The 71,219-nt window shown below is 48.5% G+C and overlaps 3 protein-coding genes across 4 annotated transcripts in view; 1 reads left to right on the plus strand and 2 right to left on the minus strand.

The window, feature by feature from the left end:
• Positions 1–841: 841 nt before the first annotated feature.
• On the minus strand, positions 842–4,415 carry LOC126080573 (bone marrow proteoglycan-like). The gene is given in 6 exon segments (XM_049891765.1): positions 842–1,004; positions 1,227–1,327; positions 1,861–1,992; positions 2,271–2,587; positions 3,202–3,271; positions 3,447–4,415. Coding segments are annotated over 5 exon segments (771 nt in total). The 5' UTR covers positions 3,260–3,271; positions 3,447–4,415.
• Positions 4,416–16,786: 12,371 nt separating this feature from the next.
• SLC43A3 (solute carrier family 43 member 3) lies at positions 16,787–42,441 on the minus strand. Of its 2 annotated transcripts, none has more exons than XM_049891981.1 (13): positions 42,353–42,441; positions 37,546–37,897; positions 35,520–35,649; positions 31,463–31,509; positions 27,182–27,258; positions 26,640–26,732; positions 24,839–24,978; positions 22,745–22,836; positions 21,430–21,603; positions 21,082–21,201; positions 19,540–19,726; positions 18,778–18,901; positions 16,787–18,232 (listed from the first exon to the last, which is right to left on the minus strand). In XM_049891981.1, exons 2-13 carry the CDS (start codon positions 37,727–37,729, stop codon positions 18,128–18,130), a joined length of 1,473 nt encoding a protein of 490 aa, XP_049747938.1. In that variant the 5' UTR covers positions 37,730–37,897; positions 42,353–42,441; the 3' UTR covers positions 16,787–18,127. The 2 variants fall into 2 exon arrangements, with proteins under 2 accessions (XP_049747938.1, XP_049747937.1); XM_049891980.1 differs by having other exon boundaries at positions 21,430–21,606.
• Positions 42,442–70,143: 27,702 nt separating this feature from the next.
• RTN4RL2 (reticulon 4 receptor like 2) overlaps positions 70,144–71,219 on the plus strand; it is a 21,516-nt gene continuing 20,440 nt past the window's right edge. The window contains exon 1 of the mRNA XM_049889711.1: positions 70,144–70,505. Within this exon, the coding sequence (XP_049745668.1) occupies positions 70,475–70,505 (31 nt within the window). The 5' untranslated portion in view covers positions 70,144–70,474. The remainder of the gene's footprint in view (positions 70,506–71,219) is intronic.

The raw sequence follows: 71,219 nt of genomic DNA on the forward strand, positions 1-71,219 counted from the left end.
AGCAGACCCTGAGGCAAGGATTTGAGTGCAAATAGCTTATTTGGGAGGTGCGGCGGACATTGGTAGGGGAGCAGAGAATTGATATGGGGAAGGGAAGGCAGTCAACAAAAGGGAAGGTGTGTTATAAAGTCAGCTACCACAGTGGTTAGAACCAGTAAAACCCCCTTGCCATTGAGATGCCATTAAGTCAATTCTGTCTCATGGCAAACCCCAAGTGCGTCAGAGTAAAACTGTGCTCCATAAGGTTTTAGATGGCTGATTTTTTAGAAGTAGATCACCAGGCATTTCTTCCAAGATGCCTCCGGGTAGACTCGAACTGCCAACCTTTCCATTAGCAGCTGAGCACGTTAACTGTTACACTACCCAGGAGTTAGCCCCATTGGGAAACCCTGAGAAACAATGCCCAATACATGCCTAATATTTATTCTACCTGAGGAGCAAGGGACTGAGGTACTTATACACCCACTCCCAAGAGTTGCAGACTTTGTCAAAGGTGTATTAATTTCCTGGCACTTCAAACCAGCCATAGTTCTGAGAGTAAGAAAAGTACCTTGAGTACCGAGATGCAGACACAGGCTGTTGGGGGTCCACCTAGCACCTCCAAAAGTCCAAGAGATGTGGGTGGGCTACAGAGGTCCCAGTAATTGGGTGTTCACTGGGTATCACTGGGTGTTCTGAGCCCATCCCTCTGTCTCTGGAAGGCCCCATAGACCCCACCCAGCCCCCAATCCTCCTAAAGGGATGATAGCTTCTAACCCCTTCTATGAGAGGCAGTGGGGTGGGGAGGGCAGGGTGAGACTAACGAGAACATATCAATAATCAGAGGAGAACGAAATCAGTTTCAGGAAAACAATTTTATGCTGGGGGGTGTGGAAAGAGTGGCAACAGACAGGCATGGGGAGGCAGCTGCCAGGAGGGGGGCGCCTCTGAGCTCCTGGCGGGCCAGCTCAGTAGGAACAGATGAAGGGAAGTTGAATGCCACAGTGTGCGGTGCCACTGGCCTCCTGTGAAGGCAGAACAGGAAGGGACTTCAGCCCCTTGTTCACTCTGGCTCAGTCCCCCGGAGGGCCTTGCCTTTACCACCCTCTCCCTATCCCATTCTTCAGTGGAGGAGTCTAAAATCCAGGAGGCCTTTCCCTCAGGGAAAGTGGCTCTTCTTACCACCTCCTCCATGGGGCAACTCCTACCACCCACACTTATCCCATGGTTTGTCTCAACCTCCTTACCTCGGGTACACAGGGTCACACATGAGCCAGGGATGGCCGGCAGCCCAGTATGCAAAATTCCAGGAACTGCCATCCATCCAGTAAAAGTGTCTGTAGTGACCCTAGAGAAGGCAGGAGGGAAGAGGTGGGCTGGGGCGTGGAGCAGAGGGAACATAAGGGCAGAGATGGAAGTGTCCCTGCTGGAACCCTCTGGGACATGCGTCTTTTAGTACTGGACCATGATGGACACTTTCCTGGTCAACTGAAGCATCAGCTCACAGTGGTCATCATCATCACATTCTGTGCATCCCAGTTACACACCCACCCTTCTGGCCCTAACAACAGGCAGGGCAGGGGCTGCCAGCCTCATCTTAGAGCTGAGGAAATAGGCTCACATTTTGCCCACATGATGTAAACAGTCTGATGTAGAGCAGGACTTGAATCCAAACCTCCTGACTCTAGATCCTTAGCCCTTCCCAATGCCCAGGCTGCCCCTTGGGTGTCTCACCCAGCTGCCCATCTATTGTCACCCCAATTCCTCAGGAAATCCCAGGGAGAAGCAACAGCAGAGGGTCTCCACAAATAAATCTGCACCAGACTGAGCACTGGCTGGGGCCAGGAGGCACTCCCCACTTAAAGCAGGAACCCCATTTACCAAACTGGTGACTCTGCCTCCAATCCAGACTTGGCCCTGGTTGAGGAATCTGACCCCGCTCTGGATTTGGTAGTTAAAGTTGTAATTGTGGATGGAGACAAGACTTCCCCGGTAGCACCTCTGGCAAATAATCTGCAGGACAGGATAAAAGAGAAAAAAGGGGTGGGCCTACACACAGAAATTTGTGACCTTAGTCACAAGCCTTTAAGGCTCCAAAACCCATGCCCATGGCCATTGAAGGCTCAAGACCAAATGCAACTTCTGTTTCCAGGTGGCCCTCACCTCTGCAGGCCTCAGCCTCTGATGACACCGCCAGGCTCCGAATGTGGAAAATCACCAGTGATAGGGAGGCTGGAGAAATGCTCCTCTCCCCTGACCCCAGTTCTCAGCCTCAGCCCCAAGGCACTCACCTGAGCGTGATTGAAATTCCTGGGACACCTCACCAGGAGGAAACGGTAGGGCCTGCATCCAGGGCTGCCCTCCAGTTTTACTGTGTCCTCTTCCTTAGGGCACTGAAAGTCATTGTCCACCTCAGCCAGGGCTGAGACTGACTCCATAGGCTCTTCTCCCTCAGGGAAATCTTCACTTCCGGAACCTCTTTCCTCCTCTTCCTCCTGCAGTGCCAGCTCTCCAGTAGGGGCCTCCTCTGCCTCCTGTTAAGGCCTCTCCCCATCTTGAGGCAAGGTCTTAGCTCCCAAGGGGTTCTCAAATTTGGAAGTTTCAGTACCTGCATGGAGAAAGACCAAGGTCCCTCCTTTTCTTCCCTGCTTCACAACTTCCCTTGCTCTCTCTCAGAACCATGGGCAGCGACCCCTTTGCCCTAGGCATCAGAGAACTCAACTCTGCATAGAAAGGAACCCAGAACACAGTCTCCAGCAGAAGAACCCAACCTCCCACGTGAGGTCATGGTGGTTAAAAGCAAGGACTCTGACTCAGGCAGCTGTGAGTTTGCATACTGGTCACATCGTCTACCAGCTTCATTTGTTCATTTGTGAAATGGGTGTACAATACCTCAAAGGGTTACTCTGATGATTAAAGTAGACAATGTACAGAAAATGTTTATTTAGCATGGTGCACTCAGTAAGCTCAAAGTTAAAGGAAGCTACTATTTTGATCATCACCAGCGTTTTGTAGAGACGACAAAATTGGGAATGTCACAGTAGAACCAAGACTCAGAAGAGTCCCTTCAACTCCCAGCTATAGAGTCCTCGCTGTCTTAAGTGTGCAGGGACCCTGAAGAAGGGAATGGCCCGAGAAGGAGGTGGGTAGGTGACTCTGACCCCTTTTACTACAGATAGGTGCAAAATGGAGAGAGAAATACTGAAGGCAAAAGAGACTTACCCAGATGAAGAGCAGAAACTGCCCCAAAGAGAAGAGCCAGGAGTAAGGGGAGTTTCATCTTGGCTTCATCCTGCAGTGGAGAACACATTTTATCACACACACGCACACACACACATAGAGCCCACAGTCACACCATTAGGGGGTCTTGGAAGTGAGGTGGAGAAAGAGTATGCATAAATAAAAGTCAGGATGGGCCAAGAAAGCTAATGCGGAACCCAGCCCCCGACCCTCCGGGTCAGCGGGACCTTTTCTGAGTAGAATGAAGCAGACCACAGGGGCAGCCAAGGTTGACTTTCTGGGGCCCTGGAAGTGAAGAAGGCAGCATTATGTTTATTAGTTTGTACTTAATTGGCCTCTCAGAGTCTATCAAGCAAGACAGGTCAAGAAACAATGATCGCTGGCCTTCCCAGGAACATACACAGGGACAGATTACCCAAAAAGCAAGGTACTTGCGGGCTTACTTGTGCAAAGACATGGTGAAACCTCTGTTAAATTGTGCACTACAGATTAGTAAGGAAGCACACATAAGCCCGTGCATACCTTGCTTACTGTAAGCCGGCGCGTACCGTGCTTACTGGTTAACCTGCCCCTGAACACAGTGCACGTAGAAAACGTGTCCCCTTCTCAAAGTTCAAAAAACCACACACCTCCATGTCCTCCTCCCTCTGCCTTCCCCAGCCAAGGCCACCTTTCACACACCTCTGAAGAAATGTGACAGGCAGAGGACAAGAAGCCCTGCCCCCACTGCCACACCACAACCTGAAAGCAGCACACAGTCCCAGCCAGTCTTCTGAGGAGGTGAAGAAGTCACCGGAGTCAACCTACCGCAGCAAGGAAGGCACTCACCCACCAGGAAGTCTTCCTGGTCCTTAGGAATTCCCAAAGCTCAGGTCCTCCCTCACTCATTCCACAGCCACATTTTATATAGGGACTTGGAGGAAGTTCCCCTGGGAAGGAGGGTTTTCAAAGCCTGAGGGAGACTGAGGGAGGGCTGATAAGAACAGTTTCTTCATTTCCCTGATGGAGCCCATCACTCATTTGCTGCCAGGTTCTCTTCTGACGCCCCTTTTAGGGAGCCTGGGGCCATCTTGGAACTGCTCTGAGCCAGTGGTTCTTAACCAGGGCTGCACAACAGCGTCTCCTAAGGAGCTTTTCAAAAATGTACCTGCTTGACTGGTGGGAATATGCATTGCTGCAGCCATTTTGAGAGCAAATCTGTAAATATCTATTAAAATTAAAAACAAACATCTCATTTGACTCCGTTCACTCTTTGAAGACTGTCCTCTGAACATAAAACACCTAAAAGTAAGAATGCTTTTACAAAGTTATTTGTTGCTTCACTGTTTGTAGACATGAAAACAACCTGGATATCCATCCACAAGTCATTGAATAAAATGTGGCCCATTTATTCTAGGGAATATGATGTGGTTATTAAAAGAAAATAGCCTCAACAATGGGCTCAACCATATCAAAGATCATGGAGATGACACAAGACCAGACAACATTTCATTCTGTTATACATAAGGTCACCATGAGTTGGAGCTAACTCAACAGCAATTAACAACAACAACATTAAAAGAACTGGACCTATCTCTATTAACCTGAAGAGATGTAAATGCTATATCGTGAAGGGGCAAAAGCAAAGTAGAGAGAAAAACCTTCAATAAGATACTGGTTTTGCAAAGGAAAAAAAAAAATGCTACCTCAGTGCTTACCTGTGAGTTTCTATGACCAGAGAGCTAGAATGCTGAAAAGGATACCCACTACCCTGTCGACTTGGGTGACCTCCAAGAGCTGGGGGGCGGGGGGAGCTTGTTGTTTTCCTTCTTTCTATAACTTTGCATTGCTTCAACACTTAGGATAAATGTGCACTAACTCTAATTTTGGAAGAGGCCTTATTATTAAAGATTTTTAAATACATGTGCTCAGACCCCATCTTGGGAATTTCTGATGGGCTTGTAGATCTGGGGTGGAGGAGTAGATGTCTGTATTTTTTAAAACCTTCCCAGCTGACTCTGATGGAAATGGGTCCAGGAATCATTGTTCTGGAGATCCCCAAGCACAGGAAATGCTCACATATGCCTAACCCCACTTTCCTTCAGAACTTAACCACTCAGTTGGCTAACCTACCAGCCTTTGTTGTGGTAAGATTTACCGCACATCTTTTAAATGCTGTGCATTGTATCTATCCTTTGAAACATTTGTTGTTCTTGTTATTTCCATTGGGTCAGCCCCTGACTCATGGAGACCTGATGCACAATAGAGAAAAATGCTGCCTGGTCCTGGGCCATTGACGTGATCAACTGTGAATCAAAACATTGTGTTGAATAGGGTTTCCATTGGTGCCTCTGAAGACTTTTCATTGGCTTCTTTTAGGAAGTAGATCACCATCTTAGTCTGGAAGCTCTGCTGAAACCTGTTCAGCATCATGGCAACATGCAAGTCTCCACCAACAGGTGGGTTGTGGCTGTGCATGAGGTGCACTGGCGAAGAATCAAGCCAGGTCTCCCGCATGGAAGGCAAGAATTCTACCACGGAACCACCACTGCCAACCCCCTTAAAACATTTAAGGAATGTTTAATCTTTAAAACAACCCAGTGAGCTGGGTGCGTGATATCTCCATTTATCAAGTGAAGAAACGAAAGCTCAAAGTGGCTTCTGACCCATTCCCAACGCATTGGACCCACTCCCCCTATAGGCCCTCTCATCTCCCCGAGTGTGTCCTTCACAGTGCTTGCTGCAGGTAGTCATTTCACCTTGTTTTGTGAGATGACCCAGTTAATGGTTTAATATCTGTCTCCTCCCTAGACTATCAGTTCCGCGATAGTAGAGACCAAGTCTGTTTACTCACTGTTGTATACCCAGTGCCTGGCACATAGTAGGCCCTCAATGTTGTTGTTCTTATTGTTAGGTGCCATCGAGTCAGTTCCGACTCATAGCAACTGTCATGGATTGAATTATGGCCCCCCAAAAATGTGTGTATCAACTTGGTTAGTCCATGATTCCCAGTATTCTGTGGTTATCCTCCATTTTGTGATTTTAATATTATGTTAAAGAGGATTAGGGTGGGACTGTAACACCCTTACCAGCTCACATCTCTAATCCAATGTAAAGGAAGTTTCCCTGGGGTGTGGCCTGCCCCACCTTTTATCTTACAAGAGATAAAAAGGAAGGGAAGCAAGCAGAGAATTGGGGACCTCATACCTCCAAGAAAGCAGCACCAGGAGCAGAGCACATCCTTTGGACCTGGGGTCCCTGAGCCTGAGAACCTCCTCGACCAGGGGAAGATTGATGGCAAGGAATCTTCCTCCAGAGTCAACAGAGAGAGAAAGCTGTCCCCTGGAGCTGACACCCTGAAGTTGGACTTGTAACGTACTAGACTGTGACAGAATAAATTTCTCTTTGTTAAAGCCATCCATTTGTGGTATTTCTATTATAGCAGCGCTAGATGACTAAGACAGGGGCCCCACACACAACAGAACAAAACGCTGCCCGGTCCTGCGCCATCCTCACAATTGTTGCTATGCTTGAACCCATTGTTGCAGCCACTGTGTCAATCCATCTCATTGACGGTCTTCCTCTTTTTTGATGACCCTCTACTTTACCAAGCATGATGTCCTTCTGCAGGGACTAATCCCTCCTGATAACAGGAGTCTAGCCATCCTTGCTTCTAAGGAGCATTCTGCTTGTACTTCTTCCAAGGTAGGTTTGTTCATTCTTTTGGCAATTTATGGGACAGTTAACATTCTTCACCAACACCACAATCCAAAGGTGTCAGTTCTTCTTCCATCTTCCTTATTCATTGTTCAGCTTTCGCATGCATATGAGGCAAGTGAAAACACCATGGCTTGGGTCAGGTGTACCTGACTCCTCAAGGTGACATTCTTGCTTTTCAACACTTTAAAGAGGTCTTTTGCAGCAGATTTGCCCAATGCAATGCATCTTTTGATTTCTTGAGTGTTGCTTCCATGGGTGTTGATTGTGGATTCAGGTGAAATGAAATCCTTGACAACTTCAATCTTTTCTCCATTTATCATGATGTTGCTTACTGCTCCAGTTGTGAGGATTTTTGTCTTCTTTATGTTGAGGTATAATCCATACTGAAGGCTGTGGACTTCGATCTTCATCAGTAAGTGCTTCAAGTCCTCTTCACTTTCAGCAAGAAAGGTTGTGTCATCTGCATAACGTGGCTTGTTAATGAACCTTCCTCCAACCCTGATGCTCCATTCTTCTTCATATAGCCTGGCTTCTCGGATTATTTGCTCAGCATACAGACTGAATAGGTATGGTCAAAGGATACAACCCTGATGCTCACCTTTCCTGACTTCAAAAAATGCAGTATCCCCTTGTTCTGTTTGAAAGACTGCCTCTTGATCCATGTACAGGTTCCTCATGACCACAATTAAGTGTTCTGGAATTCCCATTCTCCGAAATGTTGTCCATAATTTGGTACAGTCCACACAATTGAATGCCTTTGCACAGTCAATAAAACACAGGTAAACATCTTTCTGGTATTCTCTGCTTTTACCCATCTGACATCAGCAATGATATCCCTGGTTCCATGTCCTCTTCTAAATACAACTTGAATTTCTGGCAGTTCCCTGTCGATATACTGCTGCAGCCACTTTTGAATGATCTTCAGCAAAAGTTTTGCTTGCATGTGATATTAAGGATATTGTTCAATAATGTCTGCATTCAGTTGGATCACCTTTCTTGGGAATAGGCATAAATATGGATCTCTTCCAGCTGGTTGGTCAGGTAGCTGTCTTCCAGATTTCTCGGCATAGAGATGAGTGAGCAGTTGCCTTGTTCCACGTTATCTCATTAATTTACATCAGAGTATTTATAAAAATGATACAATCTTGTGTATTGATTGATTTTTTGTTCATTGTCTTTCTCCCTCAGTAAGAAGTAAGTTCCATGAGAAAAGACCTTGCCCCTCTTGTTTGCTACCTATAACTGTACCCTGCTCGTAGGAGAAGATTTTCAATTACACATTAAATTAATCAATTAACCGATCAACTTGAACTTCATCCCCTGGAGAGAGTCAAGTTTAGTTTAAGTAAGAGTGTAAATCCATTCATGTCAATTCTACAGGTATTTTCTGAGCTCTACTGCCACAGACACAGTCCTAGGTAAGGCTTTGTATGCTAAGTAATGCATTCATTCATTCGTTCATTCAACAAATACTCAAAAGTAGTCTCTACTCTCGGAGGGTGGGGAGGGGGTTAATGTACCTGGTAAGGCAAAATAAGCATAATGGACCCATTAGTCGGAAAACAAGGTACTGCACTGAATGGAAACTTAGAAGTGCCCTGGAGAGGATGGAGGGAGAAGGAAGAGCACTGAGTGAGGAATCAGGACATTTGGGTCCAGTCCAGGGCCTTGTGAACTTGAGTGAGTTACTTTCCACATCTGACACACAGAGACTGCACTAGGTCATCTACTTACCTACCACTTTGTGAAAGCTACAAACAGTGCTACCAGAATCACATAAAGGTGAGGGCAGGCAGAGAGGACTTCCTTCAGGAGGTGCAACTTGGACTGTGCCTTGAAGGAGTGACAGATAAGGTAGGGTAGGCAAAGAAGAGGGGCCAAACCATAGCCAGGTATTGTTGGAGTCTGAGCCAAAATGTGGGTGGTTCGGTCTTTCCTAGATGTTAAGCCAATGAACGAGGTGGCTTCTCTGCTTCACCTCAAAGCCAAGCTCCTCCAATGAGTAGTATAGACTTATTGGCAAGTTCCTCAACCTCTTTTTACTCCTCACACCACATTAACCTGGTTTCTGCCCCCTCCATTGCTCCACTAAAACTGCTCTTGCCAAGATCACCACTGACCAACCAACTGCCAAATCCAACGGACACTGTTCAGTTCTCATCCTACTTGAGCTCTGTACTACGTGCTACTGCTTCACTTCCTCCTTCTTGAAAATTGTCTCCTTTCTTAACAACATTTCTGGCTATTTCATTTCAGTTTCTGCTCATGGGTTCCTCTTCCTCTTCTGGAGAGTTAAATATTGGCGGTCACCTGATTTCTTGGTGTCCTTCTCCCCTAACTCTACACACTCTCCATGAGTTATCTCATCTACCCCATGGCCCAAGTACCAAATATATACTGATCACTCCTGTGCAATAGAGCTGAATGTTGGACAGTCCAATGTCAGAGCCCAAACTGCCTTTGCCTTTTATCCCCTAATGTTCTCTCTAGCCTCCCAACAGGCCCCTGAGGTACTTATTTATCTCCATTACTGTTGAGGAAACTGAGGCTCAGCATGGCTGATGGCATCTTCAAGGTCACACAGCTGGCCATTGCCTCCAAAACCTAAAGCCTTTCCCATACCCCACAGTCTAGTCTACTTTCAGGCCTGGGAGGTCACACTGGGCACAGGAAACAAAGCACCAATAGGCCTATGAACAGATGTTTGGGTTTAATTTTTTTTTTTTAAATAAAAACCCCTGTAAACCCCCAACTCTGGCCCCCTAACACCACACTGCTAACTCACAACTGAAGCCACTCCTGAAGTTTACCTTTCAGCCAAAGATTAGACAGGCCTATGAAACAAACAATAACACATGTGAGGAAAGTACTTCTTAGTTCAATCGAGTATACAAGACCAAATGGGTAACTCCTTGCCCAAAAGCAAAGACTAGAAGGCAAGAAGGGACAGAAAAACTAGACGAATGGACACGGAGAACCTAGGGTGGAAGGGAAAGGAGGTGAATGCTGACACATTGCAGGGATAGCAACTAATGTCACGCAACAATTTGTGTATAAAATTTTGGGATGAAAAACTAGCATGGGCTGTACACTTTCACCTAAAACACAAAAAAATTAAAAACAAAACAAAACCTTGCTGTAGGTGCTGGCAAGAATGCATGGGGTGGCACTGAGTTTAGTCCCCAGGCTGTGTGTCAGCCCCACTGTGGGCAGTGACACAAACCGCAGGGTGCTCAAGGGTGGTCAGACATGTCCCATCTGTGAAATGCTCCTTGAAGAAGGGTGGGAAGATCCTGATGCCTGTAGACCCCAGAGTCACACCTGCACATATGGGAATCATCCCCCAACTTTACCGGAGGGGCCACAGCCCCAAGCCTTGAATTTGGGGAGGAGGGTGGTCAATGCCTTGCAAGCCGGTAGCCAGCACCTTTGGCTAAAGGGCAGTTAATGTCTAGATTAATGGACGATGGACAGTGGAGGTGACATCATTCCCTGGAAACTCCCAAGGTGGCTCTTTCGTGACAAGTCCTTTTGGCAACATTTTACCCCCCTGAGATCTAAGATTTAAACTTACACTCTCTGATCTGCTACCGAGGCTGCACTTAAGGTTCACTCTTGTCTGGCATCGCCCCCACAGGCAGAAGGAACAGGAAGGGAGTGAGGGCACTACAGACCAATGTGTGCATGCATGTGTGTGCGTATGAGTGTGCATATGTGTGCATGTGTGTGAGCGTGTACACATCTGTATGTGTATGTATGTTTGCATGTGTGTACGAGTATGCATGTGTATGTGTGTGCACATATGCATGTGTTTGTGTGTGCATGCCTGAATGTGTGTGATGTTTGTGTGCTCGTGTCTGTGTGCATGTATGTGTGTGCTTGTGTCATGGGTGTACGAGAGTGTGCACATGTATTTGTGTGTACACATGCATGGGTGTGTGTGTATATTGTGTGTGTGTGTGTGTGTGTGTGTGAAGGGGATACCCAAGGATGGAGTATTTGGGGGATAAATAAGGTGTGGCATAGCTGTAAGATAGGGTTGTAAGCAGCAGCTTAAAATCCCATTTTTAAAGAATATTTGATGACATTATAAAAAGCTTATAATTTTAACGATCACACACATACGGTCAAATGACTGGGAGAGGCAGATGAACATGCTAACCACAGTTCTCCTGTGCAATTACCAGTGACGTGTCTTTTACACACAGGCCTTTGTCTTCCAATCTGTTTTCCAACAACCAGATGTTTCTTGCATTATATGAAAGGCTGTAGAGTAAAGGTGGTGGCTTAATTGAACATGACTTTTGGAGCCAGACAGGCCTGGGTTTGAACATCAACTCCACAGTGTGCTAGCTGGGTGAGTTTAGACCTAACTTGCCACTGGGAACCTAACCCTCCTCATCAGTAAAACAAGGCTGATCATCCCCATTTCCCCGGGTTAAAAAAAAAAAAAAAAAACCATTGCCATCGAGACAATTACCACTCATAATGACCCCATAGGACAGAGTAGAACTGCCCCATAGGGTTTCCCAGAAACGCTTGGTGGATTCAAACTGCTGACCTTTTGGTTACCAGCCGTAGCTCTTAACCACTACACCACCAGTGTTTCCTCTGTCTCTGGGTTAAGTAGGATTAAAAGATATAATCACAGGACATTCCTAATCTGCACTGTTGTTGTCAGCTGCTGTCAGTCGGCCTCTGTCACGGATGGAATTATGTCCCCCAAAAATGTGTGTCAACTTGGCCAGGCCATGATTCCCAGTGTTGTGTGATTATCCACCATTTTGTCATCTGATGTGATTTTCCTATGTGTTGTACATCCTACCTCTGTGATGTTAATGAGGCAGGATTAGAGGCAGTTATGTTAATGAGGCAGGACCCACTCTACAAGATTAGGTTGTATCTTGAGTCAGTATCTTTTGAGATATAAAAGAAAGAACCAAGCAGAGAGACAGGGCAACCTCCTACCACCAAAAAATAAAAGCTGGGAGCAGAGCGCATCCTTTGGACCTGGTGTTCCTGTGCTGAGAAGCTTCTAGAACAGGTGAAAATTGATGACAAGGACCAGAGCTAGAAAAGAAAGCCTTCCCCTGGAGCTGGCACCATGAATTTGGACTTCTAGCCTCCTAAACTGAGAGAATAAACTTCTTTTTGTTAAAGCCACCCAATTGTGGTATTTCTGTTATCGCAGCACTAGATAACCAAGACAGCCCCCAACTGATGGCAACCTCATGCACAATGGAACAAAATGCTGTCTGGTCCTGTGCCTTCCTCTTGATGGGTTACAATCAGACTGGTGTGATCCTTAGGGGTTGCACTGGCTGATTCTTGGAAGTAAATTATCAGGCCTTTCTTCCTAGTCCATCTTAGTCTAGAATCTCTGCTGAAACCCGTTCAGCATCAGAGCAACACACAAACCTCTAGAATTCTACCAGTGAACCACCACTGCCTTTATCTGTGCTGCTGGGTGTTGATTAAAGGCAGGCGCTCTCCCCCTAGTGGACATGTCCTCTGCCCCAGGGAAGGCCCAGCCTGGCACCGTGAGGGCAGTGGGGGCTGATTGGCCTCAGGTGTGTCTCTGCTGAGGCTGGTAGCTGGAGAGAAGGGCTGCGCTGGTAGCCTCCTGCTGAGTGAAATAAAAACTTGTGAAACCCCTGGGTTGCTGGCTTCCTCACTTGAAAGAGCAGTTAGTCCCATTTGAGGAAGACATTGCAAGTCAGGGGCTCTCGGGACAGAACTGAGGGCTGCTCAAGAGCTCCCCTCTTGCCCCTCTTCCCCAAATATCATCTTGGACTCTCCCCACATGTAAGTGTTCCCTGCACTCCTGGTAAATCAAGGCATCCTGTTTTCTTAAATAATAAGTTTGTTGTTGTATACCATCGAGTCAATTCCGACTCATAGTGACCCTATAGGACAGAGTATAACTGCCCCAGAGGGTTTCCAAGGTTGTAAATTTACGGAAGCAGATTGCCAGGTCTTTTCTCCTTCGGAGCCACTGGTGGGTTCAAACCACTCACTTTTCTTTTAGCAGCCAAGCACTTAACCATTGGGCTTCTTAATAGCAAGTTTATTCAGATGTAATTCAAATACCATACAATTCACCTATTTAAAGTGTAGATTCACAAATTTCTGCAACCATTACCACTATCAATTTTAGAAAATATCCGTCACCCACAAAAGAAACCCATTAGCAGTCATTCCATTTCCTCCTCCCTGCCCTAGCCCTAGGCAACCGCTAATCTACTTCTTATCTCCACGGGTTTGCCGATTCTGTGCATTTCATATAAATGGAATCATTCAATACATGGTCATTTGCAAGTGGCTTCTTTTACTCAGCATGTATTTGAGGTCCATCCGTGGTGTAGCATGTATCAGGACTTCATTTATTTTTATTGATGAATAACATTCCACTAGATGGTATACTACATTTTGTTTTTCCATTCATCAGTTGATGGACAATAAGCACACCATGGACCGCCAAAAGAACAAACAAATCTGTCTTGGAAGAAGTACAGCCCGAATGCGCCTTAGAAGCAAGGATAGCAAGACTAGGTCTCACATACTTCAGACATGTTATCAGGAAGGATCAGTCCCTAGAGAAGGACATCATGGTTGGTAGAAGGTCAGTCAAAAAGAGGATGACCCTCAACAAGATGGAATGACACAGTGGCTGCAAGAATGGGCTCAGGCATAACAATGATTGTGAGAATGGCACAGGCCCCGGCAGTGTTTCATTCTGTCATTCACAGGGTTGCTCTGAGTCAGGACTAACTCAACAGCACCTGACAACAGGCATCTTTTTGACTTTAATATGTTAGCTGCAATGATAGCTGTGTCTGCTGACCACCTACCATGTGCAAGTGCTTGACCTATTTCTAATCCTTACAACAGCCAGGGAGGCATGTCTGTTTTTCCTCCTGAGCCAATAAAGAAACTGGGATGCAGAGCAGAAGTGGCCCATCTGAGGTTACACACTGGCAAGCGACAGAGCTACTATGAAAAAAGGTTGTCCGTGCTGTTCCCAAAGGAGCCCTGGTGGCACAGTTGTCAAGCACTAGGCTGCTAACCGAAAGGTTGGCAGTTCAAACCCAGCCAGCAGCTCTAAGAGAGAAAGACCTGGCAATCTGGTTCTATAGATTAGAGCCTAGGAAACCCCATGGGGCAGCTCCACTCTGTCACATGGGGTCACCATGAGTTGAAATCAGCTTGACGACACCCAACAACAACAATACTCTCCCACTGCACCATGAGGCCTCCTCTGTGTGCTCCGCTCTCTCCTTCCAACCGGCTTTGAGGCCAGACAGGAAGGAATCCGCTCATTCACTCAGCACTCATTCAACAACCTAATTGGCACCAGGTGAATGGTAGCACACCTTAGTCACAAGGCCCAGTGGGACCCAGAGCCCGCCCTCCTGGAACTCTCAGACAAGGAGAGGTCATCATGTGAGGAGGCAGGTGCCTGTTACCAGGAAGGGTGTAACCAGGTGCTGGGGACGTGGAGCTGCTGGAAGTCCCAAGGGAAGGTTTCCAGAGCAGATGGCATTCGGGCAGGATCCCAGAGAGCCAGGTGAATTTCCCAGTTGGGAATGGGGTGAGCCACCCACACAAAGACTTGGGTGCACACAGGCCCAGCAGCCAGGAACCTTAGAGGTATTTGGTTCACATGGATGGGTTCTATCCCCTGGAGGTGGGGAGGCGAAGAGAGCTGGAGAGAAGTCAGGGCTACCCTGCTGAGGGCCTTGAATGCCATCCTGGAGTCTGAGCTCTTTCTAGTGAGCAACAGGGAGCGACTGAGTTTTTTAGCAGGGTAATAAGATCAAGGAGTCCCTGGATGATACAAATCGTTAATGTGCTCAGCTGCTAACCAAAAGGCTGGAGGTTTGAATCCACCCAGCGGTGCCTCAGAAGAACAGCCTAGTGATCCGCTTCCAAAAAATCAGCCATCGAATACCCTATGAAGTAGCCGTCTAAGATACACCTCTCGGTCCCATCCCATCCAGAGCAAAGGAGAATGAAGAAAACCAAAGACACAAGGAAAATATTAGCCCACAGGACAAAAGGACCACATCACAGCCTCCACCAACCTGAGCCCAAAAGTAGATGGTGCCTGGCTACCACCAACAATCGCTCTGATGGGGATCACAGCAGAGTCCCAGACATAATGGGAGAAAATACAGAGCAGAATTCAAATTCACAAAGACCAGGCTTTTTGGTCTGACAGAGACTGGAGAACCCCGGAGACTATGGCTCCCAGACACTCTGCTAACCCAGAACTGACACCATTCCTGAAGCACAAAGTCTAATCTATTCAGACAAAGACTAGACAGGCTGATAAAACAAAAAATAACACAACTGAGGAATGTGCTTCGTAGTTCAATCAAATATGCGAGACCAAATGGGCAACTCCTGTCCAAAAGCAAGACAAGAAGACAGGAAGGGACAGGAACTGGAAGAATGGACACAGGGAACCCAGGCTGGAAAGGGGGAGCATGCTGTCACATTGTGGGGATTGCAACTAATGTCACAAAACAATACGTATCTAAATTTTTGTATGAGAAATTAACTTGAGCTGTAAACTTTTACCTAAAGCACAAGAAAAAATTTTTTTAATTTTTATTGTGCTTTAAGTGAAAGTTTACAAATCAAGTCAGTCTGTCATACAAAAACCTATATATGCCTTACTATATACTCCTAATTCCTCTCCCCCTAATGAGACACTCTGCTCCTTCCCTCCACTCTCTCTTTTCGTGTCCATTCCACCAGCTTCTAACTCCCTCTGCCCTCTCACCTCCCCTCCAGATAGGAGATCCCAACATAGTCTCAAGTGTCTACTTGATCCAAGAAACTCATTCTTCACCAGCATCATTTTCTATCCCGTTGTCCAGTCCTGTCTGAAGAGTTGGATAAAGCACAGTAAAATCTGAAAAAAAGAAAACCCTATGGAGCAGTTCTACACGGACACACATGGGGTTGCCATGAGTCAGTTGACTGAACAGCAACTCAAAAACAAAATCAAAGCTATCTGAACTCTGGTGTCCATCTTCAGAACCTGGTTCCTAGACTCCCAGTTTCGCCTTGGTGGTCCACAGGAAGAAGGAAGAGCTGCACTTCAGACCCCAGAAGCTGTGTCCCTGTTCGTCTCCATAACCTCAGCACCGAGGCAGTACCTGGTGAATGGTCAGCGCTCATCAACATGTGTTGAATGACTGAATGGATCAATGACTGAATGGGTGGAGGAATGAAATGAACGGCCTGCCAGCCCCCTCTCCCTCTGTCCTCTTCTAGCCCCTTTCCTGGCTCGGTGGGATAAAACATCTAGTGCATTCCAGGTTCTCCCATCCAGAGAGCCCACCTACCTTCTCTCCCACCCGGTCCCTCTCCTTTATCCTCGCTCCCCTTTGTCCCCCACTGGTCAGGAGTAAATGTGGGAGCCAATGCCCAGAGTGCTCCCACCCCGTGCTGAGCACGAGCATCAGCAGTTCCCGTATGTTCTCACAGCCGCCCTCGGGGACAGAAACAATGAACCACATTTTGCAGGTGAGGAAACTGTGACTCAGAGTGGTCAAAGGACTCGCCAGCTGCTAAGTGGTGGAGCTGAGACTCGAACCAGGACCTTCTAATTCCATCTAGCACTTCTAGCTGAGGATGTGGAATGTGTGTGTGGGGGGGGGTGTTGCTGAGGGTTAAGGACAGGGGGCAAGGTGCAAAGAAAGGGATTTCTGGGCGTCTCTGAGCCCAGGTCCCCAGTCTAACTGTTCCTGCCCCATTAGGATGCCAAAGCCAGATTCCCACTCCGCCCCCACATTGCTGCTTCACCCCCAAGGGTTGGGCCCACACACACACACACACACCCCCACCAGACCAAAGCCAAGAGGCAGAAGCAGTAGTTGCCTTATGTCACACAGGCTTTATTTTTCTGTAAAATCATTCCCCAGAGGAAAAAAAAATTTTTTTACATGCCCAAATAAACATCCCACAGTGGCCTCATTAAAAATCCTTTGATCAAACAGGTCAGCTGGTTCCCAAGGCCCCTGGGTGGCCTGGCTCTTATGTCACAGTTCTCAAAACCTCCTAAAACATTTGTTCCACAAAGAACTTGCAGCTCCAACAGTCTCAATTCACAGGTGGGAAAACTGATGCCCAGATTGGGGAAGGCTCAGCCCAAGGCCATCCAACATCAGGCCAAGGGACTCTGTCTGGTCCTCTCTCCCGTGAAGATCACTGCCAGGTCTCTAACCAAGGTTGTGCCTTTGAGGGAGGGCTGGGCTGCTGCCAGTGCCACCTCTAAATGCTCGGTGGTATAGCGGAAGGCCACCATCCACCCATCGGTTCAATCTACTGCGGTAGCTTTCGTGTTGCTAAGATGCTGAAAGCCATGACACCAGCATTTCAAATACCAGCAGGGTCAGCCACGATGGACAAGTTTCAGTGGAGCTTCCAGACTAAGACAGGCTAGGAAGAAAGGCCTGGCAATCTACTTCCAAAAATTAGCCAGTGAAAAGCCCGAAGCACAACAGAATACTGTCTAACTTGCTTGCTTTGAACACATCATTGGGGGATCAATTGCTGGAGGAGGACATCATGTTGGGTGAAGTGGAGGACCTGTGAGGGCCTGGGAGATCCACGGTGAGATGGATTGGCACAATAGCCACAACGATGGAATGGAAGATGCTGGTGATTTTGAGGATGACAAAGGAGCAGTGTTTCATTCTGTTCTGCATGGGGTCACCATGAGTCAGAGTCAACTCGACAGCAGCTAACCAGAACATAGCTGAGGTCATGACAACCTTGCTCTTCGCCTGGAAATTTACCTGGTGGCACAGGGCCCAGGCACACACGGGCCTCAAGGCCAAACAGACCTAAGTAGTAGGTGACTCACCTCCTCCCTCCATCACGTCACCTGTCCTTGGGTCAAGGTCTGCCAAGACCATGTGCAGGAAGGAAGATGCTCCCTGCTCTGACCCTGAGGAGAACTTCCACGTGCCTCTGCTTTGGGCCTGGACAATATCAATCTTTGGCAGTTGAGATTCTTTTCTTGCTGGCCAGAAGTCCTGGCTGGCCATTAAATTTTTTTTTTTTTTTTAAGAAAAAAAATAGGCAACTTAATAAAAGTAGCTCTGGGAGACAAAGTCTTTCTGGACACGGGGTCCTCGAAGGTGGGGAACAATTAACAAAAGCATCCTCAGGGCTGAAGACAAGGGTTTCTGAACTAGGCAACTGCAGAGGGGCTTCCTTTCTGACCTCTGCACTCCCGGTATACCAGGAAGGGGTGGACAAATGTCAGCAGGGTGACAAGCATCAGTGTCACATTCACCTGGAAGGCACAGAGGAAGGAGTGAGTCCAAGTCCAGGAGCCCAGAGACTTAAAACACCCATGGCCAATGAAGGAAGCGAGTGGGCTCCTCTTCCACCAATTCTGCCTCACTGATATTTTACTTTCCCCTCAGACATTGTGCTGCCCTGGAGGAAAGACCTTCCATTATTTCCATTCTGCTCTGTTGGGTGGATTACCAAAACCAGACAAACGAGTTGCCATTAAGTTAACTCTGACTCATGGTGACCCCATATGTGTCAGGGTGGAACTGTGCCCCATAGGGTTTCCGATGGAAGCTGTGCCATGTTAATTCTGTGTCTTCAGGTACCTCCAGGACAAAGTGGGGTTACTCCCACTGGCTCCCGTTTGAAAAACAAGACCAAGGATGTGCCCATGTGCAGAACTGTTCCTGTGTGGTTGCACCAGGCCAGCTCAGCCAGGTCTTTGGACTTCCCCTTGGTGTCGCCCCAGTTGGGTTGTCCTCGCTGGCCTATAGTCAGGGCCCCCTGCTGGGGAACAGGCCAGGGACACCCCACAGTACTCACAGAGAACGGGTCGTTCTGGAGGGGTCCTTTGATGAGGGTGAAGATGGGGAACTGGAGCAGAGACACTACAGCCGACAAGGTCATCATCAGCCCAAAGATCTTCCCGAAGTGCTCAGAAGGAAAACTTGAGAGACCAACGGGGCTTCCGGTGAGCTTCAGGGGCCCTCCCACTTGTTCTCCAACTGCCCTGTCCTAGGTCTTCTCTTCACCCACCCACACCCACAGCCCTCCCCCACCCCTGCTCCTTTGCCAGGGCACTTGAACTAGAAACAGAGACAAGGTACTATGCTGGGCCCTGGGAAGGCAGTAGGGACCGAGGCTGTGCTCCAGGGAGACCTCCAGAGAAAAGACAGGCACAAAAGCAGATCATGACATGCCTGACAATATATGTGTATCAAAAAAGAAAAAGCAAGACGAGAGTGCCATGGACACAAAGAAGATAAGAAACTTACTTTCTAACACCTTCCTAGGAGAGCTAGAACAGAATTAGCACATGGGCTTTGGAGAGTGAATAGGAGTTCACCAGGGAGAGAGCAAGAGGCAGAGGGGACAGCGGATGTAAAGGCTCAAGTGCATGAACACTCTGTACCTCCCACTCACCTCTACCTCCAGGTATCACCGCCCCCATACCTGCCGCCAAAACCCTGTCTCCCTTCCCTGACCACCTCCAGGCCCACCCGCTCCTCCCAGTTTCTCTACCTCCAGCACATCCCTTTGGCCCATGTGTCTGCCATCACAGGACACACCCCAAGCCCCACTTACGCGAGGGTGAGGAAGGCTGCATTGCCCCCATAGAGGAAGGAGCGGCTGACCACCTGCAAGATGAAGGTGAGGTACTGGAGGGAGAGAACAGGGACTGAAGCACAGAGGGCAAAGCCCAGGCACAGCAGGGACGTCAGGGCCAGCGAGGGTACCGTTGAGCAGAGGGCCACCACCGAGGCTGAGAAACCTGGTCCAGAGGGAAGAAGAGAGGCTGCTAGAGGCAAGCACAAAGGAGTACAAGGGGGAAGGTGGGGAAGAAAGATGGGAAAAGGGAGGAGCCACCATCCGCCCCCCTGTCCAAGCAGAAACCTTAGAGGGACCCTTGAATCTCACTGTGCTAGAAAGCAGGGACACTATGTAAAGCTAATGGGATTATGTGCAACGGGACAGAGAAGCCAGACCAGTACAGGTCCCCATGGCCAAAGATGGGTCAACTTCAGCACCATGGAGAATCATGACGGCAATGGACTGAAACACGTCAGAGAGATTAAAAATGAGACTTTGAAAAAGAAGTAACTAGTAGTCACCACTGGAGGCTGCTAGGACACCAACCCCGTATCCCGAAAACTGGTCAATATAGGGGAAATAAAAAAAAACATTTATTCTGCCTTTCTTGTATGAAGTGGATTTCGGGGTAACAAAAGAGTTAATGGGGGAAGATTTTTCCTTCTAGAGGAATTCCAGCTTTGAAAGGCAGAAGGAATGAGAGAAATAGAAAATCACCACATTGCAATCCTAATAAAATAAAAGGTCTGCTGACGGAATACCATCGGAAGCCGACACCTCCAATTCTGGATTACTCTTGCCAAAAAAAAAAATTAAACTGATTCTCCTCAAGCTGCTAATCTAACAGGAGATGTTCGATCACAGGAAATTTTTAGATGACATCAAAAGGATGCCAAATCCTTTCCGACAGGACAAGGATGCCAAATTCGACAGGACAAATGGCCCAGTTTCTTCCACCAATAATTGACAAGACAAAAGAATGGACCCTGTTAGAGAATTAAAGGAGATAAAAGACACATGAACCACACCCATCATGTGGACTGTGTGTGGATCCAAATTTGAACAAACCAACTTACAAAAAGATGTATTTGACACAACTAGGGAAATCTGAATGGTGACCATATATTAGATATATTAAAAATGTTTTTTTTTTTAGGGATAAGAATGATACTATGTTGTTATTCTTAGCTACCAGCAGGTTGGCCCCCAACTCAAGGCGACACCATGCACAACCCAAAAAAATGTTGAACAAAATGCAAATTTCCAGACTAAGATGGATTAGCAAGAAAGGCCTGGAGATCTACTTCCAAAAATCAGCCAATGAAAACCTCATGGATCACAACAGTCTGATCCAGAACCTAGCACTGGATGACGCAGGACTGGGTAGCATTTCGTTCCGCTGTGCGTGGGGTTGCCATGAATTGGGGCGGACTGGATGGCAACTATCAACAACGAGTGGATGAATGAATTCAAGTTAGAACAAAAGAGAAGATGGGCAGGGAGGTAAAGGCAGGTCTCTCTGCTCCTAATTCTTACCTGTCTTTCTCGCTTCCTTCTGGTACTTCTGCTTAAGCCTGTCCATGAGCAGACCATTCCAAGGGGCACACAGCACTCCGAAGAACTGAGTGATGGCAAACGCATTTGTGTAGGTGCTGACTGCAAAGGGCAGAGAGGGGTCAGGGGACGAGAAAGAAAATTCCAGAACTGCCTTATGAGGGGACTCTCCCACCCTGCCATACCCTGCCTGCCCCTCCTCCCCATACACCCAGACACCCTCTGGAGCACATAGCCCTGCTGGGCTCAGTGCCCACTCCCTGTACCCCTTGAGGTTCTAAGCCCCCAGCTGGGCAAACAACTGGGCTGCCTCCCAGCCCCACCACATACCTAGCACCCTGTCCCCACGGGCCAGGTTGGTCAACAGAGAGTTGAGTGCGCCAATGAAGAGGTAGTGCCACAGCTGTATCACCGACAGCCACACCAGGTGCCAGGCAAAGCGCCGAGAGAAAGCATAGCTCCAGAAGGAACGGGGCTCCTGCTGCTGCCCAGGCCCGGGGCTCTCTGCTGGGAAAGGAAGACTCAGCATGAATCACAAGGAAAGTGGAAGGCTGGGCTGGGCAAGAAAGGAGAGGCTTTAATGGGACAGTCTGGGGTCCAAGCCCAACTTTTCTCCTGGTCTACCAGAACTCACTGGCAGGCTCTCCAAAGCTGTCCCCAACTCATAATTCCTCCATGCCTTTGTCATCCTGGCCGCACCAACCTGAATGGCCCTATCCCACGCTCTTCTCTGTCTCCTGAAATCTGATCTTTTACAACCTGGATTCAATACTTCTTCCATTAACACTTTCTTGATTGTTCCCAGCCAGAATGGTGAAAAGACAAGAAGAAGAGAAAGCCAGAGAAAGAATATGTGGTAGACACATTGTTTTGGTCTATTCCAAATCCCTTCCCTTTCTTCTGGTACCAACAGCCTGAATTTCCTCTGGGAATCTTCCCCTGCCCTCCTCTCCACTGTTCAGATGGGACTGTAAATTAAGTGTTCAGCCCCTCCGCCTGGGGTGAGGCCTCAGGATCCACGGTTGGCCCATCTGATGGTTCTCCCTACAGAGGCAGACCGGCCTTGACTTTAGATGTGGATCCCAGGGGTATCCTGGTTCTACCTGGCAGGTTAGTTTTCCCCTTGACTTTGTAAGCTTCCCAGATCCTATTCTTATTTCTGCTTTAATTAGCCAGCTGCGGTTAGTAGTGTTTGTAACCAAAGACCCGTCGAGGTGGGAGAGGAGGTAGCGATGGAGACAGGACATGACAGGTGAAGACCCAGGAGACCTGCAGAGACGGGATGGATAAGCAGACTTAGAGCTGGGAAGCACAGGGAGGAAGAACTGAGCTGGGGGGAGGCAAATAGTGAAAGGCAGAATTCAGGGGAATATGATGAGATGAGGGAGAGAGAAAACAGGAACAGGAAAGAGAAGAGAGAAAGAGTGCCTAGGAGCTAGCTCTAGTGCCTTCTAGTGACCCTCTGTGCGAGCCTAGGCCAGCCCTGCCCCTTGCTGGACCCTCTCTATAGAATGAGCAGGTTGACAACATGGCTCTAAGGTCCTTTCTCTGCCTGACCTTTCCAGACCCTGAGTACCAAGAAGCCAGGGCCATCAAAAGAAAGGCCAGGCTCTGACGGGGAGATGGGCTGATGGGCTGGGCTCACCATCCACTGACACGAGCTCCCTGGACTGGCGCTCCATCTTTTCAGGCTCAGGCGCTTTCTTCTCCTCTGCAGAGCCATTCTCGGAGCACAGGCTACGGAGACAGAAGACCCACCAGCCCAGCCCCAGGACTGTGAACCGAGCCCAAGACACAGGTCAAACAGAAGAGTGCAGGTGATCCCAAATTTCTGCACACCGGAATCACCTGGGGGGCTTCTCTCTCTCTCTCACGCTCTCTGTCTCTATGCTGTGTGTGTTGATTGCAGCCCACACCAGTTAAATCCAAATGCCTGGGGGTGGGAGCCAGGCTTCCATATTTTTTAGACATCCAATGAGGCACTGGTAGTTCAGTGGTAGAAGTCTTGCCTATCATATAGAAGACCCATGTTTGATTCTCAGCCTATGCACCTCAAGTGCAGCCACCGTCTGTCATTGGAAGCTTGTATGTTGCTATGGTGCCAAACAGGTTTCAGCAGAGCTTGCAGACTAGGAAGAAAGGCCTGATGATCCACTTCTGAAAATCAGCCAACGAAAACCCTATGAATCACAACGGTCTGATTCACAACTGACCACGGGGGATGGCACAGCGCCAGGCAGTGCTTTGTTCTGCTGTGCGTGGGGTCACCATGAGTCAGGGCCAATTGGACAACAGCTAAGAACAACAAGAAAAGATCTCCAAGTGATTCTCATATGCAGCAAAGTTTGGGAACCACTGGAAGAGCTGAAAGAGTCAAAAAGGCTGGGTTCAAATCCAAGCCCTGCCTCTTCCCAGCTGTGGGAACACAGCTCAGACTTAACTCTCCTGAGTGTCTGTGTTTCTCATTTGGAAAGTGGAAATAAGGAGATCTATGTGAGGAGATGATTGTGAGGCTGACCCAGAGAGCACACGGGGACTGGCTAACAGCAGGCAAGCAGTAAATGAATGCCCTCCCTCCAGGCCTCGCGTTTATCAACTGTAAATGCCGTTCAACTCTTCACCTACCCTGCTCTCTGCAAAGACTCTGCAGCTCTTCCATCAAGAGATGGAGACTTATTCCCCACCTGCTGAATCCAGGTGGGCCTTGTGAACTTCTTCAGGCAGCAGAATGCAGCAGAAGTGATGCTGTACTAACTCCGAGCCTTGCTGTTTTTGGTAGGTGCCGTCGAGTTGGTTCTGACTCATAGCCACCCTATGCACAACAGAACGAAACACCGCCCTGCCCTGAGCCATCCTCACAACCCTAGTTATGCTTGAGCCCATTGTTGCAGCCACTGTGTCAATGCATCTCATTGAGGGTCTTCCTCTTTTATACTGACCCACTACTTTACCAAGCATGATGTCCTTCCTTCTCCGGGGACTGGTCCCTCCTGATAACATGTCCAAAGTACAAAAACACTCACTCCAAGCCTAGGCCTCAAGAAACCTTGTACATTTCTGCGCTCCCTCTTGGAAGCTTGTAACCAGCATGTGAACGAACCCAAGCTAGCCTGCTGGAGGGATATTACCGTGTAACCCACTCATCCCTGTTACCCCAACTGCCAGACAAACCACACGTGCATAAGGCCATCCTATACCAGCCAGCCCCCAGCTGACCTGCCAGCTGACCACAGATGTGCCAAGCCCTGTTGAGATCATCTGAATCTGGCCCTGATCAGCAGACCTACACTAGCTACCCAAAGACTTGTAAAACATAAAAGCAAAACCAGCTGCCATCGAATTGATTCCCACTCATGGCAACCCCACGTGTTGCAGAGTAGAGCTGCATTCCACAGGTTCTCAAGGTTATGAGCTACCGGAAGCAGATCACCAGGCCTTTCTTCCAAGGTGCGTCTGAGTGGGTTCGAACTGCCAACCTTTTGGTTAGTAGTCAAATGCTTAACCGTTTACACCGCCCAGGGACTCCTTAAAATAAACAATAAATGCTGAATATTTTAGGCCACTGAGGCTTAGGCAGTTTGTCATGCAGCAACAGCTACCTGATATACCCCTGCCCTGGTCCCCCTCACCTGAGACAGGGTTCCTCTGTCCTATATAACCACGTCTGTTCCACTCCTGCTTTCCCATCCCAGGTCAGATGCGGGGCCTTCACCCACACTTACCAGACCACAGCCCTTACCCATAGTGGTAGTTAGGGGGCAGTGGGTAGGGGATGTGCCCCCGAGGCATCAGGAGGAAGGTGCGCCCGACGTGCCAAGCACTGCAGACAGAGAGGAAGAGGAAGGAGGCCCTGAGGCTGACGCCCTGTTCATAGAGGAGCTGCAAACAAAGGAGGGAAACATCAGGATCCTGCCACGAGGCCGGAAGCTGATTACAGACACGTGGTCCACACTCGTGCTCAGCCTCATCCCCACCCAAGGCCCAGGCAGCAGCAGGGCAAGCATCTCATCACCCACCCCACAACCTGGGCAGCCTCCTAGCATGGCTCCTTGGACATCTTCCAGCCCAGTGCCTCTTCCTCAATAGCAGCAAAGTCTTTTTGTCCAAACAAAATCTTACACAAAAATTTAACTTACAAAACAGATCGATGGGGAGCTGCCCAGTCACCCTCTCCCCCATAACATCTAAGAGAACCCCTAAGTGGTCCTCAGAGCTCAGTTTCAAAACCACTGAGGTAGCCCAAACTCATTTTACAGAAGAGGAAGCTGAGGTCCACAGAGATGCAATGAGTTGCCCAAGGTCAGAGCAGGAGCAGTAGGGCCAGATTAAACTAAGGACTCTGACTCCTGCTCCAGTGCTCTCTTCCCTTGCATCTGTACAGCAAGAGGAAGGAAACAGAGGCACACCCAGGTAAGGAAGAAGAACCTGGAAGGTGGCTCTCGTACCAGGGGCAGGAAGCTTGAGTAAGTGTCCAATGGGCTCAGTCTCTGGGTGCCATCAAGCCAGGGTGCTCGTGGGACTAAACTAGACTCATGTTTGGGTAGTGACTCCCAAGGTTCCTCTTCTCTTCCCCCATGACGCAAAGGCTGTGTAAGCTGTCCCTGGCCTAACACAAAGTACAGAGGGCTGTCCCACGTTGGACAGCTTGGGTGTCAAGGACCCATGCTCTTTCATTCCTTCCTCTCTATCATCCTTAATGTGTTAGCTTTTGTCTTCCAGATTGTTGCCTCATAATCACAAGATGGCTGCCACAACTCCAGCTATCACATCCTCCTCCAACAAACTTCAAAGAGGAAAGGTGGGAAGGGGGATCAAGAGGGAGGATTTTCCTTTTGCTCTGGTCTCACCTTTCATCAGGGAAGAAAATGTCCTTCAAGTCCTCTAGTATATACCCCCTTCATCTAATTAACCAGGACTAGTTCACACACCCACCTCTACTCATCACTGACAAGGGATTCACAGTTGGCTCATATTAGTCAGGACTCAACCCCTGGGCTGGGCAAACTGTTGCCCAGATGAAATTGTTAGCAATGAAGATGGTGGAACGGCTATTGGGTGGGCCACTGGCAGCACTGCTACCCAACATCAGACTTCAGGAGAGCTGTGTCTGCCCCTGTTGCCCCCACTAGCAACCTCCCACCACCGTGTCCAAACTAGAAGCTCACAGCAGCAACTGCCCCATTCCAAAGGGCTCCCAACCTCTTCCCAGAGGGGAAAAGTCCACTTGAGGGCACTGGCCCAAGCATTTTATAGCCATGCCTTCCCTCAGCCTCTGCCCAAAAATCCTAAGTGTGAAGAAGGGGTTTAATGGCTTTGGGCTCAAGGCTGAAGAACCAGACAGGCCTGGATTCAAGTACCACATTTCTAGCTGCAGGACCACGAGCAAGTACCTTAACCTCCCTGAGAGCCAACGTTTCCTCTGTAAAATGGAGATACAATAGCATCTCAGAGGACTGATGGAAAGAAAGCATGCCCCGTTCATAATGCAAGCGTTAGACATGTATACATGCTCAATAAATGCTGGTTCTTGCTATTTTTACCTTAAGGATAAGGAAGACAGCTGAGGAGGAGTCAAATGCACCGTTGTAGAGGGTGATGATGGTGGAGCGGTGTTTTCCAAATAAGTTCCCAACCTGGAGAACACAGGACCAGCCCGAATTACTTATTTATTCATGAAACCGATATGTCCTGGGCACAAAGACTATGTCAGGTCCTCATGATACCCACACTTACTCTCTGCCTCAAGAGCTACAACCTGGCTTGGGCCAGCCCTACCTGAAGCAGCCTGTTGTGGAAAAGTGCTTCTCCCTCCCCTCCATCCTCTCCACCCTCCCCTCCACCCTTCTCTCTACCCTCCCCTCCATCCTCCCATCCTACCCACAGCCCTTCTCTCCACCCTCCCCTCCCTCCCTTTCATCCTCCCCTCCCTCCTCTCCACCTTCCCCTCCATTCCCTCCACCTTCCCGTCCACTCTACCCACCCTCCTCTCCATCTTTCTCACCACCCTCCCATCTACCCTTTCTACTCTCCCCTCCATCCTCCCCACCCCTAGCCAGAAACAGGTGTTGGGACAGAGTCACACCTGCAAGTTGGTGATCAGAAACAGGATTCCACCCACGCTTAGCATGGGCATGGCCAGGAAGAGCAGCGAGGCTGAGTCTGGAACAATTAAAGAGGAGAAATGGTGTTGTTAAGTGCAACCCAACATGGAGCCCCAAATTCTGGCACATGCTCCCCTTTCCTCCAGGAAGCCCTGGCTTCCACCTGCTCCAAATTCCCAACAACCCTGGGCCTGGGCCCGAATTCCAGCCAGAAGCATCCTTCAAGGGTCTTAGAGTACTGGTCAAGGCTTCCCAAATGTCCCCACCGAGGTCTCTTGGGCCACCTTCTCCCCAAAAAAGATAGTCCTTAGGCTGTGGCAAGCTGGAATGCCCACAGAGGCAGGACTCAGAGTGACACTAGCTCCCTTCCCTCTCTAAGCCACAAGTAACCGCTCCTGTGCACTCTGACACCATAGGGGAGAGAACTCTGGACTCAGGGACAAACCCAGGCTCAGCCACCAAACCCAGCCTCTAATTCACTGCATGAGCTTAAGCTGGCTTCTGAATCCATGACTCAGTCACCTCATCTGTTAAATGGGAACAACACCCCTGCTCTCCATGCCACGTGGGGTTGCTATGAGAACTGAGTGAGAAAATCCAAAACAACCAAACCCATTGCCATCGAGTCAACTTCAACTCCTAGCGACCCCACGTGTTACAGGATAGAACTGCTCCACAGGGTGTTCTTGGCTGTAATCTTTATGGAAGCAGATCACCAGGCCTTCTTTCCGCAGTACCACTGGGTGGGTTTGAACTGCCAATCTTGCAGTTAGTAGTCAAGTGTAAACCCATAGCCACGAATTATCTTTGTTCATCAAAATTGGACCGAGCACTTCTTTGGTGCAGGCGCTATGCTTGGCATTGGAAATGCAGGTGAGTGAAACATATTCTCTGCCGCCCTTGAAAACAGCGACATGCAAACAAATCATTACAACAGACCTGATAAGCCTTAGATAACAGCAGCACCAGGAGTGGGGAGCCCTTGATGAACTTGTCAGTCCCCAACCAGGGACCTCTGCCACTTACCTTCAAGATTTGGGCCATAACCCATGCCTGCCTTGTTAGCTACTACAACTCACTTGCATCCAAAAGAAATCTACTTTTCAAGGAATCTTTATATCACTAAGGAGCCCTCGTGATGCAGTAGGTAAAGCACTCGGCTGCTAACCATAAATGTCGGTGGTTTGAACCCAACAGCCCACTCCACAGGAGAAAGATATGGCAGTCTGCTTCCATAAAGATTTACAGCCTCGGAAACTCTCCCAGGCAGTTCTACTCTGTCCTATACGGTTGCTGGCAGTCAGAATCGACTCGACGGCAGTGGGTTTTGGTTCTGGGTTTTATATCACTACTGTAAATGAAAGTACCACTGTTGCTTGCTACGCATAGCCAATCGCTGTAAAGATAAATACCATGAAAGGAAAACAATGTTAGTAAACTGTAGCCGGACCCCGGTGCCCAAAGAATGTCCAAAGCCTGAGACGCGCTCCTGCCACAGGAGTTAGAAATGCTAGCCCCAAATCGAGACTTTCTCTTAGGAAATCAGGACTGAAGGAGAAGTAAAAAGGGAACCACTTTTCCACCAGGTGGTGGTGGAAATGTTTGTTAACGTAGAGTGTCCCCTCATATCCTCTTAAGTAACTCTTGCTCTCAATTTTAGAGGACTCACACCAAGCACAATTCAGTGTCTGTCTTCATAAAATTGAACAACTCTCCTAATGTACTAAATGTTAATCGAGATTCCTTTCACAATCGTCTTTGTGGCTTCACCACTCATTCCAAAAAAAAAAAAAAGCTCTATTTTATCAGGGTCCAGTTGCCATCGAGTAGATTCTGACTCACGGGGACCCCATGTGCGTCAGAGGAGAACTGTGCCTCGCAGGGTTTTCAGTGGCTGATTTCTCAGACGTAGATCACCAGGCCTTTCTCCCAAGGTGTCTCTGGGTAGACTCGGACCTCTAACCTCTCAGCTGGCAGCCGAGCATGTTAACGATTTGCACTACCCCAGGACTCCATTCTATTGGGGAGGGGAAATTATTGCTCCAATCGTGCCACCACCTCCATATTTAGCCACTGTAAAGTCATTTACAGGCTTTTAGGCGAGATAAAGCTGCTTTGATGAGAAGAGTGGTTTCAGATAATTGGCTGGAGGCCAGGCTGTCTCAGGAGAGCTGCTTGGATGAAGACACTCAGCGTCTGTGTTTGCCGAGTGCAAGTAAAGGCCATCTCCTATCAGCTAGAGGATAGGAACCACACACACTACAGTTATGCACTTTCACTTCCTAACCCCAAAACTGAGCCACGTGGTCTGACACTGGGGCGGAACATTGGAAGGCAAGTCACGGCCAGCATAGCCAGGTCACTAGGAAAAAGGCCAACCAGAGGTGGGGAGACCGCCAACCAGAGGTGGGGAGACCGCCAACCAGAGGTGGGGAGACCGCCTCTCAGGCCCTTCCCCCTAACTTGCTCTGGGGCCTTGGGCAAATCTTGCAAGGGGTCCCTCCCTGGCCTCAATTTCCTCCACTACTCAAGGGGCAGGGCAGGAAAGGGGGTGAATCAGGTTAGAATTCACAGACTTTGGGATTATATTGTTGTTTTTAACGGTTATTGAGTCAGCCCCCAACTTGTGGCGATCCACGCACAATGAAATGAAACGCTGCCAGGTCCCGCGCCATCCCTGTGATCAATTGCAGATTGGACTGTTGTGATCCATAGGGTCTTCACTGGCTGATTTTGGAAGTAAATCAACAGGCCTTTCTTCCTAATCCATCTTAGTCTGAAAGCTCTGCGGAAACCTTTTCAACATCACAGAAACACAACAAGCCTCCACTAACAGATGGGGGAGGAGGAAGCTGCACATGAAGTGCACTGGCCAGGAATCGAACCTGGGTCTCCTGCATGGAAGGTGAGATTTCTACCACTGAAGCACACTGCCCCCCTTGGGATTCTATAGACTACGAAAATTTGAAAACAAAACTTTTGACTACAATACTGCTATCAACTTTCACCCTGCTAAGGAAGAACATTTTCAAAAATAACTTTCTTTCATGTTACTATCGTTTCATTTAAAAAAAAAGAGAGAGAACATTTTAACACAAGCAAAAGGATGAATGTATTCTTTTGGATCAATTCTTTTTTTCTTTTTAAGAAAGGAAAGAAAAGTTTGATTACTAGATAAGGATTAAACCAGAAGGTGACGCATCACAGACAATCTGCTAAAGAGATTGCAAAAACAGAAGGAAGTCTTAACTGTTATATACGTAAGGGGGTACAATCAGTATGTTCGTATTTTACAGATAATTGTTTATTTTCTAATCCTTCTGGCCTGGAGATAGGACTGGGCCAACTGAGTTCAAGTTCATCTCCTTCTAGGAAAAAACAAGAAGGCAGAGAAGAACTGCCTGAAGTTACATTCACAGATTCTTTAGAAAGGCAAAGAATTTACCAGCTATGTGGAGTGAATTCTAAAGAAGACAGTGAAGGAGGGAGTGCCTTTCCGTATTTTCACCAGAGGAATTTACCCTTTTATTTTCCATCCTTACAATCGTCCCCATGTGTCACTATAAAACAGTCACATTACAACTTTGTAACGATCTCCATTGCTGTTTCTACTTTGTTTTGAGCAAGTTTCAGCCCTCTGAATATCCATCAAGTTCATAGTAAAATGCAAAACAAAGCAATTATCAAAAGTACAATGTTGTCATTGTTAGGTGCCATCAAGTTGGTTCCGACTCATAGCAACCCTACACACAACAGAACGAAATGCTGCCCGGTCTTGTGCCATCCCCACAATCTTTGCTGTGTTTGAGCCCATTATTGCAGCCACTGTGTCAATCCATCTTACTGAGGGTCCTCCTCTCTTTTTGCTGATGCATTAAAAAATTCAGTATTTTTGCCTTATACTAACCTTTAAATATACTATACCAATGGGGAATGCTTAAACCAGATTCCTTGATTATCAATGCCCTCCAATTTTTTTTCCTAGTTACACTCTAACTTTTGAATCAATTCTACTCCGAAGAACCACCCTACCCCCCGTCCTTATTTTCCACATTTCTCAATTGAGTAAATTGTCTTCACAGACCAGCAATAACTCAGTCTCTCTCGAGAACTCTCTCCAGATAGGCAAAGTAGGTAGTTCTCTGAACAACCACAGTTGGGGGCGGGGCGGGGGGCATTGTGTCCTTCCCAGCAGCTGCCCCACGCACCAGGGGCCCCTGAACTCCAGTCCCAATTCCGCCCTCCCACCTACCTGCACTCACCTGCAGAAATGAAGGCTATGGTGAGCGTGGCACTGGTGTAGAGAAATCTGAAAAACAGAACAGAAGGAGAATGTTGTCAAGAAAGGAGGAACGTGGTGGGCCAAACAGAATTCTGCTCACCCAATCTCCAGATTTGGCACTTGACTCCCGCCTTCTCAGCCTGGGCGTTCAACAGGCATTGATGTCTCTTCTGCCCCAGACTTAGAACCAGGTACAAGAAGCCCCAATGTGATTCTGCTGTGGGCCTGACCTCAAGTGGCATTTTGCCCATCCCACCCTATGGAGCACAGTTCTACTCTGCTACACATGCGGTCGCCATGAGTCAGAATCGACTTGCTGGCAACTGGTTTGGTATTTTAGTTAATGTTCAGCAGTAGAATTCTCACCTTCCATGGTGGGGGGACCCAGGTTCAATCCCCAGGCAATGCCCCTTATACGTAGCCACCACCTGTCTGTCAGCAGAGGCTTGTGTGTTGCTATAATGCTGACCAGCTTTCAGCAGAGCTTCCAGACTGAGACAGACTAGGAAGAAAGACTTGGTGATCTCCTTCCAAAAAGTGGCTAATCAAAACCCTATGGATCACAATGGTCTGATCCACAACCGATCATGGGGATGGTGCAGAACTGGGCATTTTTTCGTTCTATCATGGATGGGGTCACCATGAGTTGAGGGTTAACTCAGCAGCAGCTAACGACAACAAGGTCCAAGGCTAGGTTGGGAAGACTGGAGCAATGAGCTCAGTGAGGATGTGATTTCTCAGGTAACACTGCTGGGCTTAGCCAGGGGCAAAGTAGGAGAAGCCCAAGCCCTCCCACTTGGAAGTCCCAATAGACCTAAAGAGATGTCTCTGTTGGAGAACTGGGTTTGTGCCTGGTCTGCAATTCAAAACCTTGAGTCCTAATTCCTCCTTGCTGTGTGACCTTGGGCAAGCCACTGTCCCTCTCTGGGCCTCAGTAGCCCTTTCTGCAAAAGAAAAAGCTTGGACTGATCTAGACTCCAAGATAAGGAGCCCTGGTAGTACAGTGATTAAGCACTTGGGTGCTAACTTAAAGGTCGGTGGTTTGAGCCTACCAGTCGCTCCATGGGAGAAAGATGTGGCAGTCTGATACTGTAACGATTACAGCCTTGGAAACCCTGTGGGGCGGTTCTACTCTGTCTTATAGGGACAGAATTCACACCACGGCAACGTGTCAGATTCGAACATTAAAGGTTTGATTTAGGAGATAATATTGGAGCCATTATTCCCTGTCCTAGAATGTGACCCAGCTAGAGCTGGACTCCCAAGGACCCACAAGGACTCACAGGACATATCAAATGGGTCCTGAGGTATAAAGACAACAGCTAGGACAATCTTGTAAAACATCTTTTAGGGAAACTTTCACATAAAGAAATCACAAACAGCACAAAAGACCTGAAGACTTTCCACTCTTTTTTTAATTAGCATTTAGTGAGTAGTAGGACTTGTGGGACCCATGAAGACCCTCCTGACTGTCATCACTGAAACCTGTATCAATGATTATTAAGAAAAACAATTCAAAATGCAGCACCACAGTGATTTGGCAGTTTTTAACCAATCTGTGAAAAGGTAAAGGCTTCAATGATTTTTACCCATTTGTAATATATATATACCTGATGATTCTGTAAGGTCCCTCAGACTCAGAAAGACGTGGCTCTGGCAGCATGCTTGTCTGTTTTCCTGCTTTTGCCTATTCTGTAATATTCCTCGGACTCTGGAAGCATCCTTGTCCGTTTCCTGCTTTTGCCTCTTTGCACATACGCTGAATAAAATCTTTCTTTTTGCTCTACTATAACTTTGTGATGATTTCACCCTAAGGCAGGTTATGAGATTGTCAGGGATTGAATTGTGTCCCCCCAAAAATATGTGCAACTTGGTTAGGCCAGTATTCTGCGGTTGTCCTCCATTTTGTGATTTTAATTTTATGTTAAAGAGGATTAGGGTGGGATTGTAACACCACCCTTACCTAGGTCACATCCCTGATCCAATGTAAAGGGCGTTTCCCTGGGGTGTGGCCTGCACCACCTTTTATCTTACAAGAGATAAAAGGAAAGGGAAGCAAGCAGAGAATGGGAGCCTCATACCACCAGGAAAGCTGCCTGGAGCAGACCCAGTCCTTTGGACCTGAGGTTCCTGCGCTGAGATGCTCCCAGATCAAGGGAAGGCTGATGCATCACAAGGACCTTCCTCCAGAGCTGACAAAGAGAAAACCTTCCCCTGAAGCCGGCACCTTGAATTCAGACTTCTAGCATAGTGGAATGGGAGAGAATAAACCTCTCTTTGTTAAAAACATCCACTTGTGGTATTGTTATAGCAGCACTAGATGACTACTAGGACAGGGATCCTTTCACAGTTTAGTAAGGCAAAGGATGATCAAAACAGTGTCCTCAGCCCTCACAGCAAAGGCGAGAGGAGACGGGAGGGGCAGAGGAAGAACAGGAAGAGGAGGAGACAGGGAGCCAAACACCTAGAGAGATTGAGAAATAAAGAATAAAGGACTTGCTTTACTCGCTGGCTAGTTCCTGGCCCATCCCCAGGCCTGGCTGGCCCTCCAGTCCCTCTCTCTGATGGCTAATCTCATGCCTGCTACTCAGAGGGTACCCACCACTCAGGGGGCACCTCCTCTCTATCCTATCGGCCCCCACCAGGCCACTGCTTATCAATGGCCCCAGGCCTAGTAGCACAGCTCCTAAGCGTGATCCAGCCCCTGACCCTGACTGTGCCTGAGGAAGCCCACAGCTACTCCTCCATCAGACCAAAAAACCAAATCTGTTGCCATCGAGTTGATTCTGAATCACAGCAACCATACAGGCAGAGTAGAACTGCTCCACCGGGTTTCCAAGGCTGTAATCTTTATGGAAACAGATTGTCACATCTTTCCCCCGCAGAGCGGCTGGTTAGCAGTTGGGTGCTTAACCACTGCACTACCAGGGCTCCTTCAGAGACACCCAGGAAACCTTATTATCAATGCCTTGAGGGAGTAACAGGGTATGAGCAGGAAGAAGATTGAGCAACTTAGGTGTGGTGCCAGGGACCCAAGAACCACAGCCCTGGCAATTTCAGGTTTTGCTGATGTCAGTAACCCTGGCCCAGGCCAGGCCTTTCAGGAACTAGGCACTTTCCTGCTCAGTTCCTCAGGTCATACAGTCACACAGTAGAAGTGCTTCACTAGAGCAGGGGAAGGCTAGAAGAACAGGAAGCAGGGGTGGGAGAAGGAGAGTCCACACCCTGGGCTGTTCCCAACAAAGCTGCTGAGCAACTCCTGGGGGAATGTGTAATTGGTGGAAGGAATGTTGGGGGAATGTGCGCTCATACACTCAGGGGGAATGTGTGCTCACATACTCAGGGGGAATGTGTGCTGGGGAGGGGAGTGCGTGCTGGGGAGGGGAATGCGTGCTGAGGGGATTGCATGTTCCCAGGGAAGGTGTGCCAGGGAGGGGAATTCGTGCTTGTGTGCTCCCAAGGAATGTGTGCTGGGGAGGGGAATGCGCGCTTGTGTGCTGGGAAGGGGAATGCGTGCTTGTATGCTGGGGGGGGATGTGTGCTGGGGTGGGGAATGCATGCTTGTTTGCTGGGGGGGAAGTGTGCTGGGGAGGGGAAGGGGAAAGTGTGCTGGGGAGGGGAAGGGGAAAGTGTGCTGGGGAGGGGAAGGGGAAAGTGTGCTGGGGAAGAATGCGTGTTGGTGGGAAACGTATGCTGGGGGGTAATGTGCTGGGGAATGTGTCCTGGGGGGAACATATGCTAGGGGGGAATGTGCTGGGGTGGAATGTGTGCTGGTGGGGGAATGTGTGTTGGGGGGGTGTGGGGGGGGGAATGTGTGTTGGAGGGAATGTGGCAGGGGGGAACATATTCTGGGGTGGAATGTGTGCTCCAGGGGAATGTGTGCTCTGGGGTAGATCAGTCCTGTGGAGAGCATGGCTGTCCCAGGGCCTGGCCAGGCTGCCCAGTCACTTGACCTGGGTTTCCCTCAAAGCTGGGCTGCCGTAGTTGGAAGGATTCCTCTCGCCCACCTCTGTCCAAGCAGGGCCTTGGGGACTTACATGGCTATGAGACGGGCCACAGTGGTCTTGAACCGGTCAAAGATGTAGCCAGTGGGAAAGGTCATGAAGTTGTTCATGAAAGACGCCAACGTGAAGATGAGTGAGAACCTCTCATCCTGGGCTTTGCAGTCTGAGGAGAGGAAGGGAGATCTCAGACACCCATCTCCCATCCATTCCACCCTCCTGCCAGGTGGCCACCCAGCCTAGGCTCCCCACTACGGCAGCCTCATCCATCCTGGACTGCTTGCCTGGTGGAAAGTTCTTTCTTAAGCTGAGGCAAAATGTGACTTCTCCTAACTACTCCCCAAAAGGTCCCTGACCTTAAACGCTAACAAGCGGCCATCTAAGATGCATCAACTGGTCTCAACCCACCTCCAGCAAAGGAGAATGAAGACCACCAAAGACACCAGGTAATTATGAGCCCAAGAGACAGAAAGGGCCGCATAAATCAGAGACTACATCAGCCTGAGACCAGAAGAACTAGGTGGTGCCCGGCTACAACTGATGACTGCCCTGACAGGGAACACAACAGAGAACCTCTGAGGGAGCAGGAGAGCAGTGGGATGCAGACCCCAAATTCTCGTAAAAAGACCAGACTTAATGGTCTGCCTGAGACTAGAAGGACCCCGGAGGTCATGGTCCCCAGACCTTCTCTTAGCCGAAGACAGGAACCATTCCCAAAGCCAACTCTTAAGACAGGGATTGGACCGGACAATGGGATAGAAAATGATACTGGTGAAGAATGAGCTTCTTGGATCATATAGACACATAAGGCTATGTTGGCATCTCTTGTCTGGGGGGGAGATGAGAGGGCAGAGAGGGTCAGAAGCTGGTGGAATGGACACGAAAAGAGAGAGTGGAGGGAAGGAGTGTGCTGTCTCATTAAAAAAAAAAATTAGGGGGAGAGCAATTAGGAGTACATAGCAAGGTGTATATAAATTTTTGTATGAGAGGCTGACTTGATTTGTAAACTTTCACTTAAAGCGCAATAAAATTTTTTTTTTAAATAGCATAAACAAACAAAAAACAAAAGATCCCTGACCCTGGAGGTCATGGTCCCCAGAGCTTCTGTTAGTCCAAGACTGGAACCATTCCCAAAGCCAAGTCTTCAGACAGGGATTGGACTGGACTATAAGACAGCAAATGATAGTGGTAAGGAGTGAGCTTCTTGGCTCAAGTAGACACATGAGATTACGTGGGCAGCTCCTGTCTGGAGGCGAGACGAAAAGGCAGAGGGGGACAGAAGCTGACTGAATGGACATGGGGAATACAGGGTAGAGAGAAGGAGTGTGCTGTCCCATTAGGCGGAGAGCAGCTAGGAGTACATAGCAAGGTGTACATAAATTTTTGTAGGAGAGACTGGCTTGATTTGTAAACTTTCACTTAAAGCGCAATTAAAAAAAGAAAAGAAAAAAAGGTCCCTAAGTGGTGCGAAGAGTTTTTGCTCAGTTACTAACTGAAAGGTTGGTGGTTCAAACACTCCCAGAGGCTCCGCAGAAGAAAGGCCTGGCAATCTGCTTCTATAAAGATCACAACCAAGAAAACCCTCTGAAGCTCAGTTTTATTCTGTAACACATGGGGCCGCCATGAGTCAGAATCGACTTAACAGCAATAGGTTTGGTTTTTTGGTGAGGAACTACCCCTCATGATCTAGCACTTTCCATCCCGGGCACCTTCTAGACCAAGTCCCTCCCTCTCCCCATAAAAAGGTTGGCAGGGAAAGCAGAGGCTGGGAGTCCTTCCTACTCCTCCCCCGTGCCTGGGACCAAAAAAAAAAAAAAAAAACCAAACCGGGTGCTGTAGAGTCCATTCCAACTCATAGTGTCCCTGTAAGACAGAGTAGAGCTGCCCCATAGGTTTCCCAAAGCTGTAATCTTTACAGAAGCAGACTGCCACATCTTTCTCCCACAGAGCGGACTGGTGGGTTCAAACCATCAGCCTGTTGGTTAGCCACTGAGCACTTAACCACTGTGCCACAGGGCTCCAGCCCTAAATTCTCCAGAGAATTCACCATCACTGCCCTTACCAGTCAGCTCCGTGGCGTTGCCTATCAGCTGGGCCTTGGGTTCACACAGGTCCTCAAAGTAATGCTCCGTTTTGAAAACAAACACCAGTGAGGCCCAGCCAAAGACGACACCCGCAAAGCCCAGGCATTCCAGCAGCCCCGTCAGCAAGGTGGCCACACGAAGGGACAGGCCCTGGACCGCCATAGCCTGAGGAGGTGTGGGTTCTCGAATCCTACTTGCTGCCTCCTGGAATGACCACAGCAGCTGCAAGTCTTGGCGTCTGCGCACGTGGAAAATTCCTGTGTTAAGTCCTTCCCTGCGGGCGGCTCCCTGGCTCTGGGTGCTTCAGGCTTGGGCAGCACCCACTGGATTCTGCAAAATAAGGCAGAGGCTGCTTGGAACAGGACTGTGGAAAAGGTAGAGGTAAACAAAGAGGTCTTTGTGGGGTGGAGGAAGGGGATGCTGGTCTTCCGGCAAGAGGAGGCCAGTCGTTAGAAATAGCTGCAGGAAGCATCCCCGAGTGAGTGCCCATCGCTGACACCTGGGCAGCATATACTTCCACACACCCTCTAATACATTCATTTCATTTGAGCCTCACAACAAACTGAGCAGTAGAGAAGGCAGGTCTTACAGACAGCCTCAGGAGTCCTTAGTGGCAAAAGAGTTAAGCAAAAGATTGGCAGTTCGAGTCTGCGCAGATACACCTAGGAAAAAAGGTCTGACCATCTACTTCCAAAAAATCAGCCATTGGGAGCCTTATAGGAAAGGAAAGAGGCCCCGGGTGAGCAAAGCATTACTGAAGAAGAAGAACAAAGTAGGAGGCCTCACATCCCTGATCTCAGGCACGGAGTCAAAACTGCCTGGTACAGGTACAACGATAGACACATAGACCAATGCAACAGAACTGAGAACGCAGAAGTAAATTCATCCACCTGTGGACAGCTGACCTTGGACAAAGGCTCAAAATCTATAAAATGGGGAAACGATAAATGCCCTCGCCACCCCTTTAACAAACGGTTCTGGCAAAGCTGGATATCCATTTGCAGAAAAACAAAACAGAATTCATACCTCGCACCATATACAAAAACTAACTCAAGATAGATCAAAAACCAAAATGTAAAACCTAAAACTATAAAGATCACGGAAGGAAAATAGGGGCAAACCTAGGGTCTCTATGGCATAAGCAAACTCACAATCATAACTAAAAATGCACAAACAGCAGAAGATAAACTAGATGACTGGTACCTCCTAAAAACCGAATACTTATATGCGTCAAAAGACTTCTTCAAAAGAGTAAAAAGAGAACCTCCAGACTAGAAAAAAATTTTTGGCTGTGATATATCTGACAAGGGACTAATCTCAAAATTTATAGAAAACTTCAACAACAAAAAGACAAACCAATTAAAAAATGGGTAAGGGACATGAACAAGACACTTCACCAAAGAGGCCATTCAGGAGGCCAACGGATACATGAAGAGATGCTCACGATCATTAGCCATTAAACCTGTTGCCCTCGAGTCGATTCCAACTCATAGGTACCCTATAGGTCAGAGCAGAACTGACCCATAGGGTTTCCAAGGAGCAGCTAGTGGATTCGAACTGTCGACCTTTTGGTTAACAGCCAAGCTATTAACCACTGCACCAACAGGGCTCCTCATTAGCCATTCCAAAAAAAAAAGCCAAACCCACTGCTGTTGATTCCGACTCATAGCGACCCCACAGGGTTTCCAAGGCTGTAAATCTCTACAGAAGCAGACTGCCACATCTTTCTCCCGAGGAGCCACTGGTGGTTTCGAATCACTGACCTTTCAATCGCTTTAACCACTGCGCCACCAGGGCTCCTTTGCTAGCCGTAAAAAAAAAAAAAACCTATTGTCATTGAGTCGATTCTGACTCATACATAGCTACCCTACAAAACAGAGTAGAATTGCCCCATAAAGTTTCCAGGAAGTAGCTGATGGATCCAAATTGCCAACCTTTTCGTTTGCAGCCAAGCTCTTTCTTAACCACTGCACCACCAGGGCTCATTAGCTATTAGAGAGACACAGATCAAAACTACAATGACATACCATCTCACCCCAACAATATTGGCACTGATCAAAAAAACAGAAAAAAAACACAAGTGCTGAAGAGGTTGTGGGGGAGATTGGAACTCTCATACTCTGCTGGTGGAAATACAAAAAGGTACAACCGCTGTGGAAAATGATATGGCACTTCCTTAAAAAACTAGAACTGGAAATACCGTATGATCCAGGAATCTCACTCCTAGGTATATGTCCTAGAAATAAAAGCCGTAACACAAATAGACATATGCACACCCGTGCTCATCGCAGCATTATTCACAATAGCAAAAAAATGGAAATAATGCAAGTGCCCATCAACGGATGAATGGATAAACTGTAGCACACACACAACAGAATACTATGCAATGTTAAAGAATAACTGTGAATCTGCAAAACATCTCACAACATGGATGAACCTGGAGGACATGATGCTGAGTGAAATAAGTTGATCACAAAAGGACAAATACTATATAAGGCCACTAGTATAAAAATTCTAGAAAAGGTTTACACATGGAAAAAAAAATTATTTGATGGTTACCAGGAACGGGAGGGAGAGGGAGAAGAAATCACTAACTAGACAGTAGACACGTATTAACTTTGGTGAAGGCAAACACAAAACACAATATGGGTGATGCAAGCACAGCATGACCAAGGCAAACTAAGACAATGAGAGTTACACAAGAGTAAAAGGCAACAGTAAATTTTTTTTTTTTTACTATTACATATACAACTCTGCATAACAATAATAACATACAATAATGTATGAGTGCTTACATAGGTTAATATGTAAACTGAACAAGTATGGGATAGCAAATGGGAGTATACCCAGGAGCCTACAAGCAGTGGATATTATTACATACATATTTGTATGTGCTACAAACATATCCATCTATGTAATAAAGCACACAAGGGGCACAGTTAGGACAACTTCTTAACCAAAACCAAACACCTTGAAGGACTGAGTCACTGGGCTTGAGGGCTTAGAACCATAGTCTTGGGGTACCTCTAGGTCAATTGGCATAACATGGTCCATGAAGACAATGCTCTACAACCTATGTTGGTGAGTAGCGACTGGGGTCTTAAAAGCTTGCAAGTGGCCATCTAAGATACAACTATTGGTCTCTTCCCATCCAGAGCAAAAAAGAGTGAAGAAAATCAGACTCAAGGAAACAATTAGTCCAAAGGACTAAAGGACCACACGAACCACAGCCTCTACTAGCGTTAGACCAGAAGACCTAGATGAACTAGCTGGTGCCTAGCTACCACTAACAACCCCTCTGACCTAGATCAGAATAGAAGGTCCTGGATAGAAAGGGAGAAAAATACAGAACAGACTTACTGGTCTGACAGAGACTGGTGGAGCCCAGAGCCTATGCCCTTAACCAAAACCAAACCCAGTGCCGTCGAGTCGATTCCGACTCATAGCCACCGTATAGGACAGAGTAGAACTGGCCCATAGAGTTTCCAAGGAGCGCCTGGCAGACTCGAACTGCTGACCCTTTGGTTAGCAGCCGTAGCACTTAACCACTATGCCATCAGGGTTTCCCTATGGCCCTTAAACACCCTTAAAACCTGAAAATGAACCCACCTTTCAGCCAAACAATGAAACCAAACCAAACTTGCTGCCGTGGAGTCGATTTCAACTCATATCGACCCCATAAGACAGAGTAGAACTGCCTGTAGAACCCTGTAGAACTGCCCCCCAGGGTTGCCAAAGAGCTGATGGACTCCAACTGCGAATTTTTTGGTTAGCAGCTGAGCGCTTAACCACTGCGCCACGAGGGCTCCAGCCAAACAATAGACAGGCCTACAAAGGGAACAAAAACATCCATGCAGAAGGTCCAGCTCAGAACAATCAACTATAGGAGACCAAAAGGGCTGTATTTGCCCAAAAGCAAAGATGAGAAGGCAGGAAGGGGAAGGAAAGCTGCTGGGATGGAAAAGGGGAGCCCAGGGAGAAAGTGGGGACAGTGATGACACATTGAGATTGCGACCAATGTCATAAGACAAGCTGTGTATAAATTGTTGAATGGGAAACTAATTTCCTCTGTCAACTATCACCTAAACCACAATAAAAGGTTCAAAAAAAGAAAGAAAACCTTAGAGAGCACACACAGCTCTACTCTGACACACATGGGGTTGCCATGAGTTGGAATCTACCGGACGGCAACTGTTTTGGGTTTTGGCTATAAAAAAAAAAAAATAGGCAACCTCAAATTACAGATAAGGTTACTACTGACCCAAAGTTACCTGAGCCAGCAGGTGGCAAAGCAGGAATTTCTGACCCCAAACAAACCCTGGCCACTGCCAGCTAAAATAAAAGCAACAGCCAGACAGAAGCAGGCACAGGCGAGGGACTTTACATGTTTGTCATAAATTCTCACAAAAAGCCGGCAAAGTTGGCGTTTTGTTATCTTCAGCTTACTAAAACTCAGTGGCATTTCAACCTGCCCAAGGTCACAGGGTCAGTTAGGTCACGGCCTGGGCCAGTCTGATGCCAAGAAAATCCCAACTCCCCACGCAAACGATCAAGAATGGGGTACTTCCAAGACCCCCGTCCTGGCCTCCCCATACAGCCCCAGGACCATCAGCTTCCACCGGGAAAGGCCCTGAGGTCGCCCCCTGACCCCCGGCAAGGGGTCGGCCGCTCCCCCCCCCCCCGCCCCCGCTCCCCAGGCCCCCTAGGGTGGGCCGGGGATCCCCGCCCACCGCTCCTTGCCCTGGCCCCACGGCCTGGGTCCCAGTCCCCTGGCCCGCGACCTACCCGGCCGCTCCACACCGCGCCCTCGTGCTGCCCCGAGCCCGCCTCTTTGAGGATTCGCGCCTCCCGCCACCCCTCCCAGGGCCCCTCCTCGGCCCGGAAGGGGCTGGGACAGGCGACTCCCTTACCCTCTTCGTTCACTTCCTTCTGCTTCTCGCTGGAGAACCGTGTCTCGCGCTCTTTTTAACCGCCCCACTCCCTTGGGTCTTTGCTCTTTTTCCACTTCTCTTGCCTGATCTCTTTCAGCCTCCCAGGCCTCCTGTCTTTCCCCTTTCCCCTCACCCTTCTCTCTCTCCAAACCAGGTTAGTTTAATACTGTGACACAAACTCATAGCACATAGACAAAACACAGAGACAGCGACATGCACGCGCGCACGCACACACACACACACACTCACACCCGTTCCATATGTTTTACCTCGACCACGTGGGTCGGCTGGGAACTCAGCTTTCCTTTTGCCGGCCAGCTGAAGCCTCCCTCCCAGAGCTGTCAAAAATCCCAGCCACAGAATCCAGGAGCCAAGAACCACGACTGCAAGCTTTTCAGAAGTCATCTCTTAGAGGGGTTCCCTGTCTTTTCACCCCCGAGGACCTCTTTGATTACTCCCTACCTCACCCCCAGACCGGGTTCTGAAAGAGTCTACCAGCCAGGCAGTGTTGATTAAGTATTCATTCATTGCCCCATTTTTTATTAATCAAAGACATATCTAATTGCCTATCACAGCTTCTGATCAGCGTGAGCTAGCCGGCCTCACCAGCTGTGTTGCTATCATTCCAGCCCAGAGCAAGCAAGCTGACATCTTCCTTGGCCTGTGTGGCAGCTTCCCCGTCAGAGGCTCAATTTGGAGAAGGACTTTTTGAATGCTAGATACAGCCTGCAGACCCTCATGCTCAGCTTCCTGGATCCCCCAGGGGGGCCCAGGGACTCACGGTATTCCCAGTCTATCCTTCTTTTTAAAAAAGAAGAAATAGAGGCTAAGGTGACTCAGAGTCAACCTGTAAGGGCAGCGGGGAAGTCAGCACCAGGAAATGTTTTCTACATCATGACTGAAACACAAAGGATAAAGAAAATTTGTGACTACTCGACTGACGTCCTGGGGCAAGGTGAGAATGGCTCTGTTGCACTAGTTACACACCCTGGAAGCAGCTCTGTGGCTGCCCCACAAGTAAGATGAGTACTGTCTTAGTCATCCAGTGCTGCTATAACAGAAATACCACAAGTGGATGGCTTTAACAAACAGAAATTTTTTGTCTCACAGTCTCGGAAGCTAGAAATCCGAATTCAGGGCGCGAGCTCCAGGGGAAGTCTTTCTTCTTAGTTCGTTCTGGGGGAAGATCCTTGTCACCAATCTTCCCCTGCTCTAGGAGCTTCTCAGCACAGGAACCCCCAGATCCAAAGGACGTGCTCAACTCCCAACGCCTCTTTCCTGCTGGTATGAGGTTCCATCTCTCTGCTCACTTCTCTCTCCTTTTATCTCTTGTAAGATTGCTCCTTAGAAGCAAAGATGAAACTATGTCTCACGTCTCATGTACTTTGGACATGTTGTCAAGAGGTATCAGGCCCTGGGAAGGACATCATGCTTGGTAAGGTGGAGGGTCAGCAAAAAAGAGGAGGACCCTCAGTGAGATGGATTGACACAGTGGCTGCAACAATGGGCTCAAGCATAACAACAGCATTTCGTTCTGTGGTAAATAGTGTTGCTATTAGTTGGAACAATAACAAGATAAAAGGTGATGCAGGCCACACCCCAAGGAAACTCCCCTTACATTGGATCAGGGCTGTGACCTGAGTAAGAGTATTGCATCCCACCCTAATCCTCTTTAACATAGCCTAATCTTACTTCATTGACCACTGGCAGAGATTAGGATTTACAAAACACAGGAAAATTATATCAGACCACAAAATCGAGGACAACCACACCATAGTGGAAATCATGGCCCAGCCAAGTTGACACATGAATTTCTGGGGAACACAATTCAATCCATGACAAGGACTAAACTCCAAAACACCAAAACCAGTTGCAGTCAGGTCAATGTCCACTCATGGCGACCCCATGTGTGTCAGAGTAGAACTGTACTCCATTGTTGTTATGTGCCATCAAGCAACAATTTTGACTCAGAGCAACCCCAAGTGACAAAGTAGAACTGCCCCATAGGGTTTTCTAGGCTGTAATCTTTACGGGAGCAGATCACCAGGTCTTTCTCCCATGGTGCGACCGGCAGGTTCAAACCACCAGACTTTTTGTTAGCAGCAGAGCACTTAACCATTTTGCCACCAGGGGGTTATTGTGCTCCACTGGGCTTTTGTTGTTGCAGCAGAGTAGAACTGCACTTCATTGAGTTTTCATGGCTGTGACCTTTTGGGAGCAGATTGCCAGACCACCAAGCCTTTCACTCTGAGGCACCAATGGATGGCTTCGAACTGCCAACTTTCTCCTTAGTGGTCAACCACTTACCCATTTGCACCACCAAGGGACTCCTCCATAGGGTTTTCAATGACTGAGTTATCAGAAGTAGATCGCCAGGCCTTTCTTTCGAGGCACCTCTGGGTGGACTCAAACCTTCAACCTTTGGGTTAGCAGCTGTGCACATTAACCATTTGTACCACCCAAGAACTTCTAGAATGAGGACAAGTCCAGGCTGCAGATGGTGCTGGGCTCTCCATTTTGCAGGTTAAGAGACAGAACTTTGGGAGGGGACACTTACCACTTCATAGCAGTATCTGCCTGACATCTAAATTTGCACTCTTCCTGATCTTAACATGTGGATATTAGAGAAAATAAATCTTTTTTTTTTTAAGAGAGAAAATTAATTGATGACAAAGACTATAAAAAAACAGCTTAAGATGCAAGATTTTCAATTTTACTGCAAGACACTAAGACACGGAAATTAATTCAAGCCTCATCTCCTGCTCTGGCTTACATTTCGGTCTCCCAGGAACCTAAGGGATCAGTGAGTGGGGAAGTAGCAAGGGAGGAACAGAAAAAAGTCAAAGCAAAGAGAGAGAGAGATTTTAGAATGTAAATCTGCAGGAGCCTTCAGAAACGCCCAGCTCACCAGCTATCAGCTATTGGCACATCCAGGACTGGAGTCCAGGACCTGGGACAGGTCGCCCAGGGCACTGTCCACCTTTGTTTACGTCTCTCTTGGCTCTCAGTGCCTCCGCCTCACACCTCATCAATGTCTGCAGGAGGCAATGCCTCTAGTAACACGACAGTCTTACTGAAACCGTTGGTAGAGAATATTAGAATATTCTCTGGACCATCCCCGTCTTACTCGGCTTGAGGTCCAGCAGCTAGCAGAGGCAGAAGCTATTCCGATCACTCTCACGCCTTGCTCCAATGAGGATTAATGTGTAACATCACAAGAGTGATTATAATAAGAACTGAAGGCATGCCCAATGTCTTCGGTTCCTTCTCTCTTTGCTTCCTTCCTTCCCCTTCACCTTGTGTCTTTTTTTATTGGTTCACTCAACAAAATATATGTGGAACATCAAGCTCTGTGCCAGATGCTGGGATACAGACAGAGAAGATTCAGTGTCTTCCCTCAAGGAGCTCCTTCTCTACATTGAAAGACAGACAAACAAGCTCAATATTTCTGTGTAAGGGGACACTCTTCTAGGCAGAGACCATTCAAAGGCATGGTGCCATGACAGAGTAAGAACCTTCAGGAACCAGCTAGAACGGACAGTGGCAAGACTTGAGGCTGGAGTGGCCGCCTAAGTGAAGGAGTTTGGACTTCAGCCCGTATCAGTCAATCATGTCCTATTGATTCTACCCCTTAATATCTCTCAGGTCCATCCTTGGTCACTGCCCTATTCGCTCATCATCTCTCACCTGGGCATTACCTACCTCCTTCCAAGCCATCTGCCCTTCTGCTGCACGAGTCTATTTCCATGGTTCCCACTGGATAACAGAGGCCAGAGGTTCAGTCAGCCAGCTGGTGAGGGCCAGTCCAGACTCTGGAGATACCGCCCATGTGACATTGCACTGGGGGGAAGAGGGCTCTTGGAAATGGGTCTCTTCCATCCCACCTAAGTAGTGGTGCTGGGGGGCTTTTCCTTCCCCCTGGATATGCCAGGCCCTGGCCTAAGGATGCTTTAGTGGCAAGGATGAGAAAAACCCATTGCCTTCGAGTCGATTCCAACTCATAGTGACACTACAGGACAGAGTAGAACTGCCCCATAGAGTTTCCAAGGAGCACCTGGTGGATTTGAACTGCCAACCTTTTGGTTAGCAGCTGTAGCACTTAACCACTACGCCACCAGGGTTTCCAGGGATGGAAAGTGGATATATTTATTTACAAATGGTGTGTTGCATTTGTTCTTCATCTCCATTCTCATTCCCTGATTCTGACTCATGGCGACCCCATGTGTGCAGAGCACAACTGTATACTCCATAGGGTTTTCAAGGCTGTGGTCTTTCGGAAGTAGGTCACCAGGCCTTTCTTCCGAGGCACCTCTGGGTGGATTTGAACTGCCAACCTTTCGGTTAGTAGTCAAACACTTAACCGTTTGTGCCACCCAGGGACATCCTGGATATATTTATTTTTTGTTGTTGTTAGTTGCCATGGAGTCGATTCCAACTCACGGAAAACCCACGTGTACAGAGCAGAACTGTGCTGCGTAGGGTTTTCAAGGCTGTGACCTTTCGATCACTCATTCTCTGGGCCGACTGAGATCCTGAGGGATTCAGCAACTCCCCCAAGATCACAGGGAAGCGAGGGGCAGGGCCAGGATATAAACTCGGATACTCTGACCGGAAGCTGATGCTCTTAACGGGTCCCCCGTCCAACCTCCCTGAGGGTCCCCCTCAAGCACTGGGCAGAGTATGAGCTCTGGAATTGGCTTGACATGGGTGTCTAATAATATTATTTATAGAAATGAGGAGTGGGTACCCTGTTTCAGAAAAAAGCAAAAACAAAAAACCAGACCCGTTGCCATGAAGTCAATTCCAACTCATGGCAACTCCATGTGTTACAGAGAAGAACTGCCCCACAGGGTTTCCGAACCCATTGCCTTTGAGTCAATTCCGACTCATAGCAACCTGATAGGACAGAGTAGAAATGCCCCTATAGGATTTCCTAGGCTGTAATCCTTACGGAAGCAGACTGCCACATCTTTCTCCAATGGAGAGGCTGGTGGGTTCAAGCCACCCACCCTCCGGTTAGCAGCCGAGGGCTTAAGCACTGCACCGCCAGGACTCCTTCTCATAGGGTTTACTTGGCTGTAATCTTTACAGAAGCAGATCACCAGGCCTTTCTTCTGGAGTGCCACTGGCTGGGTTTGAACCATCAGCATTTCAGTTAGTAGACAAGCACAAAACATTTCCTCCACCCAGGGAACCCTCTTTCAGAGGCGTCATTAACCAGAATGGGATAGACAGAATGCTTCTCCAGCCATCCTTGGGTCTGTGTCTCCCAGCCCTACTCACCCAGCCACCCACACCCACCACCACTGCATTCACACTCACAAAAGAAGAAATGGATCCAGGAGGAGGAGACAGGATTCCTGAATGAAAACAGCTCTCCTGAGATTACTGGAACACTCCACTTCTGTTGTGGGGAAAGATGGAGGGAAGGGCTTGAAACAGTGTCCCTGGTGCTGAAGGAGAGGGCGGTGTCAGGGATTAAGCGGGAAGAGGAACTGGGGAGAGGGGGATCTCCACTTGCCAGGAGAGCACAGGTATAATGAAAGCCCAGGATGATCCCCTTGGTGGACCCAGCTGTCCCTCTCTACCCTTTCTCTCTGCGTTGGTTCGAGAGACCAGAAGCAAGTTTGCAGTGAAATTAGGGAAGGCCCCATCAGGATCTGAAGACAAGGAAGCAGCATACCTGGGGTCCAGCCCCAGCTCTGGAACCCTAACTGGCCCATCTTGAGCATCTTGCCCTCTTGGGGCCTCGGTTTCTTTTTCTGTGAAGCAAGTGTTGACCCCCTCTCTGCCCTGGCTTGCTGTGATGTTGGTGGTGAGCAGGGATCTGTCGCAGGGTTCAACGGGCACCTCCAGATACTGTCCTCTCCCTCCCTGCACAGGGAGGGCAGAAAAGACCCACACGGTGAGTTGGCCCCCAAGGAGTTTCTGCTTGGAAGCTGAAATGGCCTGACAGTGACTCAGAAACCACGGAAGTTCCTGGGGCTGATAAATTCATATAGATTGTACAGGCAGCTCTCTCCTTGTGGGCTACGAAACCACAGGACAGGCTGTGACCACGCTTAAGGAAAGAGCCATATACTGCAAGATACCTTCCGGCCTCCAAGTCTTAAAGCAAACACACACTCGATTCCCTTTGAGACAAAGTTGCCTCTGGGGCAGCAGAGATCCAGCAAGCCTCAGATGTGTCCCTTCTGCCTAGAATTTGCCTCAATGAAAACAACCTTCGGAGTATTAATAATGGCAACAGTAAAACTATTTACTTAGTGCTGCTTACTGGCCAGGCATTGTGCTAGGATATATATATATATTTTTTTTAATCATTTAATCTTTACCACCACCCCATAAGATGGGTACTATCATTATGCCAAGGGTCCTTGGTTAGCACAAATGGTTTGCACTCAACTACTAACTGAAAGGTTGATGGTTCAAACCCAGTCAGCAGCACCACAGAAGAAAGGCCTGGCAATCTGCTTCCATAAAGTTTACAGCCAAGAAAACCCTAGGAGCTCGGTTCTACTCTGTAACACATGGGGCTGCATGAGTCAGAATTGACTGTACAGCAATGGGTTTGGACTTTCTGGTTATCATTATGCCCACTTCAAAGATGAGGGATCTGAGGCCCAGAGAGATGAAGTAACTTGGTCAAGTCACACAACCAGTAAGTGAGAAGAGACAGGCAGACTCCAGAGCCTGTGTCTTAACCCCCATGCTCTAGTGCCTCTCTTCCTGTGCTGCTGTCATCCTTCTCTAGGAAGCCTTCCTTGACATGCCCTTTGCCAAAAGTCATCTCTCTCCTCTTAAATCTCAGAGCATACCTTTTCATGCCGTTCATACCATTCTTCAGATATCTCTCTTAGACTACCCTGGTAGTGTTTCTTCCCCAACCCCTCCCAGGGAGTTCTGTTGTGATTAGGTGTGGAGGAAACAACCCATACTAAACAAACTCACAAGAGACTGACTGATAAACCTGAAATGCAATTTATTAATTTATACTGATAGATGAAACCACCCAGCAGACGGGAATCCTGAGGTTGACTGGTCAGCACAATCCCTCTCAGGAAGGACAGACTTTTGGGAAAGGAAATCAATACCAGAAGGTTCTTTGTTCTGTACAAAGTCAGAGCAAAGGGAGTTGATGGATTGACACTTAGTTGAAGCTTGACACACCCATCTATAGCTTCCCACCTGCCAAGGGCCCAGAATATCCAAGGCAAGGAGCCATCTGGATGTCCTCTCCTCTGGACAGTACCAGATTTTTCTAGACCCTATGAGGACCTTACCTTTCTGGCTACATTTGTCATGATCCTGGCTAGCTTTTGTTTATCTATTTAGATTAATTTCTACATATTTAATAAAACTGAAAGGCAATTTCCCGTTGAGACCCACTGAAAAAGAATAAACAATACATACTAGCTGTATTGCCCTTTGCCTTCACCTCCAGGTCAACATGGCATCCACACATTCCCTTACAACGGAGGGACAGTGGAAAGGTAAAAAGATGGGCTCAGAAGATAGACTGCCTGAGTTTGAATCCCAGCTCTGTTATTTATAAGTTTTGAAACTTGGACAAATTGCCTAAGTCAGTTTTGCCATCTCTAAATTGGGGGTAATAATAAACCCATTACCAACTCATAGCAACCCTGTAGGACAGAGTAGAACTGCCCCGTAGGATTTCCAAGGCTGTAATCTTTACAGAAGCAGACTGCCACATCTTTCTCCTGAGGAGGGGCTGGTGGGCTCAAACTGTGGACCTTTCGGTTAGCAGTCCAGCACTTAACCATTGCACCACCAGGGCACATCCAGGGATAATAATAGCAAACACCTAATCATTTCTGAGAGAATCCAACGAGTTAATACACATAAAGTGCTTAGAACAGTGTCTGGCATCTGGTAAGCACTCAATACTTGTTAGTGATTATTAATAATTCATTTTCTAGATGAAAAAACCGAAGCCCAGAAGAGATAAAAAGTCAGCTAAGATCCCAACAGCCAGTAAGTGGTAGAGCTGTAATTCAAAATCAAGCTGGCTCCCTCCAAGTTCCAAGTCTTTCCCCAAGCCAGTTTCTTAACCTTTATCCGTCACAAAACTCACAAGGAATGCTTGTTTAAAAATGCAGATACCTGCCCACCTGCATGGGGTAAAAGTAAAAGGAGTCACAATATCAAAGTCTGGCGAGGATGCAGAACAACTGGCAGGGGTAGATGGGTGCAGCCACTTTGGAAAACTGTTGGCAGGTTCTAATTCAGTTAAGAAGGCATTTATGGCTCAGTGGTAGAATTCTTGCCCTCCGTGCGGAAGACCCGGGTTCGATTTCTGGCCAATGCACCTCGTGGACAGGCCCCACCCTTGGAGGCGTGTGTGTTGCTGCGATGCTGAACAGGTTTCAGCAGAGCTTCCGGACTAAGGCAGGCTAGAGAGAGAGTAGATTTTCTATCTACTTCCAAATATCAGTCAGTGAAAACCCTATGAATCACAGAAGTCTGATCCACAGCGGATCATGGGGATGGTGCAGGACCCAGCAGCATTTTGTTCCATCATGAGTGGAGTTGCCATGAGTCGGGAGCCAACTCAACAGAAGCCAACAAAGACAAAAAGTTGAGTTAAAGAAATGCTTACTGTATCAGTTAGGGTTCAACCAGAGAAGCGGAACGCAGGCACACACACACACACACACACACACACACACACGGAGCCCAGTGGCACAGTGGTTAAGAAATATGGGAAGCTACGGCTATTAACCAATCCACCAGCCAATCCTTGGAAACCCTATGAGGCAGTTCTACTCTGTTCTGTAGAGTCACTATGAGTCAGAATCGACTTGATGGCAATGGGGATATATATATCCCCGTTTATCTGTTCCAGGGATTTGGCCATACTCAATTGTGGGAGGTGGTTAAACAATCTTGCAAGCCTGTTGTCTTTGCATCTCATGTTGGACCTTGAGTTCCACAGAGCAGGTGTTAGAAACAGAAGATGGATGTAAAGCAGGTGAGGTCAAGAGCAGCCTGGAACCCACGAGCGCTTCCTGGAACCCACGAGGATGGACGGAAAGCCTGAAACCCGTGTTCGGTCTTACAGCCTCTGTCACTGGTGGTGTGGGGATTTTGCATAAGCAGAGTCCTTCTCCACAGACTCAATACATGCACACTCAGCCCAGGAGTAGGAGAAGCCAAAGGAGGAACCAGCTGCTGCTTCAGGCCAACAAGGTGTGTCAGCCAATCGGCAACATCATGGGTAAATTGTGAAATGGCCAGAATGACTGCTGCTTCCCTTCTGCCTTCTGGATCCCCTCAACAACCTTCCTCATTGCAGAAACACTCAAGAAAGGGAATTCAACCTGGTCGAGTTGGTGCACCCACCACACCTACCCTACGATCAAGCAATTCCACTCCTACATACGCACCCAAGAGACTTAGTGCGTATGTTCACTGAAAGAATGTTCCTAGCTGCTTTATTTATAACAGCCCCAAACTGGAAACAGCCCAAATGCCCATCAAAAGGAATATGGGTAAACAAATTGTCTTATATTCATACAGTGGAATACCACTCAACAATAACAAGAACAAACCATTGGTGCACATACCATAAATTAATCTCACAGATATGGTGTTGAGCAAAAGACCAAAATCAGACACAAAAGACTATGCTGTTGTTGTTAGGTGCCCTCAAGCCGAGTCCTACTCTAGTGGCCCTATGTACAACAGAATGAAACACTGCCCAGTCCTGCCCCATCCTCACAATTGTTGCTATGTTTGAGCCCATTGTTGCAGCCACTGTGTCAATCCATCTCCTGTGGGTCTTTCTCTTTTTCACTGACCCTCTACATTACCAAGCATGATGTCCTTCTCCAGGGACTGATCCCTCCCGACAACACGTACGAAGCATGTGAGACGTAATCTCTCCATCCTTGCTTCTAAGGAGCATTCTGGCTGTACTTCTTCCAAGACAGATTTGTTCATTCTTTTGGCAGACCATGGTACATTCAATATTCTACACCAACATGATAATTCAAAAGCATCAATTCCTCTTCGGTCTTCCTTATTCATTGTCCAGCTTTCACATGCATATGAGATTGAAAACACCATGGCTTGGGTCAGGTGCACCTTAGGCCTTAAAGTGACATTGTTGCTTTTTAACACTTTAAAGAGGTCTTTTGCAGCAGATTTGCCCAATGCAATGCAGTGTTTGATTTCTTGACTGCTGCACAAAAGTGTATATAATGCACAATTGTACTTTCATGAAGTTCAAGAACAGGCAAAATTGACGGTGATAAAAGTCAGAAAAACCCAAACCCAGCACCACCGATAGGACAAAGTAAAACTGCCCCATAGAGTTTCCAAGGAGCACCTCGTGGATTCAAACCGCTGACCTTTTGGTTAGCCCACAGTGTGGGGCCTGATCAAACACAGTGCCTTCCTAGTAGCCGTGTTGTATATGCTGCAATTTAAAAGTGAAACACAACTTCCTGGGCCCCATCCCTGGAGATACCTGGATGACTGCAATGCAGGGACCACTCTTGGGAAAGCCCTGCCCTACGCACAGTTTCTTACCGAGTTTGCTCCCCATTCTATATGACCACACCAAAAAAAACAAGCTTGCTGCCACTGAGTCAGTTCCAACTTATGGTGACCTCATGTGTTACAGAGTAGAACCGAGCTTCATGGGGTTTTCTTAGCTGTAATCTGTATGGAAGCAGGTTGCCAGGCCTTTCTTTTATGGTACTGCTGGGTGGGTTCGAACCACCAAAATTGCAGTTAGCAGCCAAGCACAAACCGTTTGCACCATCCAAGGACCTCTGTATAACCAGTTATCCTGGAATTCATCCTAAAACCAACTTGTTCAAGGATGGAGAAGAGCCAACTTCAACCCTACTTCTCTGGGATTTGAAAACTTGAATTTCTGATGGGTAGCCCACAGCGTGGGGCTTGATCAAACACAGCGACTTGCTAACAGTGGCAAGGTATGTTAACCATCTCTGAAGTTGAGTCGCTCTTGGTTTTAAGATGCCAAGTAGCTTAAGGGTTTCCTGCTTTCACAGCCCATTCCTTTGGGAACCACTAGGAATTGGAGCTTCTCTGTTTTCATAACACTTTCCCACATCCTGAACGTCACTCACTCACCCTCTCCTAGTGTGAACTGAGCCCAGCCCAGGCCCAGTACTGCCGCCTCCATCTTGAGAGGCTGACAGTCTTGCTCCCTGAGGGGAGGTGGCGTCCTCTCTCTGGGAAAGCTCATGAAGGTCTTAAAGTCCTGCACACAGATGACCCAAGTTTCTACATAGCACAAAACAAGCACCATTCTCCTTTCTACCATTTAAAACACAGATGTACCCATGAAGGAGACAGCACCCTACCCAGCCCCTCCCCACAACCTCTCCCTGAGCCTAAGTTTCCATCCTTCGTGGCTGAACGTGGTCCTTGGGACGCTGCTTCCTGGTGAGCAGAAAGGGAAAAGAATAAAAAACTGAGGAATAACAACAACAACAAAAAAAAACCCAAGCCTGATGCCGTTGAGTCCATTCCAACTCATGGCTACCCCCATGTGTCACAGAGTAGAAGTGCTCCATGGGATTTTCCTGGCTTTTTTTTTTTAATCTTTACAGATCACCAGGCCTTTCTTCCACTTGGCACTGGGTGGGTTCAAACCGCCAACCTTTAGGTTAGCACCCAATCACAAACCATTTGCACCACCCAGAGACAGATATTGTTGTTGTTAGTTGTCGCTGAGTCGATTCCTACTCAAGGCAACCCTGTGTGTGCAGAGTACAACTGTGCTCCATAGGGTTTTCAAGGCTGTGACCTTTCAGAAGCAGATTGCCAGGCCTTTCTTCCAAGTTGCCTCTGGGTGAGTTTGAACTGTCAACGTTTCGGTTAAGAGTCGAGTGCTTAACCTTTTGCACCGCCCCAGGATTTCAGAGACAGAAAAAACCTGTTGCTGTCGAGTTGATTCCGACTCATAGTGACCCTACAGGACAGAGTAGAGCTGCCCCACAGGGTTGCCAAGGTGAGGTTGGTGAATTCGAACTGCTGACCTTCGGTTAGCAGCCAAACTCTTAAGCACTGCACCACCAGGGCTCCAGAGACAGAATACTGACTCGCATTTACACAGTTCTCTGCAGTTTGCAAGGAGCCCTGGTGGTGCAGTGGTTAAACACTCAGATGCTAACCAAAAGGTCGGCAGTTTGAACCTACCAGCCACTCCACAGGAGAAAGATGTACTCTGCTCTGTGAAGATTACGGCCTTGGAAACCCTATGGGGTAGTTCTGCTCTGTCCTATAGGGTCTCTATGAGTTGGAATCAACTCGATGGCAGTGGGTCTACAATTTGCAAAGTACTTCCATGCTCCCTCCTGGAGCACCTTCTCTGCCAGCTAAAGTGATGCCTGCAGAGACCCTTGGGCTGGGCCTACCCTTTCTTTCAGGTTGGTTTTGGAATCCCCAGTAGAAAGAAGATACCTCCCAGGAGTAACCTCAGAAGCATGATCAGTGGATCATCAGTCCACACCTGATAGGTTTCTGGGCTCAGGGGAAGTGACACCGAAGTGGTACCGTGACAAAGTGATTAGGCTCAGGCCCAGCACCTGAGCAGGTAAGAGGGGCTGGGTGTGGCAGAGATGCCCAACCTCCACTTAGCAGTCAGAGGCCCAAGGCTTCTGGAAGAGCAACAGACGGCTAATGTACTTCCTATGCAATCTCACCCTGCCACCAGGTGATGAGTCAGGGAGTCAGTGACAGAACCTGCCTTCCATCTAGCAAGGCCAGGCAGCCAGAGGCGCTAGAAAGCCTGGACTGAGGGAGGAAGGAAGCCTTCTCGCACTTAGCAACTCAGTCACCAGCTGTGATAGGGCGAATGTGTTTTACATGTGGGAAGGACATGAATTTTGGGGGAACAGTGGGTAGAATGTTATGGATTGAATTGTATCCCCCGAAAATATGTGTCGAAATCCTAACCTCTGCACCTGTAAACATGACCCTGTTTGGAAATAGGAGTTTTCTTTTGTTATGCTAATGAGGCCATACCAATGTAGGGTGGGTCCTAAACCTAACCACTTCTGAGTTATAAAAAGATACAGAGGAGAACAGACACAGAGACACACACAGGGAAAACATGCCATATAAGGATACAGACACAGACACACAGACGCACACACACGCGCGCGCACACACACACACACGGCAGGCACATCTACAAGCCCAGGAACTTCAAGGGTCACAGGCTACTAGAAGCTGAAAGAGGCAAAGTAGGATCTCCCCTCAGAGCCACACCCTGAATTCGAACTTCTAGCCTCCTGGAGTGTAAGAAAATAAATTTCTGTTTTTTAAAGCCACCCACTTGAGGTATTTCTTTGTTACAGCTGCACTAGGTAACTAGCCACCGTCCATCTTTCAGTTCATCAGACCCTGGTGGCTTGGGACTTGCTGTGATGCTGGAAGCTCTGCCACCAGTATTGCAAACACCAGCAGGGTAACCCATGATGGGCCAGGTTTTAGCAGAGCTTGCAGACTAAGACAGGCTAGGAAGAAAGGCCTGGTGATTTACTTCTGAAAGTTCTCCAACGAAAACTCTATGGATTATAGCAGAACATTGTCTGATACACTGCTGGAAGATGAGCCTCCTAAGTGGGAAGGCACTCAAAACACACAGTGGCTGCAACAACAGACTGGAGCACATCAATGACCATGAAGGTGGCACAGGACCTGCCGATGTTTCATTCTGTTGTACACGGGGTGGCCGCGAGTCAGCGCCAACTCAAAGGCATCTAATGACAACACATTCCTTGCAGAAACTGGTTCGAGAACCCCAACATAGGTCAATCAATGTACAGTATTCTCCTGGTGATAATTATTTGTCTCAGGTGGGTTTTGACCCAAAATATCCCAGTTCAAGCCTCGAGTTGCAATAGTGAAGGATTCTGTGGGGAAAATATTAAACGACACAGGAAACATCAAAACAAGATGGAAGGAATACACAGAGTCATTATACCAAAAAGAATTAGTCGATATTCAACCATTTCAAGAGGTGGCATATGATCAGGAACCGATGGTACTGAAGGAAGAAGTCCAAGCTGCTCTGAAGGCATTGGCGAAAAACAAGGCTCCAGGAATTGACGGAATATCAATTGGGGTGTTTCAACAAACAGATGCGGCGCTGGAGGAGCTCACTCATCTATGCCAAGAAATATGGAAGACAGCTTCCTGGCCAACTGACTGGAAGAGATCCATATTTATGCCTATTCCCAAGAAAGGTGACCCAACCAAATGTGGAAATTATAGAACAATATCATTAATATCACACGCAAGCAAAATCTTGCTGAAGATCATTCAAAAACAGCTGCAGCAGTATATCAACAGGGAACTGCCAGAAATTCAGGCCACTTTCAGAAGAGGACGTGGAACCAGAGATATCATTGCTGATGTCAGATGGATCCTGGCTGAAAGCAGAGAATACCAGAAGGATGTTTACCTGTGTTTTATTGACTATGCAAAGGCATTCGACTGTGTGGATCATAACAAACTATGGATAACACTGCAAAGAATGGGAATCCCAAAACACTTAATTGTGCTCATGAGGAACCTTAACATAGATCAAGAGGCAGTTGTTGGGACAGAACAAGGGGATACTGATTGGTTTAAAGTCAGGAAAGGTGCGCGTCAGGGTTGTATTCTTTCACCATACCTATTCAATCTGTATGCTGAGCAAAGAACCTGGACTATATGAAGAAGAACTGGGCATCAGGATTGGAGGAAGACTCATTAACAACCTGCATTATGCAGGTGACACAACCTGCTTGCTGAAAGTGAAGAGGACTTGAAGCACTTACTAATGAAGATCAAAGGCCACAGCCTTCAGCATGCATTGCACCTCAACATAAAGAAAACAAAAATCCTCACAACTGAACTAATGAGCAACATCATGATAAACGGAGGAAAGATTGAAGTTTTCAAGGATTTCATTTTACTTGGATCCACAGTCAACGGCCATGGAAGCAGCAGTCAAGAAATCAAACCACGCGTTGCACTGGGCAAATCTGCTGCAAAGGACCACTTCAAGGTGTGGAAGGGCAAAGATGTCACCTTGAAGACTAAGGTGCGCCTGACCCAAGCCATGGTGTTTTCAATCTCATGCATGTGAAAGCTGGACAATGAATAAGGAAGACCGAAGAAGAGTTGACGCCTTTGAATTGTGGTGTTGGTGAAGAATATTGAATATACCATGGACTGCCAAAAGAACGAACAAATCTGTCTTAGAAGAATTACAACCAGAATGCTCCTTAGAAGCAAGGATGGCGAGACTGCATCTTGCATACTTTAGACATGTTGTCAGGAGGGATCAGTCCCTGGAGAAGGACATCATGCTTGGCAGAGTACAGGGTCAGCGGAAAAGGCGAAGACCCTCGACAAGGTGGATTGACACAGTGACTGCAACAATGAGCTCAAGCATAACAACGATTGTAAGGATGGCACAGGACCGGGCAGTGTTTTGTTCTGTTGTGCATAGGGTCGCTATGAGTCGGAACCAACTCAATGGCACCTAACAACAACAACAACATCCCAGACAGATGCAAAGAACTTTTACTACCTGACTGGGAAGATCCACTTTCCCCTCCTGAGGATGAACAACGGGGCCTTCAGCCTTGGCTGTCCCAGCAGCCCACTTATAATCAAGACAGGAACCACCAGCTTAGAATGAAGCTGACACTGGGAATAGTGGAGACAAAAAAAAAAAAACCCATTGTCACTGAATCGATCCTGACTCAGAGTGACCCCATGTGACAGAGTATAACTGCCCCATAGGCTTTCCAAGGCTGTAAATCTTTACAGAAGCAGACTGCCACATCTTTCTCCCTTGGAGCAGCTGGTGGGTTTGAACTGTTGACCTATCAGTTAGCAGTCGAGCACTTAACCACTATACCACCAGCTTTCCTCCAAATAGTAGAGCAGAGGGACAGAAAGAACCTGGGTCCTTGATGACATCAGTAAGCCAGTGAATCAACCAGCCTGGAGTCCCCTACTTCTGGACTTCATGGTGTGTGAGATAGATAGTATCTCTTCTTATTAGTTTACCCAGTTTGGGTTGGGTATTCTATAATTTGCACCCTGAAAGTATTCTAACTGATGAGGGGCCTTCCTTCTACTATCACTGTGTGTTGATAAAATAAGTTTAACCCTCGAGGGTCAACTTCTCCCTTTTTTTCCAAGTTCACAGAGGGTTCTCCCCACTGTCGGGTCCTATCCCTCCATACCACTGATTGTTGTTGTCAGCTGCCAATGAATCTCACCAGCTCCTTTTCTCCTCACAACTACCCACGAAGTATGTATTATCCTCATCTTAGAAATAGGAAACAAAGTTCTAGTGAGGCGAAGTAACTTGGGTTCAGGAAAGCTACTGAGATATGTTTTGACCCCAAATCTAGCTCTAAAGCCATAACCAGGTACTAGTGAGTTTTCTACAGAAAAGAGATTAATAAAGAGAGAGGGTCCCTCAGCTCTGAACTTGTTGTGGAAGAGGGGTTCAGGTCCTGACACCTCAACTCTTCCCCACTGGGCCACTGAAGTTGACACCCCCACCTGACACCCCCACCTGAATGAAGCCTGAATACTCCCCATTTCTTTGGAGGGTCTTGCCTCAGGCAGGAAATTTTTTTTTTTTATTTGAAATTATTCAAGAGGTAATATAAGCACATGGTTTTAAGAAGAAAGCAAATGGTATACAAGGTTACCGTAAAAAGTAAGTTTCTGATCCATCCAGGCAGTGCCTCGGGGTGGCTGGTGTGGGCATACAGGTGGTGGGAGATGGTGGGAGGAGCTAGCTTCTCTGTGATCTCCGTCATTCGCATCCCCAAGCCCTTCAAATTAGCTGGAGACTCTAGTCTCCTGGCTGAGCGAACACTGCTGCAAGACCAGTGTTTAGCCGTTCCCTCTGAACCAACACCCGGTTGTGCTGTGGAGTCAATTCCAACGCAGGGCGGAGTAGAACTGTACTCCACCGAGTTTGCAATGGCTGATTTTTTAGAAGTAGATCGCCTAGGCTTTCTTCCAAGATGTCTCTAGGTGGACTCAAACCTTCAAACTTTCAGTTAGCAGCGGAGTGCCTTAGCCATTGGCACTACCCAGGGACTCCCTTTCTCAACCAGAGTTCTACCAACACGAAATTCTGGGCAGCTGCTGTTACCATGGACTTCCAGGGACAGTCTATGCATGTATCAGCAGAAGTGGGTATAATTATCATAGATACATTTCACCCCACCGGTTTCTTACACAAATGGTAATGTCCAATTACATTGTCCTATACATTGTCCTGACCCCTGGTGGTGCAGTGGTTAAGCGCTCGGCTGCTAACCGAAAGGTGGGCAATTCAAACACACCAGCTGCTCCACAGGAGAAAGATGTGGCTGCCCTGCTTCCGTAAAGATTACAGACTTTGAAGCCCTATAGGGCAGTTCTACTGTGTCACATGGGGTCTCTATGAGTTGCAATCAACTTGCCAGCAAGGGGTTTATTGGTATACGTTGTTCTACACCTTGCTTAGCTCCCTAGGTGGCACAAACCTAAAGGATGGTGGTTTGAATCCACCTAGAGGTACTGCGGAAGAAAAGACCTGATGATCTGCTTCTCTTAAGATGATGGCCAAGAAGACCCTACGGAGCACTTCTACTCTGTAATACATGGAGTCACCATGCGTCAGAACAACAACAACACCTGGATTTATATCTTTGATATTATATCTTTGATGTTATACCTTTGATATTGTCCCAAAGAAGAGCATATAGACCTTCTTCATTTTTTTCTAATGGTTGCATGTGGCTGTACTATAATTTGTTTAACCAGCCCCTACTGATGACATTTAAGTTGTGTGCAATCGTATGCTACTACAAACAATGCTACATCAACTATCTACCTACAAATGTCTTCAGTGATCCTTTTCAAGAATTACTGCAGGGTAATTTCCTAAAAATTGAATTGCTGGGTTAAAGTGTATATGCATTTTAAATGTCATAGCTATTGTCCAGTTGTCTTTCAAAGTGGCCGTTTGGATTAACACCCCCATCTACAATGAATGAGGGTGCCTCTTTACCCCAAACCCGGAGAGGCAAGAAATTCATAGGCCCACTTTGGAGAGCAGGAGGAGGGAGCCATTGGCCTGTTAGGTAACTCTCATCATTAGTAAGACCGAAGACCAGAGTGGTAAATGTCAAGGACTTTGGGATCAAACAATACTAGACTTGAATCCTGGCTCTGTTATTTATAGGCTGTGTGACTTGGGAAAATACCGTAGCCTCTCTGAGCCTCAGTTTCCTAACAATATAAAGTAGAAATAAAACATATCCACTTCACACAGCCGACATAAGAGCCAATAGAGATAATGTATATAAAGCATCTAGTGCAAAAAAAAAATGTACTACCTAAAAAAAAAAAAAAAGTTACCATTGAGTCAATTCAGAGTCATAGAGACCCTATAGGACAGAGTAGAACCACCCCATAAGGTTTCTAAGGAGCGGCTGGTGGATTTGAACTGCTGATCTTTTGGTTATCAGCCAAGCTCTTAACCACTGTGCCACCAGGGCTTCTGTATAGTGCCTGGCACACAGTAAACCCAAAAACCAAATCCATTGCTGTCAAGTCAATTCCAACTCATAGCAACTCTATAGGACAGAGTTGAACTGCCCCATAGAGTTTCCAAGGCTATAATCTTTATGGTGTATGTCAGGGTTGTACCCTTTCATCATACTTATTCGATCTGTATGCTGAACAAAAATTCCAAAAAGCTGGACTATATGAAGAAGAACAGGGCATCAGGATTGAAGGAAGACTCATTAACAGCCTGCATTATGCAGATGACACAACCTTGCTTGCTGAAAGTGAAGAGGACTTCAAGCACTTACTGATGAAGATCAAGGACCACAGTCTTCAGTATGGCTTACACCTCAACATAAAACAAAAATCCTCACAACTGTACCAATAAGCAACATCATGATAAATGGAAAAAAGACTGAAGTTGTCAAGTATTTCATTTTCCTTGGATCCACAATCAACACCTGTGGAAGCAGCAGTCGAGAAATCAAAAGACACATTGCATTGGGCAAATCTGCTGCAAAAGACCTCTTCAAGTGTTGAAAAGCAGAGATGTCACTGTGAAAACTAAGGTGTGCCTGATCCAAGCCATGGTGTTTTCAATCACCTCACATGCATGTGAAAGCTGGACAACAAATAAGGAAGATCAAAGAAGAATTGACACCTTTGGATTGTGGTGTTGGCAAAGAATACTGAATATACCATGGACTGGCAGAAGAAGGAACAAATCTGTCTTGGAAGAAGCACAACCAGAATGCTCCTTAGAAGCAGGGATGGCATGACTACGTCTCACATACTTTGGACATGTTATCGGGAGAACATCATGCTTGGTAAAGTAGAGGGCCAGTGAGAAAAAGGAAGACCCTCAATGAGATGGACTGACACAGTGGCTACAACAATGAGTTCAAGCATAGCAACGATTATGAGGATGGCGCAGGACCGGGCAGTGTTTCGTTCTGTTGTACATAGGGTCGATATGAGTTGGAACCGACTAGACAGCACCTAACAACAACAAATCTTTGTGGAAGGAGACTGCCACATCTTTCTCCCAAGATGTGGGTTGGTGGGTTCAAACCATTCACCTTTTGGTTAGCAGCCAGAGCTTAACTATGGTGCCACCAGGGCTCCTACAGGCACACAGTAGGAGCTTAATAAATAGGAATTGATTATTCTCGTGGTCTGGTTCTGAATCTGAGTGCCCCAATACCGTCCTCTTTGTCCACTAATGGCTTCAATCTGGATTTGGCTTAGGTAAGACCTGGGGAAGTACCTGGGTGGTGGGGGCAGGTGTGGTTTGCAGGTCTGAGTGAACCCAGTTGGAAGGGACTTCCAGCAGGAGCTTAAGGGACAGGGGGTGTGGACGAAGTCAGACTGGAATGGGAAGTGGTATAGAACTTGGGGCAGATTGCGGCATCATGTAGTTCAGTTTTTCCCAGAGAGGAACGTACAAAATGATCTTAGTTGATTTTTTTACACTATTAATGTCTTCATTTTATTCTGCACTGAAAAATTTAACCAACACATTCAATGAATGATCCCAAGGGGATTTTTCCTTAGGATAAGGCTGGGAAAAAAAAAAAGAAATCAAACCCATTGCCATTGAGTCGATTCCAACATCACAGAGACCCTACAGGACAGCGTAGAACCCTATAAGGTTTCCAAGGAGCAGCTGGTGGATTCGAACTGCTGACCGTTTGATTAACAGCCGAGCTCTTAACCACTATGCCACCAGGATAAGGCTAAATTTAAACATGGGTTACTATCAAGAAAAAATTAAGTAAATCATATACATGATGTGTGAGCCACAGTTATCCCCAAAATCATGCTAGTAATAAATTAACGACTGAAGTGTTTGAAACATTAGCATACAATGAAGGCTGGAAGCGCTGAAATCTGACAGCCTGGGGGCAAAGCCCAACTTTGCCACTTTCTAACTGTGTCAAGTTAGGCCAGCGGGCTAACCTTGTTGGGTCTCAGATTCCTAATCTGTAAAATTGGGATAATAATGGTTTTTATCTCACAGGCTGTTGTGAAGATTCAGTTAAATCAGTTGTGCAAAGCGCTCACTCACCTCACTGCCTGGAATGCAGCAAACGCCCAATAAATGTGATCACTGTAATGACTGTAGTACATGTAGGCTAAAGAGTTTTGACATTATTCCATAAGCAATAAAGGAGGTTTTGTTTTTATAGAACTCGCTCTGTTGTGAAAATAATATTTCCACAACATTAGCAAAGAACATTCTTCAACAAAAAGAAAAACCACCCGTCATTCTCTCAATCTTAAATAATTTTCATTTTTTGCATTATTCTCCTCTAGACTTCATCAACACGAACCCTTCTTTTGCATGGCTGCAATCACACTGTTGATACAAATTTTGTCTCCTGCTTTTTCTCAACAAACATGATGTTATAAAGTCTCCATGATTCTGCATATTCTTTATAATTATCATGTTTGTGGCTGCATAATATTATATTGAAGAGAGGGACCATCGGTTTTCTTAACCATCTCACTATAGGAGGTTCACAGATAACGCCGGTGGTGCGCCTGGAGCTTTTTTTGTCTATTGAATTATTTTCTTAAGATCAATTCCTGGAAGTGAGATTAGTGGATAGAAAGCTAATAATATTTTCAAGACTCCAGTTACATTGTACTAGATTGTTTCCCAGCGTTTTGCACACTGCTCTCAGAGATGGAGAAGCACAGGCTTCATGCAAGCTTGCCAGTGCTGGGTGGCGGTGTTTGTAAAATTCTGCTAATTCAAAAGGTACGAAATGCTGCCTTGATACTGTTCATTGCCATTCCTTTGATCACTAACAGATTGAACTGTTTTTCAAGTGTTTCTTGACCCGCTGCTTGGGTGGAGTATCTGCTTCGGTAACGTAGTTGTCCGTATCCTTTATCTGTCCATCTGTTGAAGTCTTGAGGATTGTTTTGAAGGATATTTGAGTGAGCATCTTAGAGTTGGTAGATATTAATCATTTGCCAGCCGTATTTGGCCATTGGAGATTTCTGAGCAGGGAGGTGCATAATCAGAACTACACCTTGGGAAGATTAATTTTGAAATTAATTGAGGAAAATGGGCTTAGAGACAGAAAGATCTGGCAGTAGGTTACTTCGTCCGATCGCATAGCAGGGGCCTTAACCCGGCATGGCGGTGGGAAGATACAGGAGGGCCATGTCCCCATAATACAGCTTCTGGCTCTTCCCTTTACCTTGCCTCCCGTATACGCATATATATATACACACACACATATGTGTGCATTCATATACATCCCTATGCTCGTTCTCCCTTGCAAGTTCAGTGGCTTCAAACCACAGAATTTAAGGAGAACAGGAATGTTCTAAGGAGCCCTGGTGGCGCAGCGGTTAAAATTTTCAGCTGCCAACCAAAAGGTCTGCAGTTTGAACCCATCAACCGCTCCACGAAAGAAAGATGTGTCAGTCTGCTCCCCTAAAGATTACAGCCTTGGAAACCCTATGGGGCAGTTTACTCTGTACTCTGTCCCATAGGGTCACTATGAGTTGGAATCGACCTGGTGGCAACAGGTTTAGGAATGTTTTAGGAGTCCCTGAGTGGTGCAAACAGTTAAGTGCTGGTCTACTAACCAAAAGGTGGCAATTAAAACCCACCCAGAGGCATCTTGGAAGACAGGCCTGGCGATCTGCTTCCCAAAGTTCACAGCCTTGAAAACCCTATGGAGCAGCTCTACTCTGCACACATGGGATCACCATGAGCCGGAATGGACGCGACGGCGATTAACAACAACAACAACAACAACAACGGGAATGTCCTGTCCTGTCCATTCAGCATCTAAATGGGAAATATGTTGGACATAGAGAGTCACACAGGGAGAAGATGCCATAAGCACCTATCTCCATCTGGTGTCCACAAGGAGGGCGATGGTTAGTGCAACAGGGAAGGGGGGATCATCAGAGTCTTTGCCCCACAACCTCAGTTCCCAGACTCCTAGAGTCTAAGGCAACTCATCTAAAGCCGCCCCCACGTAGGGCTCCCCAATGCTTCCCCAACCCCTCCATCCCATCCTTTGCTAGATACCAACACAACCCATAGCACCTTGCACCCTGATCACTTGATCAGTGTCTCCCCCACTAGACTGTGTGTCCCATAAGTCAGCATCATTTTCCAAGTGCAGACACAATGGGACCCAGCTTTCTAACCAACAGACCTTCAGAAAGCAAAAATTCTGGATTTGGTCAAGACTGGCATGGAACTTCATAAAAGATGGAAGGATTCACACAGACCTGGATTCAGAGCCTGTTCCAGAGCTTCCTAGTCTTGTCACCTGTGATAATGGTATATGGCCTCTTTGCCTGGGTGCCCCTGACTCTTACTGGGCCAGGGTCTGAGTACACATGGAGGTCCTCATGCCATAGGCTGTGAGGCTTCTCCTCAAGCCAAGAGTCCAAGATGGGCAAGCCCTATCCACAAGGTACCCCCAGCCTCCTACCCCACCAGCATTGCTCCTTTACCTTCTTCAGAGGAACCTGATATTGGAAAACCAAAAAACCAAACCAGTTACCATGGAGTCTCTTCCAACTCATGGTGACCCCATATGTTTCAGAGCAGAACTGTGCTCCACAGAGTTTTCAGTGGCTGTGATCTTTCAGGAGTAGATTACCAGTCCTTTCTTTCAAGGCACCCCTGGGTGAATTTGAACCACCAATCTATTGGTTAGTAGCAGAGCTCCTCTGACATTGGAAAGCTAGGTTCAAATTTAGAATTATCAGCCTCTTTGGAGATCTGTAAATAGCCCTGGTGGCACAGTGGTTAAGAGTTCAGCTGCTAACTAAAACGTTGGCAGTTTGAATTCACCAGCTACTCCTACGAAACCCTATGGGGCGGTTCTACTCTGCCCCATAGGGTCGCTATGAGTCAGAATTGACTCGATGGCACCAGGTCTTTTGGTTTGGAGATCTATACAGAAATACAGCCACCTCCTCTTCTCTTCATAACCACAGATCCATCCCGATCAACAAGGGTCCTCAGATACATGCATGTGAATATCCCACCTCCATGTCCAAGCTCCAACGACACCGCCTGCAAAGAGCTGCCCCTTGGACACCCCTCGGCTAGGGGCACACATGCTGACAAAAAGGCGAATCAGGGAAGAGGTCCCACATGCCCTGGAAGTAGACTTGGGTCATTGAACAAGAGACTCCAGGATCCTGGATACTCCAAGTGTGATCTAGAAAGGATACAGATACAGCCTCTCAGAGAGCTCACCCCTTAGTTCCAGGGACTCCTCACCTCTTAGAGAGGGATGTGGCTGGAAGAGGGCCAGAGCAGAGGGCAGGTCCCCTCTTGCCCTGGTCTAAGAACTGTGCTGTCTCTCTGAACTTGTTTCTCTACCAACAAAAAGGGGATATTAATCTAATAGACCCTCCCTCAAAGAGTTGCACTGAAGGTTAAATGAGCTAATACACAACCCCAGAGGGAAGAGGGGCTTTGGGTGTCACACTGGGGGTAGAGATGCTGTCAGTATGCGGGAACTCATAGGGAAGTCAAGACTAACCTTTTGTCTCATATCCTGCTTCTATGGGGCTGCCTTTTCAAAACCCACTCTTCTCCAGACTATTGGTCCTCCCCCTTCTGAGGAAAAATCTCATCCGCCCGTTTGCAGGTCTGCCTACAGCCACCAGAGGGCAGGCTAGGCCTGTGGCCAATGCCTGAGGACCAAACATCCTAGAGCCTGGCCAAGTGTCCAGCCTACATGCCCTGCCCAGACCTGGTTACACTTTGCCACCACCAACCTGCTCCCTCAGATCTCAAAACATGTAACTGCAGAGCCTTAACTCATGTTCAGGCATGGTGCCTAATTCTACTTGGAGAACAATCATAAGAATCATGGCCAAAACAGTCAGGGCAACAGCTAGCACCGTGGGCACCGGCGCGGGCTTCACTTTACTAAGCCCTTTGTCATGCCTTGAGTGCCTGGAGACCTACTGCAGCTGACTGAGGGAGTGATACATTCCCACTGTACAGATGAGGAAACTGAGGTACCAGGAAGAGGAGTAACTTGTCCAGAGTCACCCAGCGAACCCCTGGAGAGCTCTGTTTCCAATTCCCTGAGCTGGGGAACCATAAGGAAACCCTGGTGGCATAGTGGTTAAGTGCTACGGCTGCTGACCTAAAGGTTGGCAGTTCAAATCTGCCAGGCACTTCCTGGAAACTCTATGGGGCAGTTCTACTCTGTCCTATAGGGTCGCTATGAGTTGGAATCAATTCGACGGCAAGAGGTTTTTGGTTTTTGGGGGACCATAAACCAAATCAAACCTGTTGCCTTCGCATCAATTCTGACTCATAGTGACCCTACAGGACAGGGTAGAACTGCCCCCATAGGGTTTCCAGGGAGTGGCTGGTGGATTCGAACTGCCGAACTGCCGAGCTCTTAACGACTGCACCACCAGGCCTCTGGGGGACTAGTGGCTGCATATGTGGACGGGGGTGGTACAGGAGGTCAGAATGTTCCCTAGGGAGGAGCAAATGCGTTGTGGTATTTTCTGTAAATTGAGACCAGCCACCAATGCATCGGTTAGTCCATCCATTCAAAAGTGTTCATTGAGCACCTACGGGAACTCAAAGATGGGGCAGATGAGTTCCCTGCCCTCAAAAAGCTGGCGGTCTTGGGCGGGGGGTGGGGGGGTGGGGGGGTGGATGGTGAGTCAGCAGATAATTATAGGAAACCATAACATGCTCACAAGACATGAGCAAACGAGCTGTGACCGTCTAGGGTGTACACAAGTTGAGGGTGTCCCCTGGGGCTCCCAGGCCTGAAGGAGAGTCCCGAATTAAAGGACTATTGGCAGGGATACCCCCTTCCCACAGCTCACCACTGGATGGGTGCTCCCCTCCCAACTTGGGGTGCCCGCCTGTTTTGGGGACCCCGGGGTCCTCCCCCGCCCCTCTCAGAGGAGAGGGCCCAGAGAGCGATGACAGCACACCTGAGTCAGCCCGCCGCCCACCCGCCCCTCAGCGTCTGTCTCCGCATCTTGTGATATTTCGCTCCCTGGGAGCCAGCCCCACTGAGCTCCGGAGGCAGCTCGGCAAACAAACCCAGCGACAGATTGTGCCGCGGCTCATTCCGGGGAAGGACGCCAAATACCACCCTGCTACCCCCAACACTCCTTCCCCACCGCCCCCTCCAGGCCCTCTCCCCAGGCGCGGCCCAGGAGGGTGGGGCCCGGGAAACTCATGGGCCGGTTCCTGCCTTCTGGAGACGGGAGGGTGACAGGAGCCCCAGGGACACCCCTGACCTCCCCTGCCTGACCTGGAAAAGAGAGGGGCGGGAAATGAAATCTAGGTGCTGAGAGGGTCTGGGAGTCCGAGGACAGAGGATGGAACCTACAGGGGGCGCCCGCGCGCCGAGGTGTAAGAGGACCCGGAGCCTGCTGATGAAATGAGGATAGAGACACAGAGACACACCCTGAGATGGAAAGATAGACAGGCACAGAGCCACAAAGAATAAGATGGAAGAGACAGACACTGAGCGACTGTGACTGACAGAAAGACAGATGCATACAGGGAAAAACGGACTCGGGGAGAGAAAAGAAAAAAAAAAAAAAAGGAGGGAGAGAAAAAGAGAAGGAAGGGGAGAACAGGGAGACGGAGACTATGAAACATGAATAAGGTGGGGGAGAGAAAATGAGAGAATCGAAACAGAACGAGGGACGCATGAAGACTAAGGAATGGGCAGAGAATGAGTGGGAAGAATGAGGCCAGCACTTATAAAGCGCCGACTGTATGCCAAGCACTGCGCTGCACCCTGGCACAGACAGGAAGGGCCAAAAAACGAGAAGGGGGCGGGGGGGGGAACGAGGAGCTCCCTCGCTTCGCTCCCGGGAGTGGGTCGTGCCGGCCCGGCTGCGCGCAGATGGCCCTGGCACCGGCCGTACGCGCCGCTCCAGCAGCTCCAACCCCGCCCTCGCCGCTTGTCAACCGTACGCGAAGTGAGTCCCCCTCGGGTCCCGATCTTGTCCCGCGCTGTGGTGGCTCCATGGTACCAGACATCAGGCTCCCTTGGCCGGGTCAAGGCCAGGGTAAGCGGGATCACTGCCAGTGTGAGGAGGCGCACAGGACATCAGTCGGCTGATACTGTCCAGGACGCTGTCACTTGGGGCTCCAGGGGCCCCGGTGAGAGCAGCATACACTTCCTTTAAAAGGGTAGAGGAAGATCGCGTGAAGCCACGCCTGGGATTTCCAGCCACCTCCTGGGGCCCAGATACCCTCTCTCGGACGCATCATATATACACATAAAAACGCACCCACTCGCACGCGCACCCAGACTTGCACCCGCTCGCAAATGCACTGAGCGGCGTCCACACCCCGGACTCCGACACTTTCGCCATCCATGCCCAGGCTCGCGCGCCAAACCCTCGCCCAGCCGCACACGCTCTGCCAGCGCAGACACGCGCGCTGGTAGGCACTCGGCGCTCACCCGTGCACACACTCACGTGCCCTTGCTCCCCTAGGCCTGTATAAAAGGTTGCGTGCAAGCACTTCGAATCCCACCTGCACACGCGTCCTCGCGCGCGTGCACGCTCATCTACACACGCGCTTGCACACACAAACTCCTGCATATACTCTTATAATCACGCACACTCTGGGCTCGGGGTCTGGGAACGAAAGGGAAGGTGGCATCTTGCTTGGCTGTGAGCTCTCCCGTACCCCGGGGAAGCGAAGCATTGAAAGCCTGAACACTGGCGCGGGGGGCGCGGAAGAGGTGGAAGATGACCACCGGAGTGGCCATCTCCTACCGGAAAGTTGGGAGGGGAGAACAGGTCAAGCCCACGGGGTTCCCTTCCATTACCGCTCCCCCTCAAGAAGGGATTCCTCTAGAGGCGCGGCGCCGCGAAGGCGATCGAAGACAGTCCCCCGGGTTCCCCAAGGAGGGGAGGAGGCCAGGATGGAGGGGGCGAGAGAGCCGCTCACACGTCCTAGTGGCCAGGAAAGAGTTAAGGCGGCAGCCAGGAAGCGGGGGAGGAGCTAGCGAGTGCGGGAAGGAGGGGGGTAGTTGGGAAGCTCTTCCCCGCGGTCCTCACTCTCTCGGCGAGCGGCCGGGGCGCACGGACCGACGGACTTACGGACTCGCGCGCGGGCCGCGTTGCTGGGGGACGCGGGCACCCGGCGTGGACCACTGACCCGAGCCCTCCCCTCCCCGCCCCGTCGCGCCTGCCCCGTCCCGTCCGGGCCGATGGCTCCTCCCGAGCTCCGTCGCCCGGGGGGCGCAGGGTAGAGCGCCGCGGCCCGGCCACAGCGCTCGGGGACGCCCGGGTCCTCCCGGAGCCCCGCGGAGCCCCAGCCGTCCACCTGACGGGCTCGGGGAGCGAGTGGGAGCGCCCTCCCCCCGCCGCCCCCTCCCCCGAGCGGCGAGACAAGATGCTGCCCTGGCTCCAGCGCCTGCTGCAAGGTAGGGACCCCGGGCGGCCGGAGGGTGGGAAGCACCAAGGGCACGGGAGCAGGGCGGCCCCTCCCCCCAGGCGCGAGGGTGAGCAGGTGTGGGGGCAAGAGGAGCCTGAGGAGGTGGACGACTGAGCGCCCGGGCCCCGCCCCCGCCCCCGCCCCAGGACTGCTCGCAGGAGCTGGGCGTCCGGCAGGGAGCCTGCGGGGCCGCGCTGGGAGCTCGTGACTGAGAGGGGACGAAAAGGGCAGGCGTGAGGGTCTGAAGAAGGAGGGAGGCTCAGGTTCCGCTGTCCCGGCTCCACGTGCTCCGGGGGACGCGGAGGACTCGAGCCGGCTAGGGAAGCGCCGACTCAGCAACTCCTGGAGCCCGGTGCCTCAGCACTTTCCGTCACCTGGGATGACAGGGGTGTGGGTAGGGGGCCGACTGGGAGGGTCGGGAGCGTAGCAGGGGATCCAAACGGCCCTCCCTGGTAGAACAGATGGAGGGCGCTAGAAAGGGGAGTGTTCCACGGATTGATAGGCAGAAAAGGGTGTGGGCCTGAGATTGGGGGCGGGGTGGGAAAGGGTCAGAGGGCGGGGGATGGAAAGGGGACGTCAATGGTGGAGAAAGTGGTTGGAGAGCAGATAGGAGGGAGGCAGCTGGAAAGGAGAATAAGAAATAAAGGTGAATGGGGGGGGAGGTGGCCAGGGAAGTGAGATTGAGGTGAGGAAGGGGGAAGGA

The sequence above is a fragment of the Elephas maximus genome, chromosome 7 (genome assembly GCF_024166365.1).
Source record: "Elephas maximus indicus isolate mEleMax1 chromosome 7, mEleMax1 primary haplotype, whole genome shotgun sequence".
In the NCBI taxonomy this organism is placed as follows: Eukaryota; Metazoa; Chordata; class Mammalia; order Proboscidea; family Elephantidae; genus Elephas; species Elephas maximus.

Excerpts from the sequence above, each read along its gene's own strand:
- SLC43A3 (XM_049891980.1), bottom strand. The coding sequence starts at position 37,729 with ATGGCGGTCCAGGGCCTGTCCCTTCGTGTGGCCACCTTGCTGACGGGG. Across the intron at positions 26,733-27,181 it reads TTCTGATCACCAACTTGCAG|GTTGGGAACTTATTTGGAAA; the intron begins GTGTGACTCTGT and ends TGTGTTCTCCAG. Across the intron at positions 18,233-18,777 it reads TCCAGAACGACCCGTTCTCT|GTGAATGTGACACTGATGCT; the intron begins GTGAGTACTGTG and ends TGTGCCTTCCAG.